The sequence below is a fragment of the Oncorhynchus mykiss genome, chromosome 29 (genome assembly GCF_057628025.1).
Source record: "Oncorhynchus mykiss isolate SJ-2025 chromosome 29, ASM5762802v1, whole genome shotgun sequence".
Classification (NCBI taxonomy): domain Eukaryota; kingdom Metazoa; phylum Chordata; class Actinopteri; order Salmoniformes; family Salmonidae; genus Oncorhynchus; species Oncorhynchus mykiss.
Window position 1 is genome coordinate 19,520,921 of NC_143050.1, and position 60,948 is coordinate 19,581,868.

The 60,948-nt window shown below is 41.5% G+C and overlaps 1 protein-coding gene across 2 annotated transcripts; it reads left to right on the top strand.

Annotated features, from left to right (window-relative positions):
- Window positions 1-7,000: 7,000 nt before the first annotated feature.
- Window positions 7,001-55,994, top strand: LOC110509937 (gamma-aminobutyric acid receptor subunit beta-4). Of its 2 annotated transcripts, XM_036967856.2 has the most exons (10): window positions 7,001-8,146; window positions 9,485-9,579; window positions 27,470-27,537; window positions 30,058-30,278; window positions 37,737-37,819; window positions 46,182-46,319; window positions 47,570-47,722; window positions 48,120-48,376; window positions 49,007-49,096; window positions 49,451-55,994. In XM_036967856.2, exons 1-10 carry the CDS (start codon window positions 8,067-8,069, stop codon window positions 49,802-49,804), a joined length of 1,539 nt encoding a protein of 512 aa, XP_036823751.1. In that variant the 5' UTR covers window positions 7,001-8,066; the 3' UTR covers window positions 49,805-55,994. The 2 variants fall into 2 exon arrangements, with proteins under 2 accessions (XP_036823751.1, XP_036823754.1); XM_036967859.2 differs by lacking the exon at window positions 49,007-49,096.
- Window positions 55,995-60,948: the final 4,954 nt, after the last annotated feature.

The window sequence follows — 60,948 nt, forward strand, 5'->3', positions numbered from 1 at the left end:
AATAAACTAATGAGTGAGATAGCATGGTAGTTGAATAAAGTAATTAGATATCATGGTAGTTGAATAAATTAATTAGATAGCATGGTAGTTGAATAAACTAATGAGTGCGATAGCATTTTTTTAACCTTTATTTAACTAGGCAAGTCAGTTAAGAACAAATTCTTATTTTCAATGACGGCCTAGGAACAGTGGGTTAACTGCCTGTTCAGGGGCAGAACGACAGATTTGTACCTTGTCAGCTCGGGGGTTTGAGCTTGCAACCTTCCGGTTACTAGTCCAACACTCTAACCACTAGGCTACCCTGCCGCCCCATGGTAATTGAACAAACAAATGAGTTAGTTACCATGGTAGTTGCACAAACAAATGTGGTGAGATCTGAAGGCCTCATAACGCAAGATTGGCTGCACCCAGCGTTTTTATTTGTTGTTCTCCCTGGCGATTTCGTTCATTACCCTTTCTGCTCACTTTTTGAAAACTTGCTCATCCATTTGGTTCCGATTTACTGTATTTTACTTTCATCTGCCCCTTAACACACTCTCTCTCTCTCTCTCTCTCTCTCTCTCTCTCTCTCCAACATTAGCCTAACATAGTGACAGTAACAGCGTACCAACTATATGTGACCTAAATGTTTGTCAACGCAGCTTTTAATGGCAGTGGATCTACGTGGATGGGAACCCCCAATCGAGTGACATTGTTTGGCTCACTAAGACTATGTGCAGTACTGTACATGACACTTGATGTCCAAGTAGCATCTCATAGCATGTATTAAATAACACTGTTCAAACACACTGTGGAAATGTGTCACTGTGGTCATTTATTTTGAATTGTAATGTTATTATTCAGACTCAGTCCTCAAAATGTTTTTCATTTTGCAGCAGTCAAAGTGCATACAGACAAGATCAAGTCGAAAGTAATTTCTCTCTATCATTTTGCTTCAGTTCCTCTTTATTCGCACTAAACATTTTGCCGTACCGTTGCATTTATAGCACTCAAACTAATGACCTGATTCTAAACCTCTTCAAAGCAGATTTTAAGGTCACAGCTACAATGAAGTCCCCTTTAGAGCAGACCCCTATGGGGGGATTCAGCTGGCTGTGGCTGTCACAGGGTTGGCCTACAGTACACCACATTGTTTATTATTGGCCTTTACGATGTCTGTTCTGTCTAAATAAAGTGAACTGAACCTCTCATGTCCCATCAGGCCTTGCAACAGGGACCAGGGAGAGACTAGCGGGGTCAGTGAGTGCATGTGGAAACTCATCAGTGAGATAATAACCTGAGCAGAAAGCCCAGAGCATACATCAATTATACAACCATTGATTTTCACATTACTCTCTTTCTTCCGCCCAGGCGCTAGTTGTCAGGTGTGACTTGAGAAAAATCTGTGTTTTTCAATCCCTGTTTCAATCCCTGTTGCTCCATAGAGGTCTACTACAAGGAACTCTTTGTTCCTTATGGAGGAGAGAAAACTGTAAGACAAATGACAGTCTAACCCTGGAGAGATGGACTAGAGCCCTTTTACACAACAATGTGACCTTGCCTATTCCTCTATCGCGCCAATGTAACCCTGCCTATTCCTCTATCGGGCCAATGTCACCCTGACTATCACTCTATCAGGTCAATGTAACCCTACCTATTCCTCTATCGGGCCAATGTCACCCTGCCTATCACTCTATGTATCCCTCTATCAGGTCAATGTCACCCTGCCTATCACTCTACGTATCCCTCTATTGGGCCAATGTCACCCTGCCTATTCCGCTATCGGGCCAATGTCACCCTGCCTATCGCTCTATCAGGTCGATGTCACCCTGACTATCACTCTATCAGGTCAATGTCACCCTGCCTATCCCTCTATGTATCCCTCTATCAGGTCAATGTCACCCTGCCTATCACTCTATCAGGTCAATGTCACCCTGACTATCACTCTATCAGGTCAATGTCACCCTGACTATCCCTCTATCAGGCCAATGTGACCCTGCCAAAACAGATGTATCACAGGAATCATTGAGTAGCTTGAAAGAGAAGATGAACACAAGTTAATCTGTGCTGTTTGTTGGAAAGAGAAGAAAATGATAGCGTTTTAGCTAATCATAGTCTGTAGAAATGTCCCCTATTTTTTATCAAGCATGATCAAGGGACCTCTCTGTAAGGAATGAGACGTAGTAGCACGTAGATGTTGCCTAGTTTGAAGGCACAGTGCAGTCTAAATTTGGTTTTGCCTGTGTTATATATCATACTGTACAGTGTTATTTCCTCATAGTTGTTGGTTAAAAATACAATTTAGTTTACACAGGACCTTCTAATCAGCAGGTTTTGTATGGGTGGTGTTTTGGCTTGCCAGGTTTTGGCTTGCCAGGTTTTGGCTTGCCAGGTTTTGGCTTGCCAGGTTTTGGCTTGCCAGGTGACATACCACCAGGCGGTATAAGTTAATAGACCAATAACAAAGAGATAACGTCTCGTTTTTAGGTTACTATCCCTCCTGTTATTCCCCTCCAATTAGATTCTTCACTCAGACCACACCCAGACAGAGTCCTAGCAAAATTCTTAATGAGAAATTGTTTTTACTAGAAAGTTATTTTTCTTGCAATTTGACCATTTTAATGTAAAACTATTAGAAACTATTTGATATTAACATGAAAATGGCTGCATTGGGCCTTTGAAAAATGATGGAGGAATTGTATTCCCTATTCTTTACAATTCAAAAGCTTAATGTTGGAAAGCAATTGGGATGACACAGGCTAGAAAACAGATCAAAGTTCATGGGAAGCCTTCCCCTTCGTTCTTCTTGCTTCTTTCTTCCTGATTAGGCGTTCCTGCATATACAGTGGGGCAAAAAAGTATTTAGTCAGCCACGAATTGTGCAAGTTCTCCCACTTAAAAAGATGAGAGAGGCCTGCAATTTTCATCATAGGTACACTTCAACAGAAAATCACATTGTAGGATTTTTAATGAATTTATTTGCAAATTATGGTGGAAAATAAGTATTTGGTCAATAACAAAAGTTGATCTCAATACTTTGTTATATACCCTTTGTTGGCAATGACAGAGGTCAAACGTTTTCTGTAAGTCTTCACAAGGTTTTCACACACTGTTGGTGGTATTTTGGCCCATTCCTCCATGCAGATCTCCTCTAGAGCAGTGATGTTTTGGGGCTGTTGCTGGGCAACATGGACTTTCAACTCCCTCCAAAGATTTTCTATGGGGTTGAGATCTGGAGACTGGCTAGGCCACTCCAGGACCTTGAAATGCTTCTTACGAAGCCACTCCTTTGTTGCCCGGGCGGTGTGTTTGGGATCATTGTCATGCTGAAAGACCCAGCCACGTTACATCTTCAATGCCCTTGCTGATGGAAGGAGGTTTTCACTCAAAATCTCACAATACATGGCCCCATTCATTCTTTCCTTTACACGGATCAGTCGTCCTGGTCCCTTTGCAGAAAAACAGCCCCAAAGCATGATGTTTCCACCCCCATGCTTCACAGTAGGTATGGTGTGGATGCAACTCAGCATTCTTTGTCCTCCAAACACGGGGAGTTGAGTTTTTACCAAAAAGTTATATTTTGGTTTCATCTGACCATATAACATTCTCCCAATCTTCTTCTGGATCATCCAAATGCTCTCTAGCAAACTTCAGACGGGCCTGGACATGTACTGGCTTAAGCAGGGGGACACATGAGATCTTGCGTGGAGCCCCAGATCGAGGGAGATTATCAGTGGTCTTGTATGTCTTCCATTTCCTAATAATTGCTCCCACAGTTGATTTCTTCAAACCAAGCTACTTACCTATTGCAGATTCAGTCTTCCCAGCCTGGTGCAGGTCTACAATTTTGTTTCTGGGTCCTTTGACAGCTCTTTGGTCTTGGCCATAGTGGAGTTTGACTGTTTGAGGTTGAGCCAGAAATCTTGCTTGTTTGTAGGTGACCAAATACTTATGTTCCACCATAATTTGCAAATAAATTCATTAAAAGTCCTACAATGTGATTTTCTGGATTTTTGTTCTTCTCATTTCGTCTGTCATAGTTAAAGTGTACCTATGATGAAAATTACAGGCCTCTCTCATATTTTTAAGTGGGAGAACTTGCACAATTGGTGGCTGACTAAATACTTTTTTGCCCCACTGTATTTCCAGGGATTCTTGGCTGGGCTTAGACGTCGCTGTCCATTATCTTTTGGTGCTGAACTTCGGGAGTCCCATTGTGGCGCTGTCCATGGTGCTGAATCTCTGATCGCCGCCAAAAATTGTTTGTTCCCTTCAGCACCATCAGACCTTTTTCTCTTGTGACAAAGTCACCACCGCTAACCCCACAGAAACATTACAATTTAACAGTTTATAGATGAACACACCATAGTAAAGGAGATGTTGAGAGAGAAGTGCAACATGGTTTTATGTATGTCATTATGCCTAGGCTAAATTTAAAGTGCAATTAACAAAACACAGAGAGAGGAATATTACGTTCATTCCTCTCTCCACAGGTGGTAAAGCAGAAAACCGCACATAATCTACCTACAGTAGTTAGCTGATTCCACAGCTTCAATATTTCATTAAGATGCTGTTTGTGTTGTTTTGGTGTGATTTGAATGTTTGGAACAGATGAATAACAAGAGAAAAAGAGAGATCAAGTACCTGGAAGGCCGCAATGCATTAAGAATGTGATACTATTTATATCGGAGGACTGGGGTGACCCAGTAACTCACATGCCTTATGCAACATGTGAGAGAAGGAGAAAACGAGCAGAGAGCATACATATCTCGAGGCTTGAATGGCCCTACCAGGTGCTGTGGTCAGGTGACCCCGGAGCCCAGGGTTCCAGCCTGCATGGATGTGCTTGCGGGAAAAGACAAGTGGACAGAAGCGTTGATTTTGTGTCCCCCAGAGACGTTGCCCAGGGGGATCCGTCTGCCACATTGTGTGAGATGCTCTCTCGCTCTTTCCACATACTAGCGATCCAGCGATGCTGATCCTCAACCTTCCTCTGCCACAGCACACAACCCAGCCTGCTGAAGACCTGTTAAGGGTTGTCTGAAAGGACGTAAAAGGAAAATCTATTTAAATAGTTATTTTCCACCTTTTCATTTTTTGTGTTGGTTCAGGAACAATATCATTTTCAATGGACTAATCATCTCCTTGCAAGATATCATGGAATAGTGTGTAACAAAGTGACAAGAACCATATACCAGCACATACAGTAGTAAGAAACTCATAGGCCTAAATGTAATAAAACACTTGTTGAAAATGTTTGACATAAAAATGTTTGAGATTCAACAACCAAAATGTGTGATGTTTACAAAGTGAAAGTGTGTTGCCAACAATGCATTTCAGTGATGCATGTCTAAACAGCAGGCCTGGCTTTGTTCATTGGGTCAGGAAAAATAAGTACCTTGCCTTCTTTCGCTCTCTCTCTCTCTTTTTTCTTCAAGAGGGCCTCTTAAGTTGATATTTTTACAATCATATAGGAAAATGAATTAGTTAAATGGAATTATAAACAATATACATATTCAACATCTTGGTCTCTTCAAGACTGCATAGCTGAATTAAATTGTTCATGCAACAAATATAATTAACTTTTAAAATGTAAATGTAGAGGCTGAAATGAAAAGTTACTGAAATGTTTCCAGATGTATTGCCATGGATTAAGGTGGCCTAAGTGTATAAAGGCTTGCTGTTAATTAAGATTTGCGTCAGCTATTGACACATCTGACAATGCGCAGTTCACCACAGGAGGCTGCTGAGGGGAGGACGGCTCATAATAATGTCCGGAACGGAAGGAATGGAATGGCATCAAACCATGTGTTTGATGTATTTGATACCCTTCCACCCATTCTGCTCCAGTCATTAGCACGAGCTCGTTCTCACCAATGAAGGTGCCACCAGCCTCCTGTGCTGTCCACTAATATTATTTAGTTGTTTTAACATTTGTACTTGATCATCACCAATCAAGTTGATGATGCCGAGAAAGCCCAATAGTTGCTGGTTTGATCTCAACATCCATCCATCACCACTGACAGAGTGTCTCGCTAGCACAGATCTTCAATACGAACTCTTGTCCTACTTGGTGTGCACATAAGTTTGTTCTATTATTTTTGTTCTATTTCAAAGCTCCCCCCATGTATTACACCATGTTACTGTCATGATGATGAGGTGAGATGGGGAGTTACAAACTGTTTGGTAGCCATAACAGGGGAGGCCAACTAGTTTCATTATTGTGCAATCAAATAACACGTTTGTCTCTGTTAAAACACTGACAAAACACAAAAGTGTGGTGAGGTTTGAAAACAAGCTGAGACAGAAAGGTGACTGAAACTGTAGCCATCGCAGCGAGTTTAGTCATCTCTGAAATGCAGGGGAGGCCAAATAGGTGAATTACTGTGCAGAGGGAAAACAAGTTTGTCTCTGTTAAAACACTGACAAAGAGAACAAGATGTAATTAAATGAAAATATAATTCACAAGGTATTCCTGACCCATCACATCACTGAACCCTAATTGTTAGTTCAGAAATGTGTTAACATTTGGAAGTATGGTTCACACAGGGGCCTATACATCAGTCAAAGTCACCCTCTCTGTCCCAGAGACCACACGGTAGTGGCAGAGGTCCTTTGAATGAGCCTTTGCACATAGCCTTCAAAACACCACAACTGCATCAGTGGTTGCTGGGTTGCTTAGCAACTGGACAGCACATACGATCCCTGCAGAAAGCCTACTCTTCTGTATAAAATACATATTGTCTGATTGTAGCATGTGATGTGCGTACGAGTAATGATATGATTATCATTCAAATAAATACTTTATACAATTGTTTCATGCTATTAAAAGTATTGATGCTCAAGGGGCTGCACGAGTGTGTATGTGTGTGTGTTTCCTTCAGTGAGTAGCCTATGAGTGTTGCTGTGTGTTCAAATATGTGGTAAAGTGGTATAAATGCATGAAAACGCATCGGGACACACTCGCAGCATTCTAATGGGTTGCAGGGGGAATATAATCATATGGGCATCATATCTCTTCATTCATTGGCGATTCAGTGGGTAGGCTGCTGCTGAAATTTCTCCTTCGATTTCAGATTTGTTTTATTTCATTAAACATGAGGATTTTATACAATGCACTAGGAAGAACTTATTTCCCACGAAATAGTGTAGGCTACAAGGGAATTTCAACACTTGTTTTCACCAACAATGCTCTTGTGGGTGTTTCTCGATCTGTGTCATTATTTGCTCAGCGCTTCGAGGAGAAGATGAGCGAAACATGTTAAGGTATTCAATCGAGAGATAAGGTTGGAGAACGGAGATGACTGGGCTTTTCAATAGGTTATCCTATTTGACATTAAATCCGATGTTGTGATACATGCATTGGCCGATATATATGACGGGTCATCCATATTTCTCTGGATCTAATTTTTTTCACCAGAGGGGTGATATAGCCTGCTCTGACGTCTGCATTAGATATTGCCCAGTGCATTTGTTTCTTCTTCAGTGACTTTGAGTTGAGAGAAGCAACTCTACATCATCATCAACAAAAAGGGAATGAAGATTTCATTTGTCATTTTTTTACCCTCCGCTGCCCCTCACCCCCCAACGTTTACAGCTAAAACAAATCCTTAAACACATCATAGCCTACATTGTGGAACAATCTATAGAGCCGGAGCAACGCTGGGACCATGTTTATTCCGCTGGTTTGGACTGGGAAATTGCAACTGCCAATTTAATCAACAAGGCGCTGCTGTAATTTATAAATCGTCTCTCATTTTTGCCGGACTTTTTACTTTTTAAGGAAGACGATTTGTTATCACTTTTTGAAAGTCTTCTGTAGGCAGTTTTGAGCAAGATGTCGGATCTTCTGGTGTTGGTTGAGGGGGTCTGTGACCTGCACGGATTTCCATAGCTTGGAAAACAGCTGGGACCAATTACGAGGTTTAAACACACGCATGTTTTTTTATAAAGCCATTACATGACCAAATGTATCATATATATTTTTTCAGCAATTTATTTGAATTGCTTTTTTAAAACTTTATTTTCACAATTTTCTTTGGACCACAGGCGGTTGGATTATTGAAACTATATAAGGATTTGTGGAAATGTTGGGTCCTCAAGAAGATAAATTATGTGGAATTTTCTCTGCTTTGGCGGCTCTGTCCTTCGTTTGCTTTGCTCAAAGGTAAGAGAGCATTCTAAGATGTATTTCCATAAGAGCAAAGCCTTATCATGAAGCTGTTTTTCTAGGCACCGACATTAAGGCGACATTACTCATATTGCACTTATACGAAATCCTTTTCTGCGGCGCACGCGCTTGTGTGTGGGAGCAAGAGGTGCGCGTGCATGCTGTCTATTGTAAAATGCACTCCTTGATCCAAATTGTAAATAGCGGCTAATTGGCTGGGGCGAGTATCAATCCTATTAAATAGATAGTCATACTGAACATACCCGATAATTAGGCAGTATTACGGCTGGATCTATTAAATTAGCCATATCATTGATCAATCAGCATGACTAGCTGTGGATGTTGCCAGAGGAATGTAAGCCACGTCCTTACCTTCATTTAAGACATGAATATTAACTATAGACTGTATAGGCCTACTACCGATTCATAATTGATCAGCAGGAGAAAATCAAACCAAAACGCCTGTCACTCTTTTAAAGTAGGTCATCATTACTCCAACACATAAGGTGTTTTTAAATGAGATGAAACCTTTTAAATTCAATATTCACACTACTCTTCAGTCCTTCAATATTGCGTATTTTGAGCACCTGTAACCGCCCTATGGGAGATGGTGAAGTAGGCTTAGCTATAGATGGACGATTTCTTGACCAATATAGGCTTTGTCATGTTCAGTGTAAATGAAGACATACATGTAGGCCGATAAAAAAATAAGGTCTATATTCACCACGTTACCATGGTATATTCCCAGCTGGGCTACAATGCATTATTTTTTTTAAAGAGACTGATAACATTCTCCCGCTAATCAAGTAGAGTGGGCCCCAAACTGGATCTTCCATTTTGCCATTTCGATTTCATAGAGGCCTTTCATGACAGGAAATATACGGGAAGTTCGCATTAATTACACTTCACACGCGCATACAAGCATCGACAAATCTGCTCTTTGATTTCATACTTGTTATTGCCTCATGAATCATGTGGTTAATTACATTGTTATTCAGTGCTAACAACTAACATATCAGGCCTTTCGTTTAATTAGAGCTATTATCTCAAAATACTTCTGTTTTCTCATGGTCCTACTGACACTGCCATGCATTTAGATAGGATAGAGGTGAATAAGAGTGGAATCTTTAGCATGCTAGGTGTCGCCTAATTCAGATCCCTTCAAGACAACAGGCTTACCAATTAGAAATGTTGAAATCATCTTTTAGGTTTGGTATTGAATATTGAGCACGTTGAAGGCTGCAAGTGTATTTTGAAACTGGCTAACTGAGCTTCAAGTTGAATTTCCACTCAAGGCTCCTGACAGGGTCTTAAAACTGTGATGTCTTTCCTCAGCACCTCCACTGGACAAACTGGAATATCTGTGGCCAAGGCCACAGTGGACAAGTTGCTGAAGGGGTATGACATCCGTCTAAGGCCTGATTTTGGAGGTATGTGCGATATACTGTACCTGCGCTGTGCTTGAAACTGAAACCCCACTCCCCCATCATCAACGATGTAGGCTATTGGTCATTATTTTCCTGAATCCAGTTGAAATGTTAGCCTTTGGAACAGCAAAGGCAGATGCTTTGAGGTGACTGCATCCATCTCATTGCTATGCATCTATTCATCACCACATGTGGAAGATGGATACTTCTCTAGAAGTGGGGCACACGCATAGAGAACCAGTCTAACACTATGTTTCTTGGCATGGAGCTATATTGAAGGATTGTGAACCAAGGCTTGCCCATGTACACAAAGTCTTTGGAATAGAAAATGACAACAAACTTCAGAAAGAGGCTTTGATGCAGCTTGTGCCAAGAGCAATTAATAGTAGGGTCTAGTATACTGTTATAACCATAGAGAACAACATAATGGGTTGAAACACGTGTCTCTCTCTCTCTCTCTCTCTCTCTCTCTCTCTCTCTCTCTCTCTCACACACACTCTCACTCTCTCGCTCCCTCTCTTACTCGCTCGCTCCCACTGTCTCTCTCTCTCTCATTCTCTTTCACTCTCTCTCTCTCTCTCTCTCTCTCTCTCTCTCTCTCTCTCTCTCTCTCTCTCTCTCTGCTTCTCTCTTCTCTCAATTAATTTCAGTTTAAGGGCTTTACTCTCTCTGTCTCTCTCCTCTCTCCCTCTCTCTCTGTCTCTCTCTGTCTCTCTCCCTCTCTCTCTTCTCTCTCAGTCTATCCCTCTCTCTCTCAGTCTCTCCTCTTTCTCTCTCGCTCCTCTCAGTCTCTCTCTCTTTAGCCTGCTGGTCATTAGTGGGAGCAGAACCTTTGAATGATGCTTTGCTTAATGGTCTACACTTGAGATCACCATAAAAACAAAAATAAAAGTGCAGGAAGCTTTTTTCTCATCCAGCTCTGTCCCTGCGTTGCAGCCCTAGTCAGTTCCTATTGCTCCTCCACACTGCAGCACACTAAGTTGTTAGTCTGAGTGTCCCGGGCAGGCAGTGGCAGCGCCTCTTCCTCCAGCCACGGCTGCCTCAGGCCAGGGAGCTGTAGTCCATCACATCCTGATAACTCCATCATCAGTCAGCCACTTCTCTCCTGACACAACTGCTGATCAACTTCAGCTCCGGAGAGCCAAAAGAACTTGGCCTGCCTTTTAACTGGTGCCCCATGCTGGAGTCTGACAGTGTGGCTATTGTGCTGTCTGAACCAGAATAGAGAACTCCCAGTCCGAACCAGAACAGAGAACTCCCAGTCCGAACCAGAACAGAGAACTCCCAGCCCAAACCAGAATAGAGAACTCCCAGTCCGAACCAGAATAGAGAACTCCCAGTCCGAACCAGAACAGAGAACTCCCAGCCCAAACCAGAATAGAGGAAATTGGTTTAGAACACTATCCTTGTTGAAGATAGAGCCTGTAGTTTAAACGGTTGCCCAGGGTGCTGCCGTGGGAACCAGTTGATGTGTGGTGGCCTTAACTCTGGTAGCTCCGCATGAAAAGCCCAGGCGGCACTCACTCCACACAGCCCCCTGTCCTCTCTCCTCTTCATTGATCTCTGAGCCAAACTGGAATTCAACTGACAGAGCCCTAAAATGGTCAACACAACCCAACGCCAGGCTTTCACACACTATCCCCCCACCACCACCCCAACAACCACCTCCCTCCACCACTCAGGGGGATCATATCAATGGGATTTCATTCTCTGTGCTTTTGTTTAAGGACAAACTAGTAAACCTTTACGTTGTAGCTTGAATGACAACTGAAGGGGTGAAGGGCTACTGTGACTTTTCTCTACCCGTATCTGGGTCCAATTTTGCAGTTTATTTACATACTGGCCAGAGTACGATAAGCAAGGTAAGCAAAATGGTGAGACCACAGTATGCTAAGATAGTATTATGACACAGCCTAGAAGGTCGTCATTGCAAATAATAATTTGTTCTTAACCGACTTGCCTAGTTAAATAAATAAAACAATTGTACTCCTTTATTTTTTTGTGTAGATGATTGGCTTTGGCTCTTACTTCTCAACAAATAGCCCATGGATGTCGTGTACTGTCTGACTGAGAAAGAGCCTTTGTTAAGCAGAATGCCAACCACCCTGGTGCTCTGTTGAATCTGATTATGCATTGAGGTAACTAGACAGACTAACAGCACAGGAAAATAATCCATCAAAGTGCTTGATGATGATGATGATGATGATGATGATGATGATGATGATGATGATGATGATGATGGCCATGGTGATTAAGGTCAGCGGTTGGTTTATAGATGGCATTCAATTCATTGTATTGCTATATTTCTATACGTTTTTCTTGATTTGGCTTTGACTAATATTACTTGACAATAGGAATAAATATTTAGAGAAGGAAATGAAATAAAGCGACAGGGAGAGAGTTTATGATGGTAATCATCTCTTGTCTCTGTCCCTTCTTAGAGTAGAAAGTGAAGTGCATTTTAGAAATGTTGTTCATTTGTGTTGTTTCAAGCCTCTTCATTGCCTTTTTAAAATGCTACCAAGTCCATGGGCTATTTGTTTTCACTCAACCGTAAATGCTGTTGTGTAGTCAATATGCAAATGTAGGCCATTGTCAACTGCTGTTTTACATTTAGACTAGAATCTCTTAAATCATAAAGTACACTGCCATCTCTAATTGAACACATGTTTTTATGCACTTATGGACAGATATTGTATGGATTTATATAAAATTCCCACCATAAAAATGAAATGGAATCAGCTATTGTCTCAGCGATGCTGCCACTAAAGTGATTACCTTCTATAAAGGCTTGATTTACAACCTCTATTATCATGTCAGCTTTCAACAACCTTGATTTTTATGAGATTGTGGTTTCTCATTTGGAGCCAGGCCTTTCAACAAAGACAGCCCCATGTGACCCCACACACGGGCGGTCTCATGATGACAGAGACCATTTAAGGTCATCTCATACAGAACACATCCCAAAGTTTAATTAGTAAAACTGAAAAGGGAAGCAGTTGCCTGGATACCCAACATGTCACACCCAAGGCCAGGATACACAAAGTGGGATTTTCACCCCTTTAGTTTTGTGGTTTGAAAATAGGGTCTGTGAGAAAGGTGTGGTGTGGTTTCCACAGTGACTAATGTGTTGCACTTTAAAATGTTTTAATTTCAACGATGTGAGGACACGTCACCATCCCTCTGTCACTGTAGGGAAGTCACAGCGCTGGGAGCATGTGGACAGTACTAAAGCCCCTCCCACATAAATGCAGGCACGCTCTCTCTCTCTCTCTCTCTTTTTCCCTTTTTCTCTCTCTCTTTTTCCCTTTTTCTCTCTCCCCTCTCTCTCTATCTTTTCTCTCTTTCTCTCTCTCTCTCCCCTTTTTTCTCTCTCTCTCCCTCTCTCTCTCTCTCTCTCTCTCTCTCTTTCTCTCTCCCTTTTTCTCTCTCCCTTTTTCTCTCTCTTTCTCTCTTTCTCCCTTTCTCTCTCTCTCTCTCTCTCTCTCTCTCTCTCTCTCTCTCTCTCTCTCTCTCTCTCTCTCTCTCTCTCTCTCTCTCTCTCTCTCTCTCTCTCTCTCTCTCTCTCTCTCTCTCTCTCTCTCTCTCTCTCTCTCTCACACACACACACACACAGAACTAACAGTCTGATTCTAACCCTTTTCATCCCCATCTTAGTCACCATACCATCTCGTTCCCTCTCTCACATAAATACATGCATGCATACACACTCCCTCATACACAATCCTGACCACTCTCTCCGTCACACACACGTCACTCATACAGGGAAGCACACACATGCATACACATATGCACACATGCACACAGACACATACAGACACACGCATATACACACACGCACACACGCACACTCACGTACACACACACAAGCAAGCTCTGACTGAATGAGAGGCTGCCTATCACTTTGCATCAGAGGATAATTTTGTACGGGGATCTCCTTCCTAGTCGGCTACCACCAAGATTAGAATCTAAAGTGTACATCCCAGATGGCTATATCTCACTTTTCAGTCCACCTTAACCAGGGGGATAGAATGCTACTGTAGCTGCTGAAGTACAGTGCATATTGTATTTTGGTGGTTTTAAAATATGTTATGATAAGACACGCAATGCAATGACTTCTGACAAACCATTAGGCCTGTAGTATTTTTTTAAATGTTGTGATCTTCATTGAGAACAGGACAAAAAAACAAAATAATCATTCAAAATCCATCCAAATTCGAAGCTTGACATTGTCTCATAGTCAATAATAACATGATGACCGCTTATTAGTTCATTACAATCATTTTGTCTTAAAAAAATTCCAAACAAGGTTGTCCAGTCTGCCAAACCATCATGTGATCACAGTGGTCAGGTGGTGATATCAGGAAATAAGTGCTGGTTAAATAGGGAGAGCCCATAGAAATGACACCATGAACTGAAAACCGCTAATTACATTATCTTTGAGCTGCTCACCATTGGGAGTTTTAAGTGGCCTCAACGGACTGTGTGAAATCTAATAAAAACCAGTGGTCTGTAAATGTACCAGTAAGTGTTTTTCTCTCTGTTAGCTACATCCTCTACCATTTGAGCGCCATTGGCAGTTACTTTTAAAAGCTTTGTAGAGTCATTTATAGGCATTTTTGTATCTCACTCTGTTTACATGTCCATCTTCAATATCATTATATGTAGACAGCCTTCTGTGTAACTGTGTATAGGAATGGATATGGTATTTCTCTACCGTAGCATGTTTTGACAACTGGATTCTTCTGCAGGGTTTAGCGGGAGGTTGTTGAACAGCTTAGTCTGTTGTAGTAATATGTGTGTGTTTATAGAAATGTGTTGTCGTACTATACTTCATGCTTCCATATACTGTAGATAACTGTGTACTATTATCTCAAGGTTGAATGAAGAACTTAAACAAGGTGGGCCATACGCATTTGATTTATGTGTCCATTTCCATTGCAGGACCTATATATAAGTGGAATGGACCTGCGTGTCTCAGACAAATGGCAGCCTGAGGGGAGCGGAACTCATTAGAGGTGTGACTTAACAGCCCTACCCACAGACAGGGGCGGCCAGGCCACAGAACAACACTGACCCAGGGCTTCTGGGTCCTGTACTTCCAAGAAGTCATTTTCTTTATCACTTTGCTAAATGCTAGTTGACCTCTCAGTGAATACTTGATTTTGTTAAAGACCATGATGCTATGCTGCCACACATGGAATTTATGGGTTGCTTTGAGATAAATTCTCTCTCTCATGTTGTGTTATCTCTTTCTGTTGCGAATCTCTGTTTAGACTGCTAGTTTGTTCTCTACAGCTGTGTAATGATGCTGTTGGATGTCCTAGCTGCTGCTCTCTCCTGTCTGTGGGCCGTGTTGGTGCTTGGCTGTGGATGGGGGACGGGGAGACCGGAGCATGGCTTTGCCTCTGCCTGTGTCTCTCTTGTCTCTCCTACCGTCATTGATTTTGGTAGGTGTGCAGTGTTCTGGGTCTTACAGATGGGAATTCAGTGTAATGATCTCTCACAAGAGTTGCAAAACAAAAAGCAAAGCCCCGGCCGAGTCAGTGCCAAGCGGCGAGAGTGCCCAGCTTAGCAGTCCCCTTCGTCCCACACCCCTCCCCCAAGAGAACGTACTTTAAATCTAGCTGTCATCACCGCTCGTCTAGGCTTCCACCGCTAACAAAGCTTGAAATGGAGGTGACATATCACTGGTGCTGTGAACATGCCCCTCTCACCCCTGGGCCCAGAGCTAGGCATCCCTGTGTGTGTGTGTGTGTGTGTGTGTGTGTGTGTGTGTGTGTGTGTGTGTGTGTGTGTGTGTGTGTGTGTGTGTGTGCCTTCATATATGAGAGCAGACATTGGAATGAAAGTTATATAAAATGGAGTAGCATTGTCTTTAGACAAACAATGACAATATGGCATGAAAGACTCTGATATTTAGTGGAAGTTCAGTACAGGCCCAAGGGGGTTACTATGTCGTATTTGTCAGCATGCCCATCCTTAGTTTTCGTCCCTACAACTGAAAGGTTGTGGGGATGACACGCTCTCTTCCTGTGTAGGTGCCTCTGTTGCCCGGCTGGCCTTCCTGTGGAGCCAGATTCACAAGCTGCCATGTAACAAACCTTCTTTGATGACTCCCCTAAGCATGTACTGGGGGTTGGTCTAAGTCTACTGTAAAGCTCCTGTACTGGGGGTTGGTCTCAGTCTACTATAAAGCTCCTGTCCTGGGGGGTGGTCTCAGTCTACTGTAAAGCTCCTGTACTGGGGGTTGGTCTAAGTCTACTGTAAAGCTCCTGTCCTGGGGTGTGGTCGCAGTCTACTGTAAAGCTCCTGTCCTGGGGGGTGGTCGCAGTCTACTGTAAAGCTTCTGTCCTGGGGGTTGGTCTCAGTCTACTGTAAAGCTCCTGTCCTGGGGTGTGGGCGCAGTCTACTGTAAAGCTCCTGTCCAGGGGGGTGGTTCCAGTCTACTGTAAAGCTCCTGTCCTGGGGGTTGGTTAAAGTCTACTGTAAAGCTCCTGTCCTGGGGGTTGGTTCCAGTCTACTGTAAAGCTCCTGTCCTGGGGGTTGGTTTAAGTCTACTGTAAAGCTCCTGTCCTGGGGGGTGGGTGCAGTCTACTGTAAAGCTCATGTCCTGGTGGGTAGTCCCAATCTACTGTAAAGCTCCTGAATTGGGGGTTGGTCCCAGTCTACTGTAAATCTCCTGTCCTGGGGGGTGGTCCCAGTCTACTGTAAAGCTCCTGAATTGGGGATTGGTCCCAGTCCCTGTAAAGCTCCTGAATTGGGGGTTGGTCCCAGTCATTGTAAAGCTCCTGTCCTGGGGGGTGGTCCCAGTCTACTGTAAAGCTCCTGAATTGGGGGTTGGTCCCAGTCTACTGTAAAGCTCATGTCCTGGGGGTTGGTCTCAGTCTACTGTAAAGCTCCTGTCCTGGGGGTTGGTCACAGTTTACTGTAAAGCTCCTGTCCTGTGGGGTTGGTCTCAGTCTACTATAAAGCTCCTGAATTGGGGGTTGGTCTCAGTCTACTGTAAAGCTCCTGCCTGTGGGTTGGTCTCAGTCTACTGTAAAGCTCCTGGACATTAGTGTTATTGGTTCCAGTCCAAGGACCAGTTCCAGGATCCTGTACAGTGTGGAGCGCAGTGAGGGCCTCCAGCCATGTGGAGTAGGAGTCTGAGATGCATCATTCAGCCGTAACTATAAGCACCTGGGCTCCCACTATGGGTGACCCAGGCACACACTCCAACACTCTAACACTCTCAGTGTCAGTTCACCCCTCGGCCATGGCATCAGAGACGGCCACCAGTCAGTCCCCCTCCTCCACACGCAACCCTCTTTTTACTGATCTCATTCCCCATTGAGCCCAAATGAGTCCCAGCTGCAGCCTGATCTCATTCCCCATTGAGCCCAAATGAGTCCCAGCTGCAGCCTGATCTCATTTGTAATGGCAGAGCAGTAAATGTAGTAATGAAACAGCACAGTCATTGCAGTGACATTGATGCTCAGTACAGTACAGTATTTATGTACATCTCACTGACCTAATGCAAAAGTTGTTGTTGAGATTCAATCGTGTCTTCCATCTGAGAAGGTGAGGCCTAGCTATCATAATAGCTGCTGTTCATCTTCTTTGCTATATTATCTGTAACAGTATCCAATAAAACACTCCCCCTCAAGTCTGTTTATGAAAGCAGAATGGCTCACACAGAACATTTACTCTTTACATATAGTGTGTACAGAGAGTGATTCCCATACTTTGCAGTGTGTCCATTATAAACATGACTTGTATTTAATGCATATGAGCCCATCCGTACAAACTTCATATATCGGCAACAGCCCTTAAATGTTTTATACAGATTTTCCCATGATGCTCCAATCTAAATTGGGTGTGAGGGATGGCATGCAGGCGATGAGAGTTGCTTCATCTTCAAATTCAGCAACTTTGAACTGGAGAGAGAAAAAAAGCGCTGATGGAAATTACACCCAAATGCATCCCAGCGGACTGCGAAGTACAGAAACCAAAAGTCGCACACTGTCAAGGCATCTTGCACGCAGGGCATTTTTCCCCTTTTCGACTCCCCTCCTCATGCCCCCAGTGATTGATGGGAGATGTGTACTTGAGCGGGCCGGGAGGGACCGGCCAAGGGTGGGATGCAGCTATCCAATTGTGTAGATAGATAAACAAGGAAAGAAATGTCATTTACGGCACCCAGAGATTGATGCCACCAGCCCCAATGCCAGGAAGCATGTTTAAAAGCCCATCTCATTACTGAAACTCAGCTTTCTGGAGTCATTGGATAGTTTTGTTGGATGGGGTCGGTGTCCTTCTGCATGCTCTGTCTCTTTCTCTCTCTCTCTCTCTCTCTCTCTCTCTCTCTCTCTCTCTCATGTACTCTGTCTTCACTGTGCCCTCTATGTCTGATGTCACTATATAACTAGAGGAATGATCTCCCTTCATCCATCCACAATCATGTCAACTCAGAAGGCTATTTCATTAGCATTAGTTATGTTAATTGTATGTCTGATCTCTGTGGCTCTGATGAGACAATGTAATATTTTGGTTTACTAATGCAGTCATTGGTCTGCTTTCCCAGACCCAGATTAAAGTACAGATGCAGGATCTTAATTTGGCCTGTTTCACACAGCAGGAAAATAATCCTGCAGCAACAGGAAATGTGAATTATTGTGTGGATTATTATTGATGTACATTTTTGTAGAGGTCGATACATTTCTGGTTTTTAGGCAAATCAAGTCTGAAATTTGTAAGCTTTTGGAAACCTCGAAAGCACTACAAGTTTGCATTTCCTGCCATGCAGAACATTTCCTGAAACAACAGGGTAATCTAATTAAGATCCTACACCTGTAGCTTGCAGATCAGGGGCTTCTCAATGACAGGTGTGTTGGTGATGGCGGTTCTGTTACCATAAGTGGTAGAGGAAAGCAATGAACATTGTATGAGGGAGAGTCATTTGAAGACATGTATACCAGCGTGTAAATAGGAATACATTGAGAACTCCACTTATGTAGCACAAGTGTCAATACCAATATACCTCTGCTTTCACTACTGCATCGACTGTCACTACTGCTACCACTAATAATATTAACCAATGTATCCTGATAATAACCACAATGAAAAAAGACGATGTGGACTAATTATATACGATTCCGTTGTTCGTCTCCACAGGGCTGTTTCTGTTGACTATTAAAGCTTAATTATGACTCATAGCTTCCAGCTACACATGTTGGAAATGAAATCTATTGATGATGACAAATATCAGGTATGATGGATACTCAATCCCTTGGCCTATGTCTCGGGAAGAGTATGCATCAGTGGAGGCTGCTGAGGGGAGGACGGCTGATAATAATGGCTGGAATGGAGTGAATAGAATGGCATCAAACTCATCAAACACGTGGTTTCCATGTGGCTGATACCTTTCCATTGACTCCATTCCAGCCATTATTATGAGCCATTCCTCCCCTCAGCAGCCTCCACTGGTAAGCATGTTGGCACACAACTATAAAGTCATACATTTGATGCATAAAAAGCATTGCATGGCAACACAGCATGCAGGTTTATTGGTTTATTGTCTCAAGAAGGAGCTTTTATGACAGCAGTGGCCATTGAACACAAAAGTGAGTGCAAATTCAACACAATGTATGTAAAGCACCGTGCTTCCCTTGTAATGTTATAGTGAGAATGCTTCGCAGTTGCCATGGAACCCTCTGTTGCTAAGCAATGAGTCAATTATTCGTTTTTATATCAGAGGCAGAGTGGTATTTTTTGTGCAATGGCGTTATCCAGCAAATGTGTTTTCAGTGTTCAATTGACTGCATTCATGGAATAACATGATCGACACAAACCTCACAAGTAATGCAATTACACCAGAGTAACATGAAATGGGCACAAAGCCAAAGTGCAACAACATCAACATCCTGATCATCTAGAAAGACTACTACTGCAGACACCACCTGACAAATAGCAGTGAGATGACACCTTTCAAAGTGATGCCCTATGTAAAGTGGTATTCCTTGTAAGGCATTTTCTGGTGATCAACAGCAAAACAGATGGTAGAAAGGTAGAATCCAGTAGAAGGCACTTCATGGTGTGTACTGTATGTGTACTGTATGTGTACTGTATGTGTATGTACCCATGGGCTCTCTGAAAGTGGGGGTGGCAAAAAAAAAATCCCCCCCCCACTAATTATTTATATATTTTTAACAATTTCTTTCAATTCTACACTGTTTCTTCACACGGCATTTATATTTATGGTTTTGCCACAATCATTATTGCACACAAGGCCAGAAATTATTTTGTACATTTATCTATATGCCAACGGTGCGCGACAATGCCTAATTTATCATAACCATTACAGATAACAAATCCTAATTGCTAAATTGCCCCATATACAGTATATTCACTCAATAAAAAATTAGTGTAATTTAAGATTGATTCATTGAAACTGTAATATCAATTGGTGATATTATGGAACACAGTCTTCAAACAGGCAGTGGATCTTGCTATGTCTGTGCAATGGCATAGCCTTGTATTGTTCATTTTGCAGACAAGACGCTCTTATTTCCTGAGCCCCTATCGCAGTCAAGACAGTCCTATTTTTGTATTAAAAAACGTGATGTAATATAACAGAATAAAATATAACAGCATATTTCAACGTTGCTAGTGGCGAGTGATGCGCACCTCACGAGTCTGGAACAGTTATTCCCAAAGAGTGATCATTTGAAACGTGGCTCAATTTGTCGAGTTGAAAGACCATTTTTCCAATGTTATTTTCCCATACAGACGTTTCATTTAGTTTATTCTGCCTATTCCATTTAGACAATTCCACATTGGACACTGCATGATGATGAGTTATGGCCACCACATCTGTTTGGTGACTAGGCCTAGGCTTCATGATTCTGATGAAAATAAGCTCTTTGTCTTTATCAAACTAATGTTTTTTTATATATTCAGTGAAGTTTGCGAACTGCTAGTGTCTATGTTTAGGAGGGTTATAGCCTAGCCCTAGGCTAACCAATTCTAAATGGCACTAGCAGTTCGCAAAGTAGCCTTAGCGGAAAATAGACGGGATCCAATAATTCCTTCAATAATAATTCCTTTGTTTGTATGTTTGTATAAGCATTTATTTCTGTAGGCCTAATGGGAGCTTGTGTATCCCATCAGTCAGATGTTTGTATAAGCATTTATTTATGTAGGCCTAATGGGAGCTTGTGTATCCCATCAGTCAGATATGTTTGTATAAGCATTTATTTCTGTAGGCCTAATGGGAGCTTGTGTATCCCATCAGTCAGATATGTTTGTATAAGCATTTATTTCTGTAGGCCTAATGGGAGCTTGTGTATCCCATCAGTCAGATATGTTTGTATAGGCATTTATTTCTGTAGGCCTAATGGGAGCTTGTGTGCGCACTTGTTGTAGAGGGAGCGGTCAGAATGCAATTGAGTGAGTGAGACTCAGAGGAGAAAGGGAATTTAGGGAGCAGTACTGCTTGAAGCTTGGCTTGGTTTCTTTTTTGTTGTGCCCCGCAAATGCACATATCGACCTACAAATGGAGTCAAAGCAAATTAACGTTGTGAGCGTATTCAGGGCGTAGTGGGAGGTGTGGGCTTTGTACTGACGCGTTTAGGTCCTGACGTTCTAATTTCTTATCACCAACATGCATTCCAGCTTCACCACTGGCCCCAGCCCTACTTAGATAATTAGGATCATAAATCTTACCTGAGCTACTGCAAAATCATCACTTTTTCTCACATGCAGATATACTGTACCTATTGAAAGGGATTCCTTCTCCGTCCCCATCCTCCTACTGTTATGCAATTTGAGATCATTATTATCGTCTTTACCTGTATGACAGAAAACACTGCCACATCAGGGATAAAAACATACTGAGAAGGGATTGTTGGCCCTGAAGAGGGAGCCAGTCTAAACGGCCCCATCCACCTGAGGTATTCCAGGGACGGAGCCCTCTGTTCAACCTTTTACACTTCTACCCATATGCAGGTTGAAAATGTTAGATTTGGGCACTGATAATATCCTAAATTGGAACGTCGTGGCTGTACAGTATCATCCTATACATGATGTCAGAGCTCTGGCTCTGCGCTTCACAGCTCTGAATGGGTTTTGACTGACAGCTGTTCTGAACTTGAGCACCGCGCACGACAAGAAGTTGCCCCCATCCCTCCCGTGAGTCCAAATGTGCACTTCACATTTCCAAATCATGAAACTCATGTCATATACAGTGTCAAACATTATTGATCACTATTGTTGATGTACAGTTTAGTTACAAGATGACATGGCGTCATAGTCTAGGTTGTTCTGAACAGAATGAGACTGAAGCAAATTTTCCGTTGTACACGGACCTGAATGCATTCATATCTATGGGCACCAAAACTATGATCTATTGCCCTGTGAAAGACTAACACTGTAAGATCATATTTTATAACTTCAAATCAAATATTGTTAGTCACATGCGCCGAACACAACCTTACAGTGAAATGCTTACTTACGAGCCTCTAACCAACAATGCAGTTTTTTTTTAAAGATGGAAAAAATAGGATCCCAAATCAGAGACAACGATAAACAGCTGTCTCTGATTGGGAACCAATTCAGGCCACCATAGACCTACATTTACCTAGACAATACCAAAACCCCATAGATATGGAAAAAACCCTAGACAAACAAAAAAACACATACCACTCTCATCACACCCTGACCTAACCAAAATAGTAAAGAAAACAAAGATAACTAAGGTCAGGGCGTGACAGTAGGTAGAGTTATTAAAGTGACTTAGCTCGTCATGTTGGCAATAGAACAAGCTTTCAAATCATGCCCACCTGACCCAGATTGCGATTTATAATGGACCGTTTTTGGATTGCGTAAACAACAACAGTAATTATGTGATGGCGGGGATGCAGGGTTGTGTTCCAAATTAAACAACTATACGTGTGCTTGCTCTAGTTTCTCAACAGCACAGTTAGGAAAGCTCAAAAAAACACTTTATAGTTGAAAACTCTTCTTTTAGTCATAAAAGTGCATTGCAATTACTTAGAAACTGTGTGGCCACAATCCATTTTATTTGTCTTATGCGGCACCTACCCCATATTTTCCAGGAATAGTCTCATCAAGTTACCGAATATATCCAGTCTTTTGATATTTTGTTATTGACAAATGTGGCAAAATGTATCCCACATGTAAAATGCAAATAAAATCAACAGTGTAATGTTTGGATTGAGTCTTTAGTCTAATATTTTTCCCATTATCTCCAAACTCTTTCCTTTCAATTGCTACCGTGGTTATGCATATGTTTTGCACATTTCTTCCATAAGAAACATTTCAATTTAGCCCTATCCATATAGGTCAATTCCCACGAGAGTAAAGGGTTAATAAAGCCTAGGCACTCCATGATGCCACCTGCTTCACCTTTGGCATTTAAATATGGACACAGATGATGGGGCCATCAGGCTGCTGAGTGTAAAAATTGAGGAAAATAACAGGTTTTGAGGAAGCAGTGGATCTGCTCAGAGAAGCCCAAGAGCACAACATAAGTAGAGAGAGTAGAGGCAAAATGTCAAACAGAGAAAGGCAGAGAGGTGTGAAGAATCTGTGTGCTATGGCTTGGAGGGGTCTACAATGCAGCAGCTCCATTGACAAACAAACAGGTTTTTCTCATTCACTGGTGCTGTCCATAGATGATTCCTGTTCGGTGGCAGACACAGGAATTTAGTGCTAATATTTTCTTCCTGTTTTATCATTGTATGTTAGTGAACTGCAGATGTGTTATAGAAATATGCTTTTTTTCAACGTTGCTGACAGGATTGGTAAATATTTGAATGTTGTCTGTGTCTGCCTTCCCAATCGATACTAACCTCAGGGGTGACGAATTTAAACTGAGTTACAGGCTGTGCACTTACTATGCTTCTTGCCATAGGGATATCCATTCTTCTTCTGTTCAAGATTTAAATGAAGACTTTGGCCAAGTGGTAGAATTAGTTTGGTTCTTCAGAGGGCTGTGCCCTTCTTGGCAGGGGGAATGTGCTGAGTTCAGAGGGGAGAGAGGAGACTGGCAGACAATCAAAGATCAGGAGATAAAGTGCCTGGATGCTGGACGCGGAGTTGGATTCAAGCCTGACTTTTTTTAAAGGCTCTTTTCTATACTCCACATTCCTTTAATGTGCAACGACAATACCCGGCAAGTTATGAGACTCAGCTGGAAGTAGTCCCTACTCTGGGAGATCAGGTCAGAGTTTGATGTCGGCGAGCAGCATCAGGTCACAGCAGTCAGTGGCTTAGATGCAGCTTATTGGGAAAGCAGTGGAAAGTGCTGACACACTCTGATGGGATAATTGCTAATAGTAGTTTGGGTTTGGCTCTGGACATTGCTATATCCCCATCTCACTCACACACACACGTTAGCACACACAGACACACAAGCATGCACAAATGGATGCGCACACCCACACACTAACACATAATTATCTGATTTAATATCCTGCTTGTTCTATTTTCAGATACCACATTTTCTGAAATGTGTTCCAATGAGAACACGTGAATTGATAAAAGCAGACATATCTGAGCCTCTCAGGCTGCTGTTGCTGAAGCGATATTTCCTTACAGCTCGCAAAAGTGCATCTGCAGGTAAGTGCTTTTCTTTTGAGAAAGCCACGGTGGCAAAGTGGATCCCTCTGTTTCATTGAAGCAGGGTACAACATATGCAGTAAGAGAGAGAGATCCGGGTGCTTTCTGTTTACAACCAGCGAACGAATGTACTTTGACATCTCTGGGGGAAATTGTTACTGGTTGCCTTCACAAAGCGCAATGGAAAATGGCCCCACATTTTCAGATTTTTTTTTCTCAGAAAGAGATGGGTCAGGGAATATGACAAAGCTGCAGGGCATTGAAGAGAGATGTGGACTGCCTTGTCATGGCAGCTGGAGTTGGAGGAGAGGGGGAAAGAAAATAGGATTACAAAAAAAGAGGAGAGATGTGCACTCCAAGTCAAGTGCTATGCTGGTTAATATTTCAGTGCCAGTATTTTGAGAAACATGGTAATTGTCAGATCGTTCGTGAGTAGGCTGGACTGGGAGTCATCTGCAGATTATTTGAAGGAAGGAAAGAGAGTACACATAAACAACAATAAGGGATTTTTAACAGACTCTGAAAATCACTGTTTTCAAGATTCATTTCACTCCCTTGAAAAATGAGCACAAATTGAAAGGCAATGAATTGAATGGCATTCTGAGATGCAGTTACAGTAGCAATATTCTTAGGCACATCTTTCCCACAGTCCTCTCTGTTTCTTTGTCTGTGTGCTGTTTCTCTGGAGGGAAGATGGAACACCTTTTGCTGGATGGGTCTCCTTTGCCTGGCGTAGTTTGAGAGATTATTTTGTTCAATGCCCAACATTGCAGCACTTGTCCTGTTGTGTGTAAACCCCCTCTGAAATATTAATGCAACTAAAAAAACATTGCTGTTGGTGGCAAGCCAGCCATTTCAAAAGCCCGCAGGGAGCTTGTTTCTCATAAGCAAATCTGTGACTCTGTGAGCAAAACACACCTGATGAAGTAGACAAGGCCCAAGGCCCACTGTTCAAGCAACTCTCCCAAGCACTGGTCTGTGGGAAAAAATCATTAGTGCAGATTATTTTATCAAAGAATGAATTTACTGGACCATATTGGCTACTTTGGAAGCTCTAACGATAACAAAGATCATTGAATGGTTCTTCCCTGGCCACTACTAGAAAAAAGGGGAAGATTTGGAGAAGTCCCGCAACAAAAGGTTGGATGTTACTCCCTTTTTTTTACAGTTTTTTCTGTGTGCATCCGGTCATTATTTTTGTGCTTACACTTCGTTTCTCCTTCACCTGATCATCATGATTCAGTGGTCTGCTAATTGGGAAATTGATAATTAATTCATTTTGAGGGTGACACATTTCCCTTGTGCAGAGATTTTGGATTTTTTACAGATCAAGGAGGGAACATTTGGGGTGAGGGGGGTGTCCTTGCTTTGAGCTCCAAAGTTGAATTATCGGCAGTTGTCATGAACGTGAAAACCTACAGTATGAAATAGCCCAACTTCTAGAACATTTCAAATGTTTTTTTTATTTACATTTTTTACATGTGTAGGCCTATCCATTTTAATGTCAGGTTACAGATTTAGCTACATTCTAACACCTACTTACACCTACTGTATGCAGATAAACTGTATCCTCATGTATGTTCATTGATTAAGCAGATGCTCCTATCCAGAGATAGTCACAAGTTAAGTGACATTCAGAATATATTTTTAGTGTCAGTATGTTTCTGCAGTTTTCCAGAACAGTTGCCTGCACATGCCCTCATCTTCTAGACAGAGAGCTCCTAAAGTACAATTTAGTCATTTAGCAGACTCACTTATCCAGAGAAATGAAGTGCCTTGCTTAAGCATACATTGACAGACTTTTCACCTAGTCAGCTCTGGGATTCGAACCAGCAACCTTTTGGCCAAAAGCTCTTAACCGCTAGGCTATCTGCCACCTGTGGCACATTGACCATGCCACTATTTCAGCATCACTCTTTGACACAACCTATGAACCTTTTAGATGGTGCATAAACAGTATATGGACAGGTGAATTTATGTTAAATATGCACACATTTTCAAATCAATTATTAATTGAACACAAGATTATACACAAGATGCACACTCTTCTTGCGCCCTGCAGTCACATGTTCAGCACAGCACTTCTTAAAACCAAAGATTCAACATTCGCTTTGACGAATACACAATGACAACTGCTATTTCTTATGGGAGCAAAGGTCTCTCAACCTGTTTCTTCTAATATCCTTGATTTTAACGAAGGTTAAAGCACTCCCCGGGGCAAGGCTCTGTACAGGGCTGACTAACTCCTCACTACTAAGACAAAGGCCAAATTGAATAAATGAGTCTTACACACTAGTTGAGTATACAGTATATGTGGATAATTGTAAGCCTTGTTTTTTGACCTCCCATTTACTATGACTAAGCCCACAGGTGCACGCACATACTGCCGTTTTAAGTTATTTTAACAGACTCAACACAGATCTACAGTCCGTTATAGAATCCAGGCCACTTTATACTGAAGGCCAGTTATATCTGAATGTAACTAAAACTGAAGGAACATTTCCTTTAATTATTCTCTTTGACATTGCTGAATATCAACACACTTTGACATCCCTTTCACTTTAATGTTTCAGTTTCTTGCAAGGAGAAAGCAGTAGGATGAGATAATACGATTACATGATTTGAGGGGGGCGAGAATATTGAGCGTGAAATTAGCATGGTGTACCTGAATGTCATATAGATTCAAATTTTATGAAGATTAAAGAAAGATTTAGTCCGATTTTATATGGCTGTTTAAACACAGTGACCCAAAGAGACACTCTTTCCGCCCCAAAATTGGATGTTACAATTAATTTGCCTCTTCTGCATTTTAGTCTTTTTGTGCCACTTTATTCTGCCGCCCTTTTGGTCACTTTGCACATACTGTATGAGAAAGGTAAATGGGTTCAAGGTTTAAGTAATGCTGGTCTGTTTCCTTCATGCTTTCCTCTTGTGTCTCCTCTTGTCTATCTCGCTACAATCAATGGCCTACTCCTGCTCATATGAGGCTTGTTCCCACAGTTTTCAGAGAATGTTTGATTCAGTGATACTCTCTCCCACATCAGAAATGTCCAGTTCTAGTTTCATGCATAATGCATCCCCCCCCCAAAAAAGAGTTATATCATGGTTCATGCAGTAATGTCGTGATAATTCAATGAGATAACCCACCATGTGAAGAGAATTTGTTTTCCTACGTTATTTTTAAAACAGAGGGCAATAGTGTATTTCTGGCTCAGTGTAAATAATCTGTGTGGGTTTGTGTGTGACTGCACGGCCTCCTGTGTTCCCTCAGGTGCCCCAGTCATCGTAGGAATGAGCATCAACATCGCTAGCATTGACTCCATCTCAGAAGTGAACATGGTGAGTTACAAAACCCCTTCTCTTACAGTAGCAAAGTCTATACAGTACATCGACTCAATGTGTCAATTCATATTTATAAGGATACTGTAATGAATACTCGGGGAGAAAGAGGTGTAGATTCACACGCAGAGCGTGGCAGATGTTTATTAGGCCTTTGCAGAAGGCAGGAATCGTGGTCACAGGCAGGCAATGGTCAAACACAGGTAGGCAGTCAAAAACAAACAATACCTTTACAACCATATAAACAGAAAGAACTGAACTAAATAGGGAGCTGATGAGACCAGGTGAGAAGTGAACGTAGGTGAAATCAATGAACAAAAATGAAAGAGAGGGCTATGTTCTAGAACACAAAGAAACAGGGCTGTGTTCTAGAACACAAAGAAACAGGACACAAGGTTGACTAAGAAAAGAAAAGCTGAACCTTACAGGTACTTTGTTGCAAACACTCAAATTGAACTAATTAAATTAACCTTGGACCCTTTCTTGATTTCTTGATTGTTCACAAAATAATATAATAATATAATCTGACCACATAAAGATGATCTAACAATGTGCAAGAGACCATACTCGAGTTACAGTAATATCAAGAAAGGGTTCAAGGGTCTTTGAGTGTTTGCAACGCAATACCATTTCAATCAGTCATATTTGCCCTTGCCAACGTTAGATAACCATAGACATGTTGTGCATCTGTTTTGCTTGATTATATTACGCGTTAACTTGTGTTCATTAGAGAGCGGTGAGAAATCAGGCACAGTCTTGTGCATCCTTAAAGAAGACAATATGGCTGGTGTCTCAGCAATGACATCATTCTGTCGCTCTCCTCTCCGTTGTATTTAAAACAATATTGAATTGTATTTGGTGTGGCACAGTCACACTCAGAGTTCACTCCACCCACAAGCCAGAAGGGCTTTGCTGTTGTGTTTTGGGTTTGTTATCCCTACAACATTGTTATTTGGGGTCACTAGAGGATTTTCATCCAGTTTCGACAGCAGATATCATCTTTAATTTCTTAGAGGTAGTCACTAATGTATCTAGCTATTTTCTTTATTTTTAAGCACATGCAAGTGAGGCCCTTTGATTTATTCATCTTGAAGTTATTGTAGAGATTCATGTTGTACTCCTGTGTTTTGAAAGACACAGCGAGTTTTAGCTTATGCTGTATGTTATGTTGGTTTCCCTGGACATTTGAGAAGGCAGCATCAAGTGCAAAGCTGAAAAGCTTGAACAAACTTCTGGTGAACAAAGACAGATCAAAAACATGTGTCAACTTGGAAAACTCTTGATAATCTCAACATGTGTGTTATGTCTAACACCATAACTTGTCTATTTTAGCTGTTCATTTTTGTATTTTGTCAGCAAGCCAACATAGTCATAGCAAAAGAATAACAAATTCCACCCCAAAAAATTGCAATCAGACAAAAGCCATGTAAAAACAAATATTTAATGAAAAACAACATTTCATTTCATTCTGTTTTTTCAGGACGCTGCAAATATATATATATTTTTATGGAGAATATGGACTAGCCTTTTCATAGGGTAAGACTGAGAGAATGTAGGTCATGTCCAGCTGAATAACCACTCAGATTAGCTCTCAGTCCGCTTATAATATGTGACGTACATTATGGTTCACTTGTATTTTAAGACAATTATATTGAGATTTCGGGACACCGAGGTTCCCAGAATAATTGGCAGCATTTATCATGCAGAATTCAGAAGGACTGTACTGTCATCGGAGGACGTATTAATCTTAACGTGGCCTTTAAATCACTTCCCTGTAAGTCTTTCCTTTCATTATGCTTCCATTGTATCCTAGAAAATCACTGATAGTGCTTTCTGATATTCTGTGCACATAATGATTATGATAATACATGTAATGGTACTATGTGTATGGTGTCGGATAGGGCAAGTACAGTAGAGGTAACTTGTACTTCCCATAGTTGGAGCTTGGAGTTGGATAGGGCAAGTACAGTAGAGGTAACTTGTACTTCCCATAGTTGGAGCTTGGAGTTGGATAGGGCAAGTACAATAGAGGTAACTTGTACTTCCCATAGTTGGAGCTTGGAGTTGGATAGGGCAAGTACAGTAGAGGTAACTTGTACTTCCCATAGTTGGAGCTTGGAGTTGGATAGGGCAAGTACAGTAGAGGTAACTTGTACTTCCCATAGTTGGAGCTTGGAGTTGGATAGGGCAAGTACAATAGAGGTAACTTGTACTTCCCATAGTTGGAGCTTGGAGTTGGATAGGGCAAGTACAGTAGAGGTAACTTGTACTTCCCATAGTTGGAGCTTGGAGTTGGATAGGGCAAGTACAATAGAGGTAACTTGTACTTCCCATAGTTGGAGCTTGGAGTTGGATAGGGCAAGTACAGTAGAGGTAACTTGTACTTCCCATAGTTGGAGCTTGGAGTTGGATAGGGCAAGTACAGTAGAGGTAACTTGTACTTTGCATAGTTGGAGCTTTTGTTCATGCATAACAACTAGTTCTTCTCAACCTGACACTGCTGTCTCCCCTTTTTCACAGGATTATACCATCACAATGTATTTCCAGCAAAGTTGGCGAGACAAGCGTTTGGCATACGCTGAGCTGCCCCTCAACCTGACTCTGGATAACCGCGTGGCGGACCAGCTGTGGCTCCCAGACACCTACTTCCTTAACGACAAGAAGTCCTTTCTGCATGGTGTGACAGTAAAGAACCGTATGATTCGACTGCATCCTGATGGCACTGTGTTATATGGACTCAGGTAAAGCTAACTTTCATTGGAATTCTACTGTACCTAAAGTGGTTAAAGCCTGGCCTGTAAGACAGGACTGGAAGAGACCTTGGGAACAGTGAGGCATGGGAGGAAATAGATCTCTGTTTAAATAGTACCACGACCCTCCTGCCTTTTAACGTTCCTTCCTTCCTTCCGAGAAATAAACAGTCTAGAGAATCACTGATGAAAACACAACTAACTTTATTATTTTTGTTGAATTGCTGAAGCCAGAATTCAATTGTAAGTAGTTATAGCCTGCCTTGACAATGACATGACATGCTGATACCTGACATACTGTATACAGTCTGGTCCATAAAGATGAGCAAAAAATACTGTATAAAATAAATTATACAAATACTGAGCTATATTGTATGCTCAAAGAATTGGGATATTATATTATTTTATACTAATACAATTGCTCAGAGAAAGGGATTTTGTTTAACAAGTAATACAACAAAATCTAATAAAGGATAAGGGGGAAAATGATTGCTACCCGTTTTCAGTACTCTAGCGTTCTTCCCTTGCGAAGATAACGACACTGAGCCTTTTTCTAAAATGTTTTAGGAGATTGGAGAACACGTTGGGAGGGATCTTAGACCATTCTGCCGTACAGAATCTTTCCAGATCCTTGATATCCTTTGTCTGCTCTCTTACTGTAGGTATGAGGTACTTTTTTGCATGTGCTTCTTTTTTTTCATGTCATCTGACCATAGCACTGCCTGGAGTTTAGCAAATGCCATTGGCACTTGGATTGGAACCGGCGCAATGGTCAGATGAAATGTAAATGTAGCTCTTTGGCCACGCACACCAGTGGTGGGTTAGGTGTTGAAAACAGAAGCATACGCAGAAAGTACATCATACCTGCGGTAAAATATGGTGGTGGATCTTTGATGTTTTTTTTTTCTACTGGTGCTGGATCCCTTGTTAAGGTCAATGGCATCATTAACTTTGCCAAATACCAGGGCATTTTAGCCCAAAACCTGGTTGACTCTGCAAGGAGCCTGACACTTGGCTGCAAGCGGATCTTCCAGCAAGACAATAACACCAAGCTGTAATCAAAAGGGTTAATTGAACACAAAATCAACATTTTTCAATGGCCATATTATTCTCCGGACATGAACCCCATTGAAAACATGTGGTTAGAATTGAAGAGGGCAGTCCATGAGCGCAGACGGAGGATATTAAGGATTCTGTACGGCAGAATGGTCTAAGATCCCTCCCAACGTGTTCTCCCATCTCCTAACACATTTTAGAAATAAGGCTCAGTGTCGTTATCCTCGCTAGGGAAGAACGCTAGAGTACTGAAAACGGGTAGCAATCATTTTTCCCTTTATCTTTTATTAGATTTTGTTGTATTACTTGTTAAACAAAATCCCTTTCTCTGAGCAATTGTATTAGTATAAATAATATAATATCCCCCTTTTTGAGCATACAATATAGCTCAGTATTGTATACTTAATTTTTTACCATATTTTTTGCACATCTTTGTCAAGGGTGTCAATAATTATGGACCTGACTGTACATATGGTGCACATGTTTGGGTTTTTAAATCAATTAATTTCCATTAACTCTATTTCTGGTGCATCATTTGTCTCTGGTGAATGGAGGCCTTGGAGGACAAGACAGAGAGTCCGTGCTCTTTGGGTTATGTAATGCTGATGTTTGTTGATTTGTTCCACAGGGCAGTCCCATTTTGAAATGTTTCAAAGCTAAAAATCTAATTCAGCTGCAAATGTTAATTATAGGAAGCTTACAGCTAAATGCGCAGATGCTGCTGAAATGGCAACATGACTATGTTTTGCCACTGCTATTACACCATTCCGCTCCACAATCAGTGGAGATGGCTTTTAGCTCTTGTCATGTGCTTTCCTTATTGTCTAGAATATGAAATATATCTTAGATAAGCCTCTGGAAAAGGATTTAGTTATTTTCAAGAATGGGGGTCTTTGCACATGCCCATTGATATGAAATATAATGATAGCATTATCAGTGTCTGTAAGATATGGCAGTCGTCCCCATTCCCACATGAACAAATAGTATAGCATACAATGGTATACATACTCTAGTATTCACTTTTTGTTTTTGCAGACTTTACTGAAGTCAGCAAAAACACTGTAGTGGATGCTGTAGTATTTACTGTAGTATAGTGTGGTATTTACAGTTAACTATTGTATAAATACAGTAGTAAAATAATTGTAGTATATATTGTAGTAATTAATGTAGTGTTTATGCGGAATGTACTATACTATAGTATTTACTGTAGTGTTTCTGCGGACTGGGGTATAATATTGGATTTACTGTAGTCTTTTGGCAGACATCACTATAGTATTTGCTATAGTGTTTTAGTTATATTATCTTTGACATAGAAGTGGAGGCTTTCTCCTTGAGGAAACTTACTGAAGAAATACTAAAAGAGCAAATTTTCCATAACCTGTAGGAAGGTAGGTAGGAAGGTAGGTAGGAAGGTAGGTAGGTAGGTAGGAAGGTAGGTAGGTAGGTAGGAAGGTAGGTAGGAAGGTAGGTAGGAAGGTAGGTAGGAAGGTAGGAAGGTAGGTAGGAAGGTAGGTAGGAAGGTAGGTAGGTAGGTAGGTAGGTAGGTAGGAAGGTAGGTAGGAAGGTAGGTAGGTAGGTAGGTAGGTAGGAAGGTAGGTAGGAAGGTAGGTAGGAAGGTAGGTAGGAAGGTAGGTAGGTAGGTAGGTAGGAAGGTAGGTAGGAAGGTAGGTAGGAAGGTAGGTAGGAAGGTAGGTAGGAAGGTAGGTAGGAAGGTAGGTAGGTAGGTAGGTAGGTAGGTAGGAAGGTAGGTAGGAAGGTAGGTAGGTAGGTAGGTAGGTAGGTAGGTAGGTAGGTAGGTAGGTAGGTAGGTAGGTAGGTAGGTAGGTAGGTAGGTAGGTAGGTAGGTAGGTAGGTAGGTAGGACTGGGGTCTGAACGGATAGTTCAGAGCTTCTGCTCTGAACTATAACCTGTAACAAACACAATCTATACTTGGCATGTAGGATTCTCACTTATGTGTGGCACAAATTGGTATATTGGGGAGTGGGAAGGGCGGGCTATATGCAAATTAAATACTGTACTATATACAGTGTCTTCAGAAAGTATTCACACCCCTTGATTTATTCCCAAAAAATGTGTGTTACAAGGTGGGATGAAATGTATTTAATAGTAATTCTCTGTCACTGATCTACACAAAATAATCTGAACTGACAAAGTGGAAGAAGAATTCTAACATCAAATTTAAATAAAAACATATAATAATATATCTTGATTACATAAGTATTCACTCCCTGAGTTAATACATGTTCGAATCACCTTTGGCAGCGATTACAGCTGTGAGTATTTCTGGGTAAGTCTCTAAGAGCTTTACGCCCCTGGATTGTACAATATTTGCACATTGTTCTTTTTAAAATTCTTCATGCTCTGTCAAGTTGGTTGTTGATCATTGCTAGACAGCCATTTTCATGTCTGCCATAGATTTTCAAGCCGATTTAAGTCAAACTGCAACTAGGCCACTCAGGAACATTCAATGACATTTTGGTAAGCAACTCCAGTGTATATTTAGCCTTGTGTTTTAGGTTATTGTCCTGCTAAAAGTTGAATTTGTCTGTAGGAAAGTAGAGTGAACCAGGCATTTCCTCTAGGATTGTGCCTGTGCTTACCTCTATTCTGTTTATTTTTAGCCCCCCAGAAACTCCCTAGTCCTTGCCGATGACAAGCATACCCATAACATGATGCAGCCATCACCATTCTTAAAAATATGACGAGTGGTGCTCAGCGACGTATTGTGTTGGATTTGCCCCAAACATAATATTTTGTAATCAGAACATCAACTTTTCAGTACATAAAGTTAATTTCTTTGCCATATCTTTTTGCAGTTTTACTTTAGTGCCTTATTGCAAGCAGGATGCATGTTTTGGAATATTTCCTCATTTTCAATATGTCATTCAGGCCTGTATTGTGGAGTAACTACAGTGTTGTTGATCCATCATCAGTTATCTCCGATCACCGCCATTAAAGTCTGTACCTGATTTAAAGTCACCATTGGCTTCATTCATGGAGAAATCCCTGAGTGGTTTCATTCCTCTCCGGGAAGTTAGGAAGGACGCCTGTATCTTTGTAGTGACTGGGTGTACTGATTGTATGAATACACCATCCAAAGTTGAATTAATGACTTCGCCATATTCAATGTCTGCTTTTTTTTACCCATCCACCAAAAGGTTCTTTGCAAGGCATTGGAAAACCTCTCTGGTCTTTGTGGTTGAATCTGTGTTTGAAATTCAGTGCTCGACTGAGTGACCTTGCAGATAATTATATCTGTGACGTACAGAGATGAGGTAGTCATTCAAAAATCATGTTAAACACTGTTGCTGCACACTGAGTGAGACCATGCAACTTATTATTGACTCGTTAAGCACATTTTTACTCCTGAACTTATTTAGGCTTGCCATAACAAAGAGGTTGAATACTTATTGACTCAAGACATTTCCGCTTATCATTTTTTATGAATTTGTGTAAAAAATATATATATATTCCACTTTGACATTATTGGGTATTGTGTGTAGCCCAGTGACAATTTAAATCTAAATTGAATTAATTCTAAATTCAGACTGTAGCACAACAAAATGTGGGAAAAGTCAAGAGGTCTGAAGGCACTGTACTATAGTAATTACTGTCGTGTTTTTGCAGAGTATAGTGTTTTTGCAGACATTTCTGTAGTATTTACTGTACTATTTACTGTACTGTATTCTACAGTTTACTACATAATTCTATAGTAAGTACTGTTTGTATTCTATATAAATATAACTGTAGTATTTTTTAATGTGGGGACTTTCGTATTAATGAGAGAGTTTGATGATGTTTGGAAGTGAGAGGGGGAACTAATGGGCAGGTAAATGCTTACTTAATATGTCTCTTGGTGGAATCAGCTGTGGGTGCAGGGGAGCGAGGGATGGAGGGTTGGAAGTGGTAGCAGCTTCTCCTGCTGCCCAGAGGGAGTTGGTGAAAAGGTGGAGGAATGAATTGAGGAAAGAATCATAAAGTGAGGACAGAATCCTGTGTAGAGTACAGAGGGACTATAGGGCAGTGCTGTTCAAACCTGGGGTCATGGGGATTGCCACATTTTAAATTCAAATCAACAAAATAAATGAGATGGGGTGGGGAGGTATTAAGAGTACAGATTATTTTTTAGGACAATATATAAACTTTTTGAGAAAGATCATTTGAAAAATAAAATGTTATTGAGGAAATGTATTGATTGGTTCTCTTAATTTTGATAAGCGAGATGAACATGTAATGAATTAGATTTGGGGTGAGGTGAGCCTCTATGATTTATCGTAAAGACCATGACCCCTTTACCTTTCACAGGAAGACGTAAAAAAAAGCATACTTTCTTGTTAATTTGATTGATTGACATGTGAGCTTCTTTTACAGAATAAGCCTGGACTGTTTTCAGCAGGCATGACACAGGGACAGAACAATGTTTTTATTGTGCAACAGAACGGATGTAGTAGTCACTATTGTACTGCACGAGACAAACAAATATAGCACACCACTTATTCCTGGCTATTTTGTTTTGCTGGGATGTGAGGAGGAGGAGGAGGTGGCGCACTTCCCATCCAGAATTCTGTGCCCCAGAAAAAGGCAACAAAAAACCTTATAATCCCTCATCACCACAATGTCCCAGTTTCATCAATGAACCAGCCCAGACAGTGAGTCTGCAGTGAGGTTCTCACAGGGACCCACCCAGATGACTGGGGGGCTGCTGGGGGGAGAGGAGCATCTTGGGGCCCTTTCAAAGCAACACAGCAGCCGGAGCCCCAGGGGTCACAGGCTTTGTTTCTTTGCTTTACAGGAGTCATGTACAGTAAAGCTGTGAGATAGAAAACAATATGCAGTGCAGAGTGAAATGCCCTTCGTCTATGATATAGCCGGAGGGGAGTGATGATGAGGTTATGGTGTGATGGGCCTTGGGGAGAGTCAGAATACCTTTGCTACGGCATCATGCCTTAACACAACAAAGTGAAGATAGTCAAAAAGTATGTCATCACAAAAGGTGACTTACTGTATGGAACTGTGTTCTGTTTTCATCATGGTTGTATAGCCCCTGCAGAAAACACTCCACATTGTTTTTCTTTTGCACTCTATACACTTGTGTTTGACAGTAGTTGTAGTGGCTTGTATTAGCCTGCACACTACAAACCTCTTGCTAAATGCTGAATTGTCCAGCAACCTAGAAGACGGCATGGATTTAGGCATCTTAAATTATGGATCCCAAATGTAAAATAGGCTGTTGTAAAGGGTGAACTTCCCCACCACTCTCCTTCGCCTCCTAAAACACACAAACTGTGTACCTATCAAACTCTCTCTGTGAATGGGCAGTCCATCTAACACACAGAGGTGATGAGTTGTAACTCAGTTACTTTTTCCATTCAGGCAAAACAGTGAGCTCCGTATTTCATTTAAACCAGAAGCCTGAAAACAGGCGAAAGCTCGTATGATTTAACAGAGCAGATGTAATTATTAAAATGTGCTGCACTGGTAAACATATCACACACAAATCATCTGTAACCCGTGGGATTTTCCTAGGCTTCTGGATTTATTGGAATTGAATTTAATGAATATATTTATATATAGCAGTCAATCACAATTTAGTGTGAGATTAAAGCACATACTCAATGCACAGGTGCTAACATTTTACAAAAATGTTCAGCTGATTCAATGTATCCCATAGGAATAAAACAAGCTTGCTATATTTGACTTTCTGCATTTGGTTGTTGGCTTTGGGGCTTGAATGAATTAGATGTTTACATGAAACACTTAGGATGTACCTATGGTTTTGTTTGAAGTTAGTGGTTTAACAGTTTGAATTCATTCATTGTGTTTCTTCTATGGGTGGAAGTGTAAATATGAAGCTAATATCTCCAGTGCATGAGGTTGCATTCACAACATAGATTAGGGCTGTCATAAGACCTATGTGAGCACAAAAATGCTGCTCACTGAGACACATTCGTTTTGTATTACAACTTCTCTCTATTTGGAATACACTTGCCTCAGTCAGAACACATTCCCAACAACCTCACCTTCTGCTATTTCATTCATTTAAAATTCATAAAGAGCTGACCACGGCTATTATGGAAGGTCTCAAACAGTTGGCCAGATTATGAGAAACGAACCCACATGTATCTTTCTCTCCTTCCCCCTTCTTTTCTCATCCCTCGCTCCTAAGAAATAGACCTTGGACAGGTCTGTATGCAACACTAGACTGCCAATGATTGCATTTCCTTTTTTCCTTTTTTCAATACGAGACAACTGCCTAACATTACTCATTTAAAGATTCACATCGTGCAGTCAAGGCTAAGCTACAATTTCTTAAAGGTTACCAAGGTAACAGCGGTTCTCTCTACCCCCCTTTTCTCTCACACTCTATGTCTCTGCTCTCCTTTTTTTTCCAGAATAACCACCACAGCAGCTTGCATGATGGACTTGAGGAGGTACCCGCTCGACGAACAGAACTGCACCCTGGAAATCGAAAGCTGTAGGTGGACTTAATACAAACGTCTTCACCCCCATTCCTCCCCACTCTGGCTAAGTAACACCCCCTCCCCCTCTCACAACTGTCTGCCTGGGCTTCTCAGGGATCTCAGTAGGAATGTCACCCTGCCACTTTCACTGGATAACACAGCTAGGGACAGCCCATGATCCCAGACAGTTAGTGTTTAATTTTTTTTTATCTCAAGTCTCTCTATACATTTAAAATAAAAGCCAACCTTTAGACCTGTCATACGGTACTGTATGTCTCTAGTAGCCTATTGAATTTCATGTTGTTTATTTCATGTTGTTTCTGTCAATATTTACAAAACATATTTGCAATTTAACCTTTTGCAGTATAGGTTGCAGATGTGTAATTCACATATTTTCTGAAACGAGAAGTCTTACAATGCATTTTAACTGCATTATAATGTGTTATGCCTGCAGGCTTGAGGTGTTACTGAGAGATGAAACCCAAGTAATTCGACCATAATTCTCCATACAGTCTAACGTCACCCTCTAACTTAGACTACCTGGTGATTCTGATGTAGCTTAGACTCCCTGGTGATCCTGATGTAGCTTAGACTCCCTGGTGATTCTGATGTAGCTTAGACTCCCTGGTGATTCTGATGTAGCTTAGACTCCCTGGTGATTCTGATGTAGCTTAGACTCCCGGGTGATTCTGATGTAGCTTAGACTCCCGGGTGATTCTGATGTAGCTTAGACTCCCGGGTGATTCTGATGTAGCTTAGACTTCCGGGTGATTCTGATGTAGCTTAGACTCCCGGGTGTTTCTGATGTAGCTTTTCTTGTGCAGTTTTCATTCAATAGGGTTTTCAGTACAATTATCTTAAGCCATCCCTTTAAATACTTGGGCCACTCAAGGACCTTTTAAGTAGAATTTTGTCAACAAACTCACTAGAATACACCTAATATGATCTACTAATGCTAGCGACCCTCAGGAACAACGACACAGACATGCCAGAGGAAAGAAAGGGAAACGGAATGGAATGATACAAAATGTTGGCAACAAATTGAAGGAAACTAACACTAAAGTGACAGTTATAAATGTATGTGGGTATTACTTACGGTGACTCCCGATAGTGGCTGATATTAAACATGATACAAATTGTACAGAAGCCTGTAGCTTGGGTCTCCAAATTTCATCCACGCAAATTATGAGGGCATACAATTACAATTCAGGATAACGGTACAGCTGTTTATAGCTTACTACACTGTGGTAAACGGTCCACAATAATTGCCATGTTGATATGATTTTGAGTATGCTTCTAAATATGTGGTACATTCAATTGATTGGACATGATTTGGAAAGGCACACACCTGTTTATATAAAGTACCACATTTGACAGTGCATGTCAGAGCAAAAACCAAGCCACAAGGTTGAAGGAATTGTCCGTCGAGCTCAGAGACAGGATTGTGTCGAGGCACAGATCCGGGGAATGGTACCAAAAAATTTCTGCAGCATTGAAGGTCCCCAAGAACACAGTGGCCTCCAAGGCTCTTCCTAGAGCTGGCCGCCCGAGCAATCGGGGGAGAATGGCCTTGGTCAGGGAGGTGACCAAAAATCCGATGGTCACTCTGACAGAGCTTTAGAGTTCCTCTGTGAAGATGGGAGAAACTTCCAGAAGGACAACCATCTCTGCAGCTCTCCACCAATCAGACCGTTATTGTAGAGTGGCCAGACAGAAGCCACTCCTCAGTAAAATGACAGCCCACTTGGAGTTTGTCAAAAGGCACCTAAAGACTCTCAGACCATGAGAAACAAGATTCTCTGAAGCATCACGTCTGGAGGAAACCCGGCGCCATCCCTATGGTGAAGCATCATGCTGTGGGGATGTTTTTCAGTGGCAGGGACTGGGAGACTAGTCAGGATAGAGGCAAAGATGAAAGGAGAAAAGTACAGATATATCCTTGATGAAAACCTGCTCCAGAGTGCCCAGGACCTCATACTGGGGCGAAGGTTCAACGACCCTAAGCGCACAGCCAAGACAACGCAGGAGTGGCTTCAGGACAAGTCTCTGAATGTCCTTGAGTGGCCCAACTTGAACCTGATCGAACATCTCTGGAGAGACCTGAGAATAGCTGTGCAGCAACGCTCCCCATCCAACCTGACAGAGCTTGACAGGATGTGCAGAGAAGAATGGGAGAAACTCCCCAAATACAGGTGTGCAAAGCTTGTAGCGTCATACCCAAGTAGACTCGATGCTGTAATTGCTGCCTAAGGTGCTTGAGCAAAGTACTGAGTAAAGGGTCTGAATTCTTATTTAAATGTGGTATTTCCGTTTTTTATTGGTAATAAATGTGCAAACATTTCTAAAAAACTTTTTTTGCTTTTCCATTATGGAGTATTGTGTGTAGATTGATGAGGGGAAAAAACAATTTAATCCATTTTAGAATAACATAACAAAATGTGGAAAAAGTCAAGGGGTCTGAATACTTCCGAATGCACTGTAAATCTATCTCATACTTCTCACTTTGATTCCACTGGCATTGTGATGGAGCCCTGGAGACACTGGTGGACTCACCATAGGCAGTAGAGCCAATTGCCTCAAGCCACACATCATCAAGGGGCCTAATGTGTATATTGATGATAGTGTGTGTGTGTGTGTGTGTGTGTGTGTGTGTGTGTGTGTATATGTGTGTGTGTGTGTATATGTGTGTGTGTGTGTATATATGTGTGTGTGTGTATATATGTGTGTGTGTGTATATATATGTGTGTGTATATATATATATGTGTGTATATACAGTGCCTTGCGAAAGTATTCGGCCCCCTTGAACTTTGCGACCTTTTGCCACATTTCAGGCTTCAAACATAAAGATATAAAACTGTATTTTTTTGTGAAGAATCAACAACAAGTGGGACAAAATCATGAAGTGGAACGACATTTATTGGATATTTTAAACTTTTTTAACAAATCAAAAACTGAAAAATTGGGTGTGCAAAATTATTCAGCCCCTTTACTTTCAGTGCAGCAAACTCTCTCCAGAAGTTCAGTGAGGATCTCTGAATGATCCAATGTTGACCTAAATGACTAATGATGATAAATACAATCCACCTGTGTGTAATCAAGTCTCCGTATAAATGCACCTGCACTGTGATAGTCTCAGATGTCCGTTAAAAGCGCAGAGAGCATCATGAAGAACAAGGAACACACCAGGCAGGTCCGAGATACTGTTGTGAAGAAGTTTAAAGCCGGATTTGGATACAAAAAGATTTCCTAAGCTTTAAACATCCCAAGGAGCACTGTGCAAGCGATAATATTGAAATGGAAGGAGTATCAGACCACTGCAAATCTACCAAGACCTGGCCGTCCCTCTAAACTTTCAGCTCATACAAGGAGAAGATTGATCAGAGATGCAGCCAAGAGGCCCATGATCACTCTGGATGAACTGCAGAGATCTACAGCTGAGGTGGGAGACTCTGTCCATAGGACAACAATCAGTCGTATATTGCACAAATCTGGCCTTTATGGAAGAGTGGCAAGAAGAAAGCCATTTCTTAAAGATATCCATAAAAAGTGTCGTTTAAAGTTTGCCACAAGCCACCTGGGAGACACACCAAACATGTGGAAGAAGGTGCTCTGGTCAGATGAAACCAAAATTGACCTTTTTGGCAACAATGCAAAACGTTATGTTTGGCGTAAAAGCAACACAGCTGAACACACCATCCCCACTGTCAAACATGGTGGTGGCAGCATCATGGTTTGGGCCTGCTTTTCTTCAGCAGGGACAGGGAAGATGGATAAAATTGATGGGAAGATGGATGGAGCCAAATACAGGACCATTCTGGAAGAACCTGATGGAGTCTGCAAAAGACCTGAGACTGGGACGGAGATTTGTCTTCCAACAAGACAATGATCCAAAACATAAAGCAAAATCTACAATGGAATGGTTCAAAAATAAACATATCCAGGTGTTAGAATGGCCAAGTCAAAGTCCAGACCTGAATCCAATCGAGAATCTGTGGAAAGAACTGAAAACTGCTGTTCACAAATGCTCTCCATCCAACCTCACTGAGCTCGAGCTGTTTTGCAAGGAGGAATGGGAAAAAAATTCAGTCTCTCGATGTGCAAAATTGATAGAGACATACCCCAAGCGACTTACAGCTGTAATCGCAGCAAAAGGTGGCGCTACAAAGTATTAACTTAAGGGGGCTGAATAATTTTGCACGCCCAATTTTTCAGTTTTTGATTTGTTAAAAAAGTTTGAAATATCCAATAAATGTCGTTCCACTTCATGATTGTGTCCCACTTGTTGTTGATTCTTCACAAAAAAATACAGTTTTATATCTTTATGTTTTGAAGCCTGAAATGTGGCAAAAGGACGCAAAGTTCAAGGGGGCCGAATACTTTCTCAAGGAACTGTGTATATATATATATATATATATTGCTCAAAAAATAAAGGGAACACTAAAATAACACATCCTAGATCTGAATGAATTAAATATTCTTATTAAATACTTTTTTCTTTACATAGTTGAATGTGCTGACAACAAAATCACACAAATTATCAATGGAAATCAAATGTATCAACCCATGGAGGTCTGGATTTGGAGTCACACTCAAAATTAAAGTGGAAAACCACACTACAGGCTGATCCAACTTTGATGGAATGTCCTTAAAACAAGTCAAAATGAGGCTCAGTAGTGGGTGTGGCCTCCACGTGCCTGTATGACCTCCTTACAATGCCTGGGCATGCTCCTGATGAGGTGGCGGATGGTCTCCTGAGGGATCTCCTCCCAGACCTGGACTAAAGCATCCGCCAACTCCTGGACAGTCTGTGGTGCAACGTGGCATTGGTGGATGGAGCGAGACATCATGTCCCAGATGTGCTCAATTGGATTCAGGTCTGGGGAACGGGTGGTCCATAGCATCAATGCCTTCCTCTTGCAGGAACTGCTGACACACTCCAGCCACATGAGGTCTAGCATTGTCTTTAATTAGGAGGAACCCAGGGCCAACCGCACCAGCATATGGTGTCACAAGGGGTCTGAGGATCTCATCTCGGTATCTAATGGCAGTCAGGCTAGCTCTGGCGAGCACTTGGAGGGCTGTGCGGCTCCCCAAAGAAATGCCACCCCACACCATGACTGACCCACCGCCAAACCGGTCATGCTGGAGGATGTTGCAGGCAGCAGAACGTTCTCCACGGCGTGTCCAGACTCTGTCACGTCTGTCACGTGCTCAGTGTGAACCTGCTTTCATCTGTGAAGAGCACAGGGCGCCAGTGGCGAATTTGCCAATCTTGGTGTTCTCTGGCAAATGCCAAATGTCCTGTACGGTGTTGAGCTGTAAGCACAACCCCCACCTGTGGACGTCGGGACCTCATACCACCCTCATGGAGTCTGTTTCTGACCGTTTGAGCAGACACATGCACATTTATGGCCTGCTGGAGGTCATTTTGCAGGGCTCTGGCAGTGCTCCTCCTGCTCCTCCTTGCACAAAGGCGGAGGAAGCGGTCCTGCTACTGGGTTGTTGCCCTCCTACGGCCTCCTCCACGTCTCCTGATGTACTGGCCTGTCTCCTGGTAGCGCCTCCATGCTCTGGACACTACGTTGACAGACACAGCAAACCTTCTTGCCACAGCTCGCATTGATGTGCCATCCTGGATGAGCTGCACTACCTGAGCCACTTGTGTGGGTTGTAGACTCCGTCTCATACTACCACTAGAGTGAAAGCACCGCCAGCATTCAAAAGTGACCAAAACATCAGCCAGGAAGCATAGGAACTGAGAAGTGGTCTGTGGTCACCACCTGCAGAACCACTCCTTTTTTGGGGGTGTCTTGCTAATTGCCTATAATTTCCACCTGTTGTCTATTCCATTTGCACAACAGCATGTGAAATTTATTGTCAATCAGTGTTGCTTCCTAAGTTGACAGTTTGATTTCACAGAAGTGTGATTGACTTGGAGTTACATTGTGTTGTTTAAGTGTTCCCTTTGTTTTTTGAGCAGTGTATATATAAAATGTTAAAAGTACTTCTCCGCCTCAGGCCCCCCCATGCACCGTTCGAGGCATAATAATTCAAATAAATCCACGTCAAAGTCTGTCTCTTCAAGCTAGAGATATCTGTTTTGCATGGGCTGCGTCTCAATCCACCACATCCATAAATGTCGGCCTTCCAAATCTCTGGTGGAAGGTGGCAGAGCTACAACGGTGATTGTCATACCAGGAGACATCTCAAAAATCAGTCTTCTCATGGTAACCTCTGTAGCGTCCAAACGGTCTTGAAATTGATATGACCACTCTATGGAAAGATGGGACTCTCACAGACACGATGGAGGTAATCCGTTACTGGGCCAAAAAATGAATGGAAGTGAATAGGGTATTTCCACGTCAAAATTCTACAGGTAATTCCACAGTAAAAAAAATAACAATAAAATCTGAGCTTTTTTGTATCTCTCAGATATAGGACACATAGTTCAAAACATACTTCCTTTTGATTAAATGTTTTACTGTCGGTTTTTCCCTAGATTCATCTGTTATTCAGTGTGTTTCTATGGGCTAATCTGACCATAACTCTATCCCCCTGATTCCTGCTTACAATGAAAAACTCAAACAGGAAGTACCAGTGACTTACTCAATACAGAAGTGTACCGATGAAGCAAATGCCTAGCTACAGAATTGTTTCGCTTGCACAAACTGGAATATATTCTGTGATTCATCCGATGGTATTGAGGAGTTTACCACATGACTATGTGCTTCGACGACGTCGTCCCCATAGTGACCGTACATACATATCCCAACCAGAAGCCATGGATTACAGGCAACATCCGCACTGTGCTAAAGAGCTGACGCTTTCAAGGAGTGGGACACTAATCCGGACGATTATAAGAAATCCCGCTACGGCCTCCAACAAACAGGAAAAGCGTCAATACATGACTAAGATCGAATCGTACTACGCCAGCTCTGACGCTCATTGGATGTGGCAGGGTTTGCAAACTATCACGGATTAGGGAAACCCGGATTAAGCTGCCCAGTGATGAGGCTACCAGACAAGCTAAATGCCTTCTATGCTCGCTTCGAGGCTAGCAACTCTGAACTATGCATGAGAGCACCAGCTGTTCCAGATGACTGTGTGATCACGCTCTCAGTAGCCAATGTGAGTTAGACCTTTAGGTTTAGCATTCACAAGGCTGCAGTGCCAGACAAATTACCAGGACGCATACTCTGAGCATGCGCTGACCAGCTGGCAAGTGTCTTCACTGGCATTTTCAACCTCTCCCTGACCCAATCTCTAATACCTACATGATTCAAGCAGACCATCATAGTACCTGTGCCCAAGAATGCCAAGGTAACCTGTCTAAATGACTATTGCCCCTTAGCACTCACATCTGTAGCCATAAAATGCTTTGACAGGCAAGTGGTGGGGGTGGGCAACAACACATGTGCCACGCTAACCCTCAACACGCAGGCCCATCAGAGGTACGTGCTTAGTCCCCTCCTGTACACCCTGTTTACCCAAGACTGTGTGGCCGCAAACGAATACATCACCATTGTTAAGTTTGCCGACAACACGACGGTGTGTAGGCCTGATCACCAACAACAATGAGACCGCCTACAGGGAGGACGTCAGAGACCTGGGAGTGTGGTGCCAGGACAACAACCTCTTCCTCAACGTCAGCAAGATGAAAGAGCTGATCGTGGAATATAGGAAACGGAGACTGCTGAACAGTTAATCAAATGGCTACCCTGACTATTTGCATTGACCCCCTTTGTATTTGCACTGACTCTCTTGCACCAGCTCTATGCACAATCACAGGACTACCCACACACTCACAACATATTACACTAACACTCCAACACACACACACACACTACATACGCTCACACAAAACACACACACACATGCACATTGACGCCACACACACACTCACACATGGACACACTTTTTATTATCTATCCTGATTACCTAGTCACTTTTACCTCTATCTACATGTACATATTATCTCAATTACCTCAACTACCTTGTAACCCTGCACATTGACTCGGTACCGGTGCTCCTTGTATGTAGCTCTGTGTTTATTTTATTGTGTTACTATTTCATTTTTTATTTTTAGCAAATTATTCTTGCTTTTCATCTCTGCATTGTTGGGAACGGGCTCATAAGTAAAGCCTTTCAAAGTAAAGTCTACACCTGTTCTATTCGGCACATGTGACAAATATATTTTGATTTGTTGTCATACAGTTTAGCTAAGTGAGTGACCATGTTACCAAGGGACTGAAGGCTTATTCTCCTCTGCTTTGGTCCATTCTGCTTCCCTAATGTCAAAGGTGAGATATTCTACCAGTACTGAACCTGTTCATTCTCCTCAAATCCCCTCCACCCATTCTCTGTAACCTGAGACAGATGGGTACACCACAGACGACATTGTTTTCTACTGGCACGGAGGTGACACTGCGGTGACGGGGGTGGATAAGCTGGAGCTTCCTCAGTTCTCCATCGTAGCACTTCGCCTGGTGTCCAGGGAGGTCAGGTTTACCACAGGTAAGGCCTCCACGCCTCATATCTGTGCTGAAGGAGTAGTAATGCCATAACAATACATTCTAAGAAATATGCAGAAATCCATTTTAATGGTCCTGTATGTACACGTTAGTTATTTTTCAACTTAACAATGATAGAATGTAGGCTTGCTTGTAGGATTAGTTAAACTGTCAGTCCAGTTCCACTCACTGTTTTGTGTTATTAATGTTATTCCAATGGGTAGCACTTCCAACTACCTGCTTAACACTTCAGAGAACGTTTCCTGCAGAATATTTAAAGTCATCTCCATGTGACAGTTAACTTGAGTTAATTTAGTAGTCTAGTCTTTAAGTAGTCTTGCCCTTGTGTGTGCACTTGTTTATTTATATTCACGAGGTATAGCAGAAAGGAATAAAATATGTATGCCCGGATATTGATTCATTAAAAGATTTACCAGACCAGGGAAACGAAAGGGTCATTTTTCATTGTGTGTAGCACACAGTCGATTGCCTTTCAAATTAAAACCATCATGACTATCTTAGGCCCTTTCTCTCATTTTGATAAAGTGGTCATACAAACTCCCTTGAGGGAATTAGTTATGCATTCATAGCGGTAAACATTTCTCTCTCGCTGAAGTAGGGGAAAGTCAAAGCCACAGGGGAATCTATCTTTCTCATTAACAACTTGTTGTTGAGCTTGTTTGAATAATCAATAGATTCGATGCAACCAATTAATGTCTCATCATAACGAGCTGACATTTTTATCTGCAACATGCATTAATGTTAAGCGCCATAGGTTCACCCCACTAGCTACATCACAGTCTCATGTGGGTTCCTCCTCCTCACTTAAGTAGTGAGAAGACATGCTCTCCAATTACGGGCCTTTTTAAATCCCCTTTTGGTGATATTTAGAGGACAGAGAAAGTGCTAAACAGAGAAAAACACAGCAGCTCTCCATGACAATTCTCAGAGGGATACTGGAGCTGCCTGCTGAGATGGGGGGCTTGCAGAAAAATCTGCTGTGCTTGCGACTTTCTGCCATGTTTAATTGGAATCGAACTTGTCCCTGGAAAGAAATCCATTGCTTTGGGGAAATGAAGTGCTCAGTCTGAACGAATGGAGAAATGACTAGCCCGCGCATTGTCAAAGTGCAGACTTTGGAACTCATAAATTGTGCCAGCGGTTCATCCTTTTCTGCACTGATGTGTTTCCTCTGCCCCTCTCAATCACTCCATCACTCCATCCTCTCTCCTTCTCTCCTGTTCTCTGGGAAAGGTTCCTATCCCAGGCTGTCGTTAAGTTTCAGGATTAAAAGGAACATAGGCTACTTCATCCTGCAGACATACATGCCCTCCATCCTGATCACCATCCTCTCCTGGGTCTCCTTCTGGATCAACTACGATGCCTCTGCAGCTCGGGTGGCCCTGGGTAAGACTCCATCTCCACTGCAGTGTTTCAGCAACACAATGTATTCTCAGTGAACACAGTGGGCAAGGTTGTCTTCAACGTTTCTCACAAGTTTGCTCTAACATGTTGCCGTACAAAATGCTACGCAAAGCACAATTTTGAATCGCCATAAACAGATTAGTGACAATCTCCCACTTACAAAAAGTAGCCATTACTACCACTCATAATTTGCACTTTCCATTGAAAACAGAAAGTCTACCCAGCAGGAGCAACTTGTCAAACAATGTTTAGAGGCGCACAAACTTCCCACTCAAAATCATTACCTTGCACTTTGCACCAAATATTTTACTTTAATGGTGAGGACTACTGATTTTATATCTAATAATAATGTATTTATGTTTGTGTTTGCAATTTCCAGGTGTTACAACGGTGCTCACCATGACAACCATTAACACCCACCTTAGGGAGACCCTCCCAAAGATCCCGTACGTGAAAGCCATCGACGTCTACCTCATGGGCTGTTTTGTGTTTGTGTTCCTGGCCCTGCTCGAATATGCCTTCGTAAACTACGTGTTCTTTGGCCGGGGCCCCCAGCAACAGAAGAAAATCCACGAGCGGCTGAACAAAACCAACAACGAGCGGCCGCGATACGAAGAGAAGCGCCTGAGGGAACAGGTTTGCATCTTCAGCTTCCTTCTTTCTCTCTGTATCAGAATCAGAATCCTAGTGTAAAACAGTCATTGTTTGTTTTTTAGAGAATCCCTAGCACAGACATCACAAGACTGCAAAATACGCATTCCTTTATGTTGGTTTGACGTAAGACGGTACTTTCACAAACCTGAAGATGCCACCTCCACCAGATACATATACAACAGCCATCCTCCATTGCTTTTTCTCCAGCACTGACTCTTTGATTTTAATGATCATTGTTTTTTGGCATTGAGATATACTGTAGCTGTTCATTTAACTACATTCCCATTCTCCTCTCAGGTTTGTTGTCTTTGTTTTGGCTGTGGACTTGATTCAGTCTGTGCTGTCCTGGGAGTTGCATTTTTACCAACATTCACCCACTTTTGACAAATTTTAATGGGTATGCAGGCAGAAACATTAGTATTCAGGGGAAAATGCTAAAACAGTCCGACTGAATGAAGCCCCTTGTCTCTGTGTCTGAAATATGACATGCCATGCTTATGCAAAGTTGTTCTTGTTAACCTTATGTTTATGCATCCTGTATTTTTAAGATGTGCTTAATTGTCAGTGTTTTATAGGCGTTTAATGTTGAATAAATGTTTTTTTCATTGCAAGGACTCCATTGCCACGCCGTTTCAAACCAACACCCTCAGGTCATATACACAGAGAAGAAATCTGTACCTCGAGGAGCAAAGAAAAGTTGGGGTACATGCATTTAGAAATCATATGAGCTGTGGGACTGCAGCCTAATAGAGGTCTGATAAAATGGTTGATAGAATGATGGCAATTAATTTGTGTCAATTTACTCTCAGTGAAAAAGCACCGTAAGGCATCAGCTATAAGGGAGAAAATGGGAAAAGTGCATGAATTCTTTAAAGAGGCATGAAAAGATTACATTTCCTTCCACATCATCATTACATTTGCTTTAGCTTGAAAATTGGAAATGAAAATGAAATGGGTGGGTGCGTGTAGATTATTATTATTAGGGCAGTTTGGGGTAATGTCACCGTGTTCTGCTTCTCCTTGACATTCTCCCTCTCCCCTCCTCTGTCCTCCAAGGTGGATGCTTATGGGAACATCCTGCTCACCACATTGGAGATGAATAATGAGGTGATGCCGTCAGATGTGGGAAGTAGTGTCAGTGACTCCCGGAATTCAGTGATGTCATTCGACAGCTCCGGGGTCCAGTTCAGGAAGCCCATGGCTCCCCGCGACGGCTTCAGCCACCACTCACTGGACCGCAGCGCCATGCGCAGCAGGGCCAACTGTCGGCTACGACGGCGCTCCTCCAAACTCAAGCTGAAAATCCCTAATCTGGCAGATGTCAGCACCATTGACAAATGGTCCCGGGTCCTTTTCCCCATCATGTTTGGATTTTTCAACCTAATCTACTGGTTGTACTATGTGAATTGATGTGCATCCCACTAGGAATCATGGGCCATATTTTGAGAGCACATTAAATTGGCTTTGATACAGTTGAAAATATGTATACACATGTACAAGTTGATACATATGTATATGCATATTTCTATATATTATATTTCTATATACACGTGTGTGTGTGTGTGTAAATCTGAAGGACTTTTCTCCTGTATAAAGCATTATTACAATGACTTGAATGTTTAAGAATAATTGCAAGAGAAACATTTCAAGCCTTTTGAAATTTCTCCTGAAGCAAACAAACAAACGAACTAACTAACAACCATCAAATCCCTTTGGGGGATTTTGGAACTAAAGACTGCATGATATTTTTGCTAAAAAGAAAGCAAAAGCTCTTGAGAGAAGAGATGTCTCAGAGTCTCATTGGCTTTTTATTGATACTCTGTAATCAGCGTCCTCTACTGCAGCTCATCAAATCAGAGGTGGATTGTGTGTTCAGGCATCGGCAGAGTCCCTTATATCCAGCTTTACCCCCCCCCCCCCCCCCCCCCCATCTCCCATGGATAACATGCAGGAATTCTCCACTTCTACTCTGTACAGCAACCTTGTTTGGATTATGTGTCGTTCCTTGGATTATTTCGAGTGACATTGTTCTCTTTATGGGACATCAGCTCTGGTACAATGCTGGTCTACATTGGGGCCCATCAGGATGGGATGTTAGAACACTGTGTTCCTGTCCAGAGTCAGTGCAAACTGATCTTAATTTCTCTTCTCATGTTTGTTTTTAGAGCAGTTCTTTGGGGTGTTTTCATTATGGTTACAAATATGATGATTATTGTATTTCTTTTTTTACTTGAAAATATTGTGTTTTTGGGAGAGTGTCACTTGTTCTAGAGTTAGCGCATTATTATAAAAAGACTCACAGGTATGAATTACTCATTTTGTTTGAGAAATAGACATATACAGTACATTTTGTCATCCAGTATCCTCAAGGACATAGTTGGAAAATATAATTGTACTCTTTCTTTAACTTCCTGTGCTTGATTCATCTGTAGATACAGTATTCATTGCCTCATATCCAGATTTGTGTTCTGTAAGGAAGGAAAGACAACTATAGTGAATTATTTAAAGTTATTCCACTATAAAGATGTGAGAAAAAATACTGTGCATTAAAAAGAGATATCGCCATTGTTTATTTGTTTGATATTGAAATCAACATTTCATCGCATTGTGTGACCTGTTGTTGAACTACTCTCACTGTAAAAAAAAAAAAAAGAAATCACCCTTAGAATGTTGGGTACTGATATTATAGTTCCTATGAAACATGCCTGTCTTAAATTCAAATTGACTCTATTTATTTAAGGGTTGTAGCAGGGGGGCGGGATTAGCAAAAAACTCAACCTCTCACACTCGGTACCTCTGAAAACACTGCAGACCCACCCACCCTTCAAATGTCACGGATGATCAAACCCAGAAGATCAGAAACATCATTAGAATCTGAAGAAAGGGTTTTAAGTTTCTAGAGGCAAGACAAGATGTGTGATAAATAGCCATGAACTAAAGAGACAACCAAAAAGGCCTATAATCCCCATTCAATTTTTTGATTTTGCTCTTAAAGTCACTAATTTCCATCGGCTCAGATCCACTAACCAATGATATGTCCACTGCAGGGTTGATGCCATGTTGATCCAAACTGTAACTTTACAGGATAAAAACAATACCTTTTTTTTCATTATTTGGTTCTGTCTAGAGTGAAGAGGAGAGCAAATGCATTCATACATTAAAACAGGCATTTACAGACTATCTCCATGTTCAAACTAGTATCGCCTTGATTCAACAATGCAATGAAGTGCAGTGCATTTGATATTCATGCTAGGGAATGACAAATTCCTTTAAGATTCCTCCAAGATTTAAATGAAGAGAGCAGAAGACACATTTCTGTTGTTGGCTGTAACTATGGACATTAAAGTTGTATTGTAAATGTGGTTATGACTGAAACATCTAGAGCATTGTTGAATCAGAACCTACTGGGTTTGCATGATAGTCAAATGGCACTGGATGACCGAGGTCACAGATCACAGATCAGATACAGAGGTAGCCAAAAAAAATAGATGGGGTGTCCTTTGGACATTCCAGAGGATTGGAGAGGAGAAAATGTTGAGAGCATCACAGTTAGTGCCTTGCACATTGCAGTGACTAATCTCCTCAGAGCTCACTGATGGGCTCCCCTAAGTTCCAAGAGCTTCTCTCTCCAACGTCTCCATCCCCTTGCCGGGCTGGCACCAGACAGACAGGATACGATAAGATATGATCTTCATTTGAGTCTGTTTGCTACAGCAGGAAAAAAATCCTGCAGCAATAGGAAATGTGAATTATAATGTGGATTATAATTAATGGACATTTTTGTAGGGGTTGATACATTTTTCAGAAGGGAAAATCAAGTCTGAAATTTCTAAATTGAAATGACAAACTTCCGGAGTCTTTTTAAACCTCAAATACACTACACACACTGCAGGAAAGTTCTCATGTGATCAAATTAAGATCCTACATCTGCAGTATGGAGCAGAGACGAGATCTTGGATCTTGACACTTTTCACCCCAGTAAATTCGATGCATAGAATTAGGAATTATTTAAAAAATTATAGGATCTATATGGTTGGATGCCACTCCAATATTCTACCTGTCACAGTGGTAGTTGTGCCACCGATGACGATTAGCCTCTGCAACACATTTGAGAGAAAGTAACCAGAGTTTGCACTAAATCTAACCTGCAGTGCCAGGTTATACTACAGCAGAAAATGAAGCAGTACAGGTACTAAAGGTTAAAAAGGGGCGTTTCTGTTTAATCTAAAGCAGAATCAGTGGATGATACTAATCTGTAGGAGGCCGAAGTATGACGTCACTCGCCGTTACTCAGGAACCTGGCGTCAGATTTGAAGGAGCTTCTGCACCCTATTGATCTATGTCAGATTAGTCTACATAATACTTCATAAACATGATATAACTGTTGTTGTAACCATACATCTCCTTTTGGCAAACGACCCCTGTGGTGTCACATATAAGGATGTAGGTTTGATAGTGTCGTTAGGATTCCCATGAATGGTTTTAACATGGATTGTGTCATGGTTAAGATGGCATTGTATAGGCTTTAGCCTTCAGAATGAACCCAGTGCCATGTTGCATTTACTGTAAGATATTGTTCACTTTGTCCTTAATTTCTCATTGGAGACATCGAAAGATCTGATCATATCGTCAGAGTAGCCTCAGATGTCCAAACAGATCTTAGACAGAAAGCATCTAGATCTGGCACCATCTTGCAGTTTTTGTTATTTTGTTATTGTCCACAGCCTGTAGATAAAATGTTGAGCTCTATTGATTTTCATCTCTCAGTGGTCAATACGAGCACTACACATTTTTCCCACCTATTGTGTGTTAAGGGCTGGATGGATGGAGCCCACTGGATATCAAACGTCATGCTATACTGAACACAAATATAGACCCAACATGCAACAATTTCTAAGATTTTACTGAGTTACATTCATATAAGGATATCAGTCAATTGAAATAAATGCATTAAGCCCTATTCTATCTACTGGAAATACAGATATACATCTGTTAGACACAGATACCTTAAAAAAGGATCTTGTCACAGTATCTCTGTGCATTCAAATTGCCATCTGTAAAATGCAATTGTGTTCATTGTCCATAGCTTATGCCTGCCCATACTATAACCCCACCGCCACTATGGGGCACTCTGTTCACAATGTTAACAGCAAACCACTCGCCCAAACAACGCCATACACGTGGTCTGCATTTGTGAGGCCAGTTGGACCTACTGCCAAATTCTCTAAAGCAAGGTTGGAGGCGGCTTATGGTAGAGAAATTAACATTAAATTCTCTGGCAACAGCTCTGGTGGACATTCCTGCAGGCAGCATGCCAATTGCATGCTCCCTCAAAACTTGAGACATCTGTGGCATTGTGTTGTGTAACAAAACTGCACATTTTAGAGTGGCCTTTTATTGACCCCAGCACAAGGTGCACCTGTGTAATGATCATGCTGTTAAATCAGCTTCTTGATATGCTACACCTGTCAGGTTGATGGATTATCTTGGCAAAAAATAAATGCTCACTAAAAGGGATGTAAACAAATTTGTGCACAACATTTGAGGGAAATACGTTTTTTTAGTGCGTATGGAACATTTCTGGGATCTTTTATTTCAGTTCATGAAATGTGTTATTTCAGCTCATGAAACATGGGACAAACACTTTACATGTTACGTTTACGTTTTTGTTCAGTGTAGATACACCTCCCCACCCCCAATTGGCCAAGAAAGTCATTTTGTGAAAATGTTCAATGGCAATACAATGAATTGAATTGTTTAAAGTGCCAAACAAGTCTTACAAAAGCATACTATACAAAGCTTTGAAAAAGAAGAAGAAAATACATAAAGCTTTCCAACTCAACAAACAATTTCGGGGAAGATGTACTAGCTTAGCGTTTGCATTTAAACGGCATAGTGAACATATCAAGTAAAGGTAGAAGATTTTGCCCTTTTGATTGGAAATAATCCAAATAATCCATTTGATCTGAATTTCACTTAAATGCACTAGATAGCTCATGCATTTCTTTTTTTTCTTCACACATACAGTAAAACATGTTTGAATTTGACAGAAAATAACTAATGATTGGTCCGTATGGAAACCCTTGCATGCGTGCCGTAAATATCCTCATTACATTGAACTCACACCTACTATCTGTAAACCACGTGCATGTTTTTTGAAAGCTTGGAGGAAACACATTTTTCATGTGATGATTTATTTTGCTTATGCCACATCTATTTTGTTGACACATTAATGTACAAGGAGTAGTGGAGGTACAAAGAAACTGTTGAACTCATTCCAATGGGAATTTTCTTGCCTCTTGTGTATATGTGTAATTACATGTGAATTGTACTGTAAATATGTTGTCTTTCGCTTAATATTTCTTAATGCATGAACAACAAAAAAAAAACAGGGACGTTCATAAAAGCAGCTAGTTTCACTGCTAATGGCATGGACAGCTTCTATAGCATTGGCATATTTCTGCAAACAAAACCTAAAAAAAAGTACATTTTAAGAGAATATAAAGGTTTTGTTTTGCATGACCTAAGTTTGGAAAGGTTTATTTTCATATTTTTCTATTCCACACTGTTCATCAGTTTCATTCTCACAGCCAGGAAAGGAAGGACCCAGTGTTTACATGCTCTAGTTGCACTTGTTTCACAGCCAGCTCGACAAAACACTGTAAAACAAACTATACATTCAATAAAACTGGAGAAAAACTAAAAAACAGAATGTACATTATATGATTCATGGTCAACATGAATAATATGTACCTATCTATCATTTTTACTTAATGTGTAGCACATACAATTTGGAATCGATACACCAAGTACAAACTGTAGTTTTATCAAGTTTAGCTTTAGCACTAACATCAATCACCCTCCAGCTACAAAGGATGTAAAGGAAGCTCACCAGTAGCATCTGAATTTAAGCCATGGGATTGCATGCTGAGTGGGTATTCCCAGCCGTTTCTCTTAAATGAGTTGCCTCTGGACTGGGGGGTTCTGGTCTGCTGCTGATTATGATGATACTTGCAGGAGGTTGTGCTGAGTCCCAATTATACATCAGTATACCTCCCTCTTTCAAGGAGATTTTACCAGGGAAAACATACTTGCAAAACAGATAGCTAGGGGAAAAATTCTGTAAAAAATTGGCTAAAGAAATTTAAAGGCCAACGACCCTCATCTATTTGAAAGATTTTAATCAGTATTATTATTGTTATTTTTTTATATATTTTTTTTGTAATTGGCTGTATTTTGTTGCATTTTGGATTGTTATTATTACTGTAGTTGTGGTTTTCTCATAAAAAGGAAACGTATTTCTACTTGCAACCTGCCCTGGAAGTAAAATGCATTTAGTTTTTGTACTGTAATTGTTTTGTTCTCATTGAGCTCTTTATTTTGGTCAGTTATCTAATGAGGTGTTTTATTTCATTTGGGGTATTTTTCTAACATTTCTATAATATGAAGTCGTATTTCCTTTTTTGTCTATGCCAATTAATGTTATAGTGTCAATCAGCTTTTTTTAGGTGTTTGAGCAAAATACAAGGTGTTAAAAGTATGTGGTATAAAAATGGTTATCATTCAAACAACTGACTTTTGACTAATAAAGGCTTATACAGTAAATAATGACAATGTCTTTTCGTTTGCCCTTTGAGGACTAATATTTATTGTTTAATTTACATTTTGATGAATTTATTTTATTGTGTTAGTCCCCAAAAGGTAAATAAAATACTCAGTTGCAAAAAAATAGATTGAAAAATGTCATAAGTTGCATTTCCAAGCTGTCGTGGGAGGTTTCACCTGTTTGTTGGTGTGTTGCTTTCTCATAAGGGCTGTTGGGATATGAAGACAGACTTGAGGACAAGTCAAAGAAAAGACAAGGGAGATTTCAATTAGATTACAACCATGACACATTAATGAGAGGATACCTCCATTCATGGCCTATTTCCTGAATAAAGACACAAAGTGACTCCTACTGAGAAGTGTGATGTTTGCCCCTTATTCAACTCAAGCCATAGCACTGCTTAACCCTCGTACCCAATGTTGGCCAAACATCAAACTCTGAGTGAAGCGAGGTGGAGACTTTAAGGTAGACACCTAGCACTAACTGTTGTCTCTGATCCTTAAGATCATTTTGTGTTCTCTGGTTCAGTTTCCAAATCAAGTTTTATTAGTCACATGCGCTGAAGACAACAGTGAAATGCTTACTTACAAAGGCCTTAACCCTTTAAGAAGTTAAGAAGGAAAATATAAAAAATATGTAATATAAAATAAAAGTTACAAGTAATTAAACAGCAGCAAAGTCCTGTTCCCTGTGTTGGTGTATCTAGAGTGGTGAAGGTATTTGAGAGATTGTTGAGGACAAAGAGCATGTGGCCAGTGTCTTGTGAAGCTAGCACATTGATACTTACATGAGACAAAGATTCTCATTCACAAACACACAGAGCCTCTAAACTTTGAAAATGGCCCCAGTAGAGGAGAAGCACTCAGAGGATTGGAGTGCATTGCTCTGTTAAGAATATGGATGCAGAGCCATTGAACTAGATCGGCAAAATGTGCCCTCCATTTCCATGTTCTATTGTCAGCACTCCATATAAAAACATCAAATATTGAAAGGGTGCATTAACATGGGCCAGAAATTGATGACTGCTCCACTGAGGGAAACAACGCAGAAAAGGGTCAGAAAGCAGAGGATGCTTTAGCTTCATGGCTTACACTTTCTACTGCAGTGATGTATTTTGATCTATTGTGTCATAACCAAAGCTAACCATAACCCTGCACGGTCTGGGGTTGAGTGGTAATATCCAATTTTTACAAAATTATATGTAAAAAACTATTGTTCTACCATTGGTGGACACACGTACACAGAGCATACAAAACATTAAGAACACCAGTTATTTCCATGACACAGACTGACCAGGTGAATCCAGGTGAAAATGTATGATCCCTTGTTGATGTCACTTGTTAAATCCACTTCAATCAATGTAGATGAATGGGAGGAGACGGGTTAAAGACAGATTTTTAAGCCTTGAGACAATTGTGACATGGATTGTGTATGTGTGCCATTCAGAGGGTGAATGGGCAAGACAAAAAAATGTAAGTGCATTTGAATGGGGTATGGTAGTAGGTGCCAGGCGCACCGGTTTGTGTCAAGAAGTGCAACGCTGCTGGGTTTTTCACGCTCAACAGTTTCTCATGTGTATAAAGAATGGTCCACCACCCAAAGGACATCCAGCCAACTTGACACTACTGTTGGTAGCATTGGAATTGACATGGGCCAGCATCCCTGTGGAATGCTTTCAACACCTTATCGAGTCCATGCCCTGACGAATGCAACTCAATATTAGGAAGGTGTTCCTAATGTTTGGTATACTCAGTGTATAGTTGTATACATGATGACAATATCATGACAATGGATTAGAAACTGTGCTCATCATTGGCCTGACACTATCATGCGATCATATGTGATGAATGGAGCTGTTTGCTTAAAATGTAAAGCTCGGGCAGACTGGCCATCTGGCATTTCGGACAAATGCCAAATGGGCTGGTCTGTTTTTAGCCCAGTGGGCCTGTCAAACGTAATTTTCTTCCCCCGCAAAATTATAATTATCTGGCTGATGATGTGGGCTTTGAGGAGTGTTGAGGTGTCGAGGCCTCAACAAAAAAATGGTCCGGTGTGTTAGAAATGCCAGGGCCGAGTTTTGATCCCAGTCTACCCCTGATGTAAAGCACACCTGCATTGTTGCAAAGCACAAAGCACAATTTGCTTGAAAAAGCCACCGATTATCATCTATTCAAATATCTCATGGAGACAGATCTTTGCTGTCCGTTGACTTATAAATAGACTTGGAAAACTGCTCCAGGGAATGACATATCTTGTTAGAGGCCAGAAATATTCAAGACTTCCAAAGGACTCGTCATGCTTCTCTGGAATGTGCTATAGTAGTGGGAGAGAAAATTACGACTTCATATCTACAGTCGTATCCCCAACTCCCAATTATTGATAACACACGTTGCTAACTATGGTCTTTTAAATAACCTTCGTATCAAATTAGATATCAAAATCTTCTCAGTAAAAACCTATTTTCTAACTTGTGACTTTCTGAATACATGTCCTTGTTGCTTTTTCCTTTGGAGAATCAATGTTCTGATTTTGGCCGTGGTGTATCTTGTCTCTCAGAGGGAGAGGTCACTTCACTCAGGGATGTCCATCCATTTTGAAATGTTTTGCCTTTGGAGTTCCTGTTTTGGGGTTGAGCAGAGAGAGTGGAGAAATGAGGGGGTGTGGAGACGGAATGTGTCAAATAAAATATTAAGACACAGCTCTTTTATCCAATACAATGTGACCATCGCTGCACTGTTGGATCTATGTGTTTCTCTTCCCATTTCCCTAGCTCTCTCTCTCTCGCTTCCTCTCTCTCTATTTCTCTATATCTCTCTCCTTTTCTCATACTCTCTTCCTTATTTATTCAGCATATATAAAGAGACCTCTACAAATACTCTTGGAATAGCAGAGATGGGAAAAAGACTAGAAAGGCTGACTCTGTCTCTGTTTATGTTCCTCTTATTTTATCTTGCTTCAAACTAAATAACTACAACAATCCCAGTAGAACAGTATTGCACCCTGCAGTTGACAGCAATGCAGGATGATATTTCAGTGGCATTGCATTTGGCTTTCAGTGGGAGGGGGGGGGGGGGGGGGTCCTGAATGTTTATTTTTAACAATCTAGTGAGAGTTTGTACATGGTTGTGTGTGTTGTCACAAATGTGAATTTGCAATGTGTCCTGTCTCTATTTTGTGTAGATGGTATTTTCAGTGGCTGTGGGGACAGTGTGAAGTCATGCTAAATGTCTGGCCTGTTTTCCCCAGGCTGCTGGGAAGATGGGAGGAGGGGCAAGGAGTGAGCCATGTTGAGGACAGAGAGGCACTCTTGTCTCTGTTGTCATCGCTCGCTTCAAGCTCCCCGCACCTCCATCTCCCAAATGGCCTTTCCTCTCACTCATCATTCAGCAGCTAACACTGCTCTCTGCTGGTAGATTATCTAACTACACCTCCGCTAAATCAAATCGCTTACCAGCCGCTCTGGATGAACAACAACAGCAGCCAAAATCAACGTCTTTGTTACCTAATCAAATCTAATATGAGATGATTATAAGTAATTACGGGCAGACCTGCACACTGTGTCCTCCAGGCTACTATTCTCATTAAAGCACAGTAAGAGTCAGGCACTTCTGCTCTCTGCGTTTCAGGGAGCCAGCATAGTTTATCATATCACTAAACATTGACACTTAGTTGATTGGGATCATTTTAAGAGACCATAAAAATCAATGAGTGCAAGAGAGCAGTTTCAAATATGAACAAGGGCCACGTTGGAATTTAAGACAAAGTCACAACTCCTGAAAGAGTTAAGGGCCTCTTTTTATGGCGTGATTAATGGACAAGAGAGAGAGAGGAGAGGTCACAAGCAGAGTTTTAATAGATAGCTTTATTAAACTAGCCAAACAGGGCCTCTCCCAGCGTTTCTTGGGGTGTAGGACCAGCGTGCAGGGGTCTTCCTCTGGATCCACATTGGCTGGTACCACTGGTAAGGACATCTTCACAGCCAGGCTCGGCATGACCGTAGGACTGCCACTGTAACCACTCAGACTGGTTACCAAGTCGTAAATATTACCACAGTCTTTCTCCGCTTCCATCACTGATTGGGCAAGGCCCCGGGCTCTCTTCAGGATTCAGTGACTGAAATACATAGCTAGTTTGATCTGCTATACCCTATTTGGTATGAATGCCCATGTCATTTACATTAAGCTCTGTCAGATGTGTGGCTCAACTAAGTATCTGTGAGTAGTTTTCATGTGAGGCTGTTGTCTTTGGAATGTTTCCTCTTCATTATCATACTAACCGTGGCGTCTTTTGATTGATGACCTGTCAATCACCTTATACCCAGGCATGAATGCATAGGAGAGGTTCTTGATTCCCTGGACGGGCTGGGAGGGCCCTGCAGGTAACATGGTAACTGGGCCCAGTAGTCTCTGGCTGGGAGGCCCTGCAACCTCTGTGGGGAAATTGTGAATACCAACTCAGAGTATCCGAATTCCTTGCATTTGAGAATTTGGGATTCTCTCAGATTCCATTGGATTCCTGACCATGGTCTGAAAAGAAAAATAAAGATGATAAGAATAGAGAAGTCAGACAACAGATGGGGCAAAACATTTTTGAAGGATGCAGCTCTGAGTTCTTTGATTTTATTGTTGACAAACAGTTATTGTAATTATAACAGGGATCCAGTCTTTGTTGGGCATTAAAAAGTTACCTCCAACAAGAACATTAAAAACCAACAACAATGACATTGTCTTCGTCACTCTCTTCATGCCTTTGCAGGTAATCATACTGTATGGCACATTCAGTGCAAAGCACCGTGTATGCATACTCCTGAGTTTCAGTTCAGCATAGACTAGAGGAGGAGCTAGCAGGGCCACACCAGTGAGACCCTTGAGATGTCAATGATTAACCTTTTTGTTTTGTTTTCGTTCAGCGTAACTACTGTGTGTGTTTAGTCATGCCGTTTGATAAG

Bases quoted from the DNA above. Each gene is read 5' to 3' on its own strand.
- LOC110509937 (XM_036967856.2), top strand. From the start codon at position 8,067: ATGTTGGGTCCTCAAGAAGATAAATTATGTGGAATTTTCTCTGCTTTG. The intron at 47,723-48,119 runs GTAAGACTCCAT...TGCAATTTCCAG, and splicing joins TGCAGCTCGGGTGGCCCTGG to GTGTTACAACGGTGCTCACC. The intron at 49,097-49,450 runs GTACATGCATTT...CTGTCCTCCAAG, and splicing joins AGGAGCAAAGAAAAGTTGGG to GTGGATGCTTATGGGAACAT.